The following is a 65706-nucleotide window of genomic DNA, read 5'->3' as shown; positions in this document are numbered from 1 at the left end:
AGTGCCAAGAGAGGTTTCCAGTGTGTCTGGCAGAGCTGTCACCCTAGAAGCATCATCTCTCCAACTCTTCATGTGGTAGATACAAGCTCCTATAAGAAAGTTTTAACTTGGTGTAGGCCAGATTCACCTGTGGTATAATTCACATCTACTTAAGCCAAGAAGCTATTTAGCCTGTTATAATTTTTCTCCATAACCATCTTTTCACAGAGGATGTGCCTCTGCCAACTCTGAGGCTGTGATTAGGGAAGAGTCTGGATGGAACTGTTGACAGTATGTTTGCAGAGTACTAAATACCACTGAATATGATCTGTAAATATTTACACTTGGAGGAAGAGATTTGCTCTTTGCATAGTTTGCATGCTGGCATCTGCTAGGCTGCATAAATAACTAATAAAAATCACATTGTGAAAAAAACATAGTCCACATTGATTCTTTGGAACTATTTTATTAAAGACATGGAACTATTTTATTAAAGACAATGGCATGATAAGGAAATAACATTCCTTGGAAATTATATTCTCTCCAAGATTTCAATGCTGGAATAGGCACTATTGTTCTGTGCAGCTGAGGCAGCACATGCTGCAGGAGGGCAGGTTTTCCTAGTGAGGAACCCTAGCAAGGCTGACACAAGGGACATTTTGGCTGAGGAAGTAGAGTCCTCCTCCTTCACTAGTCCTTCAGCAGGACTAGTGCCTGCAGCTAACCGTACAATGGGCAGACAGGCTTTGTCTCCCCTAATGGGGATGGAAAAGGAGAAGGGACATGTTTCCAGGGCATTAACTGATGAATTTTTCCTAACAGAAATTGAAACATACTTTGACTGGTCAAACACAAAGATTTTAAGCACACTTCTGGCATAGTTGTGGCCATATAGGAAGTAGAAGGGTCAGGACAAATATCAGAAGTGCCATACCAGGGATATAGCTAAATTCTCATTAGAGCTAGTATTGACCTCGTTTCTGCTCTGCTGCCTTTGGCTCATCCATAAGGATTTCTGACTCACACCAGAATGCTCTGCAGTGGCTGCTTCCCCTTTTGAAGCACAACCCAAGCTGTTGTAAAGGATCTGGAGATGAGAGAAAGTAAAGGTGGGAAAACAACATAAGCAAGAATTCAAATAGTGGAGAAAGTGGGTTCCTGAGTGGGATGGCAGAGAACGAGGAACTGCCATAATGAAAAAAAAAAGAGTAGTCACCAAATCCCATCTTTGCCTAGAGCTGTGTCAGAAGGATTTTTAAGTGAGAGATTATGAGTGCTTAAAAATAATCACCTGGAACTTAACCCTGTATCCTTTATGCTGAAAGCAGCGTTTGTCATGCTTGAAGAGATCAGCCACAATAAGGAATCAAGCTCAAACACTACTTTCCCAACCAAATAGGCAGCACTTTGCACCACACCTCATTTTGAGTGTAATGTATTCAAATCAAATACAGGGCTTCCTGCTTCAGTCCTCCTTCTCCCTTCCTCCTCACACCATAAACCAGGACCTTGATCCTATGCCAAGAACACCTGACGATTACATGCAACTGAAGCCGGAACTGACCGAATGCTCTGCAAATGTTGCTGTCAATTTGCTTTTTTCAGCCTGTGTGTGTGCAACAATGGATTTGCCAATGGATTTTGCATTGTTTTCTCTCTACTCGCTGCCTTAACAGTAGCATCCATTGAACCATCAGTCTTCTGGCTTTAGAGAGGCACAGAGGGAAGTGGCTGTAGCTATTTACGTAACTCAAAGAAACAAGGATCGTTACATCAGTGCCTGGCAGTGCTGCTGTCAGCCTCCTGCCTGGTGGCATTTCTGACAGACAGCATTCTGCTCACCACCTTTCCACTCCAGGATTTATAGCTTTGATATTAAAATATGAGGTGAACAGAAACCTGCACAAATAGACTCAGCATGGAGCAGACATGATTTTGGTTTGTTGCGATACAAAACCAAAGCTAGTTATTTTAAAAGAAAGCCTTCTGACTGCATTCAGACAAGTTCTGAGGCATCCATATGTAGAAGAGGCACTGTATCATTAAGAAGCCATCAGAGTCCATGCTTGCACATTTCTTTTAAAAAAGAAAAACCAATCCAAACAAATCACACAAGTCTTAACAGTGGAAGCACTGGTGGAAGAACATGGTAGCTGCTCTTACGGTACAGCATGTGCACAAATGCCTACATCTTTTCAAATAGGGGTCCATGCAGTGTCCACAGAAGCTGGAGGACAGCAATATGTGGTGCCATTCTGAAATCAGGTGCAGCCAGGGCAAGAGAGGTCAGTTAACCAGTAACATACTTTCTGGTGCTTAGTTTCCTAAATAACAATCTGTTTAACATTAACTGAGCTGATTATGGATTTTTTTTCCTTTCCATGTGGGGGGCATATCCCAGCCAAGGGATTCAGAAACTTCATCAGGGCTGGCAGGGGAAAGGGCAGCAGGAGGCAGCAGTCTCAGGGGGGAAACTCTTGGCGGCATATCAGAGTTTCTTCTTTAGCCTGTCCAGGACACTGTAAGTTTTCCATCCTGCACCCAGGACTGCCAAAACCCTTAAAGGAATGAGGTGGTGGAAGGTGATTGCCTGAACACCAGTGGGGAGTTGAACTGACTGGAAAGACAAGGAAGTGCATGCTTACACCCAAGGATGGCTTAGGATCTGACTCCCCTTTCCAGAGCCTGCAAAGAAGCAAAGACTGGTTAAAGCTTCTTTTCCTCACCACTTTTCCTGTTTGATTAACTTATTGCCATCCTGTCAGCCAAAATGAATGTCTTTGATATAAACACATCCTCATGCCACTTCAGCCACAGAGCAGCAGTCACTCTGTAAAGGCCCAAGATCAGCACTCAGCCAGATCCCTTCAGGCTTTGACATTCTTTTCTGGACTCAACCCCATCCCAGAAGCAGAGCAACCACTTTCTATCATGCACATGTCACCTCATACTCCACAAGCACACTCATCAGCTGGCTAAGGAGCATTTGCCTTTACACCAGCATCCATTGGCAGGAAATACACCCTCCGCCAGGCAGTAAAGCTGCAACACTCCGTGTGCTCCAGACTCGAGCTGAGCCTCCCCAACACACGCACACACAAATGCACATGAACACAGGCAGGAAGGTGTTACACTGGATGCAGGTAGAAATCAGGAGCAGAGAGGATGGAGCGGGACTCACCAACACCACCATCTCCTCCCACAGTGTCAAGTCTCCTGCACAGCTCGGCAAAGCAGCTGCTAATGAACACCAGGCTGTCAGAGGGAACAGTATAACGTGGGAGCATGCTGGCAGGGGAGCCTTACTCATTACTCCACAGACTGTTGCACATTTCTGTGTGCATAAGCTGGGATGTTTTGTACATGTCCAACACCGGCTCTGCAACAGTTGCAAAGCAATTCGAGATTCATACCTGCAACCTGGGCTGTTTGTGATGTTCCCCAGCCCACTCCTGTCATGGCAAATGGACCTTCTTTGATGTGTATGCCCCCAAAGACCACTTCACAAAGTGCAGACAACACACTGTCATAAGCTACTGCTTGTATCCATTACCTTTCCTTCACCTCTGGTATGTCCTTCTCCCCTGTGCTCCACGGTGATGCCTTACGAACTAGCGAAGTGCTTTTCAATTGACTTCAAAGTGCTCTTCAAATTACTTGGCCTTACAGCTTCACTATGATCTCTGATGATAGCAGTGTCTCTTATGCCTCTTTAAGGCTGGCAGGTGTGCATTGCCTCCATCCTTACAACTGGATCATATAACTCTGAAATCTGATGATAATCACTTTAAAATATCAGTTGTTTACAGGTAGCACCCAGCTGCTCAAACCTAAAAAGACACTACTCTTCCCTTCCCATGTAAATGCACACCTACATAGTAAGGGGAGAAATAGAAATGTCTCCAAAAATATATATATACAAAAATACACCCATGTCCCTAAACCATCAGTGGACAGATATTTGCTTTCTTTGGCTGCACATGCCTTATTTTCATTAAGATGATAGTCTGAATGTGAATGTGAACAAAAAAACCACCAAACAACAAAATCAAACCCCAACAGCCCCCTATTTTATCATACTGCATTGCTGTTACAATCCTTCATGGCAGGCTGTTGCTGCACTGGTTAACTGCTTTCTACACAATGCTGGCAGATTTCTTGCTACGTATTAGGTTTGCAGCCATGGCCTGTGAACAAGAGTTGTTATAATTATGCTGCCCAGGTAGTCAAAATGTATGTTTTTCCAAAAAGTATGCTTTCCAGTGTTCAGGTCACTGAGGATAAAAAGCCATATTCATCCAACTTACATTGAGGGAAAGGAGCCTTCTGCATTTATTGTTTCTAAAAGCAGCAGGACTTGCAGAACTACGTAATTTTCCATCAAACAGGCAAAACTACTCACAAGCATGTGAATGCAGTGCCCATACACACATAGATGCTGGTAAGTTACAGACTGGTAGCCAAGAACTAATGTACACTGTTCACAGAACAGGGAACCCTTCACCAGTAGCTAGCAGCTAAAGGCTGGCCTGGCTGAGCTTTTCTGAGGCATGCTGCTGAATATTTGAGGAGGATGACACTAATTTCTCTAGTAGTATTACTAAAAGTTAGAATGATCCTTTAACCTACTCTCTATCCACCTTGAAATTTGCCTACTTTTTATAAACCAATTATACATATCTGAAAAATGAGACATGAATTGAACAAACAGAAACCACACCATCCTGGCTGCTGCTTTTGTCTTCCTCCCTGAGTTTTTATCCATAAGTGCACCTGGGCTGTTTAGATTTTCCTCTAATGTGCACAGGTACTTAGGATAGAATCACGGAATGGTTTGGGTTGGAAAGGACCTTAGGATCATCCCGTTCCAACCCCCTGCCATGGGCAGGGACACCTTCCACTAGACCAGGTTGCTCCAAGCCCCGCCCAACCTGGCCTTGAACACTGCCAGGGATGGGGCAGCCACAGCTTCTCTGGGCACCCTGTGCCAGGGCCTCACCCCCCTCACAGGGAAGAACTTCTTCCTTACATTGAATCTAAACCTCCTTATTTAAGTTTGATCCCCTTATCCCTAGTCCTATCACTACAGTCCCTAATGAAGATGATTTTGTTTCATTCCTTTGACTTTATTCATCGTTTCTAACCTCGACTATTTTAAGTTAGGCCTCACCTATCACTTTGAGCAGAACTGTAACTATAACTTATCAACTCGTTTAACTCAAATTCCTTCCATTTACTTAGACGCATACGTTACCAGACGATCACTGCTGCAGCTGTTTAAGATCTGTTGAAAATCTAAAGTGAGACAAACACATAAGCAGCGTTTTAAAGTCAAAACACCACTCCGCACTTTCCTCACCCCTCCCCGGGAGCACAGCAAAGCCCTTCCTGCAGCTCCCCACAAGTGTGGCAGGCGGCAGCACCGTCCCGCTCCTCCTCCAATCATCAGGAATGAATCGCCGGTTGTGGCGACACCAACGCGGACCATCTCCGTAGTGCACCGGCCCAACTGTGCCCCACAGCGTCCGGCGGGGCCTGCGTCTTGCCACCGGCCGTCGCGCGGCGCGGCCGCAAGCCATGCCGGCACCCCGCTCGCTCCGCCGGGGTGGGGCCTGGCCCGCGGCCGCGCCTCCTTCCTGGTGCCAGCGCATTCCCTGCGGTGCTCGCCAGCAGAGGGACCCCCAAGGCCATCGTACGGCCCCTCCGAAGGCTCGGATCTCGCTCCTCCGCACAGGCCCTCGGGCTCACTTCAGTGCTTCCGGAGGGCCGTGGGTCTGCCGTCGCACGGCCCCTCCGCCGCGGCAGCGCGCCCGGGAGGCCAGCTTCCGATAGCTGCGCTGCCGGCTGCGCGCACCACGGCGGGTCGAGAGCGGGAGTCGGTTTGGGCAGAGCCGGGCTGCGTTTTCCTTCAGTGTTATCCCTTATCCCAGCCACAACGGCCACCAAAACACCTTTATAGCCTTCCCAAAACAAAGCTGGCTACAACACTAGTGAACAATCTGTGTCTGGGATTTACAGCCGGTAGTCGTTCATTCCTGCTAGTAATTAAAAGTGCAGTGCCATCCACTCGCACACCCCTCAGCGGCAGCCACATGCACAGCGGTGGAGCGCTGGCATGCTAGAGGTAAGGGCAAATATTCTCCAGGCATGGGCTGCGATGTTTTCACGTATTACTGTAGCGAAAGGCTCTGCCACTTTCACGTAGCCTGTTGCAATAGCTGGGAGAAGAAGTGCTTTTAAATACTGCCTGAGTCACTACAGCCTTTGCACAACCCAGATCATTGTCTGATGGGGAGCGCAGCACGGACAAAGTGGAACGGAGCACCAGCTGCCTCAAGATAGTGATTTAAAACCATTTGAAAACGAAACACTGATGATAACTTGCTTTAGTTTTCTCCATTAATCACATTGAAGAATTGGTGGAGGTACTTTACTTTAAGCCACCACTTACATACAAACTAAAATGAGAAGAATATAATAAGGATAAGCTAACATTATTGCAATCCAGTGGCCACTAACCTGTTCTGAGAGCCTCTCCAGGGCAGAGACAAATAAGCAGAACTGAAGGATAAAGAAGCAGAAAATGACTGCTTTTTGAGTTTGTCAGTAGCACGAAGGCAACATGGGTCTGAATTCCAGTAACACAAACTCTCAGCTGGGAGCATTGAGAGCAAGAGAATAGGTCTGTGTCCATCCCTGTGCTATGCTGAAACTAGAATGACCTCACCACAAAGCACAGGCTCGTTGCTGGGGAACCTGTGCACCCAGGGCCTCTGAAAATGCCCCTTTTAAAACTTTGAGAGATATGCACCTCAAATCGCAGACTCTGGAAGAGGAGACCAAGAATAATGGCCTGAAATTGAGAGTTGCTATTATAGAAAGAAGTGGTGAATGCTCCAACCCTGGCAGTGTTCAAGGCCAGGTTGGACAGAGCCTTGGATGATATGGTCTAGCATGAGGTGTCCCTGCCCATGGCAGGGGGGTTGGAACTGGATGATCTTAAGGTCCTTTCCAACCCTAACTGTTCTATGATTCTATACAGATGTGCTCAGAAGAGAGGTTCTCACTTCTCTCTTAACCCACAGCTGCTGATGCCCATGTACAGAGTTGGTGCCCTCTCATTGTAACTTTTGAAACAGCACCAAAAGTCCTGCCAGTAAGACAAAGGGTTAAGAGTTTGTGCCAGTGCCATGGGGTGTTCTTGTTAATGCTCATAAACTACTCTTTTGTTTTCATTGATAACTGTTGGTATCTAAAATTTTACCATCATGTTATACTCAAAAACAGCAAGAGAAAGCAAACGTGTAACTAAATACAAATATGATGTAATCACGTAACAACAATAATTTTGTGATAATTGGAAGTGTAAGAAAAGTGCTTAAAACAAACATGCTGTGCCAGAGATGAACGGTAAGTTAGGCTTTTAAAATGTCTTCATGTTTAATAATCTAAAATGCTGTTAAATTACAGAGGTAAAGCTATCATCAATATGTATTTTATTTCCACAGTGTCCCTTTGTTCTTGTCATTGTTGGTTGGTCACTTTGAAGAGGGAGGAGTGGGGAGAAATGCTTTTGAAGTTTGGAATATATTCTGGTTTTGATTTACAACAGAGGTTTGATGCCTCCTTGATGTGACCCCTACTACCATAAACAGACAAACATAACAGTAGATGAACAAACATCTGGGGTGTATGACATTGCCAGCTTGCCCCAAGTGTTCTTCCCAATACTTCAAGCACATATTCATGTCCCTAAGGAAGCTGAATATAGCTTTCTTGTCCAGGTTACCGTACAGTGAGTTAAGCATTTTTTACTTTGTGAAATACTGTGAGAAGGTTTTCCATGTGAAACATGCCCCTGGAGCCCCAGTTCTCTCCTAGATGTATACATGGTGCTTTATCTAGAGCTCAGGGTGAGGGCTGGCTGGCTTTTGTCACATCAGGAACTGGGTGTTTCTGATTGCAGTTTCCCTGGCCTAGACGAAAAACCTCTTTTCTCCAGGGAAGTACCTAAAAGGAGATGTTAAAATTCACTGCACTTAATGTGCTGCTGGCTATTGGCAGGCACCCTGGGAACTTCAGACAAATGAAGCCTGCACTGCTGGTTTAGGCAGCAATGACAATGACTTCAGGGAATAGAGAGTGCAACAGTACCTTGTGTAATGTGGTTTCCAGGCAGCAGAATGGAGAACAGGGTGGAAATCTTATTAAATATCCCTGGACAAGCCAGGGTAATTAAGCTTGGTGCTGGACTGGATACCAGGAGCTGCAGAATTGCTCACAATTCAGTATTGGCTGTGAATAACCAAGGTTAATAAAGAACATGACTTTAGTTCAGTACAGAACTTGCAGCAATTTGTTCAGAGGATGAAAATGAGAGGCATATTGTCAAGGTTTTGTTGCCCAAACATGCATCACTTCAGGAGGCAGTGAAGTAAGGCCATCCTGTGAGTTATATTTCCATCCATGCATCTCTCCACAGCCCTCTGCTTCAGTAAGAGTTGAACATGCAACAATCATTAAGCACTTTCTGTGCAGGCATGATGTACATCGTAGCAAGACCTTCAGCACTGAAAGCACACACTTCTGTATACCTGAGCTAAAGAAACAGCTGGTTGGACTTAGCATGCTATTGCGACCAATAAAAGGAAAAAACCACCCATTTTAAGGGCTTGCAGTTCTTTCTTGGTGGAGGATGGAAGCCCTGACTTGGTAGTAGCTGTTGGAAACAGCATTTCTAAGATGGCAACCCCCTTTCAACACTGTGCCTGTTCCTTTTTCATCCTCCTTTGTGTAGCCAAAATGAGTTGCAAGGGGGAGGAGGGGGCCTGGATTTCCTCTTTGATTCTCTCATCCATCTTGTGACTTGAACTCCTAGTGAGGTAACCGAGTGGAAGAGTTGGGGTACTTGTCCTTTCCTCCTCCTCTGCTTTCTCATCAGCTGTCAGAGTGAGCATAAATATATGCAAGGACCAGATTCTTGTCAAGAGCCAGCCTGGAGAGGCCAGTGAGGAAGCTGTGCCCATTTTCCATGCCACTGAAATAGTGCACACATGGAAAGCACCATGGTGCCCCATGCATTGGAAGGGTCATCCATGCTTTCCAGATGTGCCCTTAAGTTTCCTCCTCCCCCTCCAAAAAGGGAGGAGAAGGAAACAGTTGACATTCTTTGGGTTCACTGCTTTTATTTTACCTTCTTGGGCTGGCTCGAAAATAGACTGGGGAAGGGTGGCTCTGAGCCAAGTTTTAGGTCTGTGAGTGCAGGAAGGAAAGCTGAAGGAAGTACCTTCCCAACAGATACTCTTTCCCCCTCTGGCCCAAAGACAGCCAGCATATGTCAGCTTGAAGAGAGATTCCCCAGGGAATTTGAGGGGAAATTCTGCCTAGAATTAGGGGAAATGAGAGGGGTTTGTGCCAGAAAGCACCAACATGGTCAAAAGTCATCTCTGCAAATATTTAGTAGCTGCCTCTAAGCACTAGCCCCATCCTCTTTTTGAACCCAAAGAAAAGCCATGGTAACACATTCATTTTCTAGGTTCTTCGTTATTATTTCAAGAGCAGGACAGTCATTCGAGCTCTTAAATTTGAGTACTGAAAACTGGTGGTTGTAGAACAGCAGCACCTTTCATTTGTCCTTCACATGAGTTAGAAACCTGATAATTACAAAAGGGATGGGGCTGAGTGGAGCTTGTTGCTGGTCTGAGAGATGAGCAGGTTGAGTTCTGGCTCTGCTTCCTTCACTGGGTGTGAGCAGGAGATTTGTCATAGGGGAATGGCAAGCCCAGCCAAAATAGGGAGGAGGCTGCCGGGCTCACATGGGTGAAGAAAGAGATAAAAAGATAAAACCATTCCAGTGAAGGAACATCACAGTATGATGCCCCCTTGCCCATATGCATGCCTTTATGCCCAAGAGAGCCAGCAGTTCTCTGTGGATCAAGGAGCGTGATCAAGGAACCCTGGGAGGAGAATCCAGTTTAGTTGCCATGCTCCTCAGTTCAGCGCTGGGGTTCACAGTCATTTCGCTAAGCAACTGTAGTGGAAGCCCTTGGAAAAGGGACTGAAGCTTCACCTCCATAATAGAAAGGGTCTTCCCACTCCTGTGCTGTCCGTTGAAGAAGAGAAGAGAGAAACCAAGGTGTGAAAAAGGGTGTGAGAAAGAAATAGTACAAGAGAAAGGAGGGTGTTATTTGAGGGCATACGGGGCACAGTTTAGACCCGGGTATGTCTACAGGTTCTCGATGTGCCTGAGGCTGAGGGGGCTGTGGAGGTGGAGGGGGACTCCTCATCCGTTGTGTCCCCCTGCTCCTCCTTATGGAGGCCGAGGCTGATGTGGCTCTGCAGAGCTGCTGGGGTCAGCCACTCCTTGGGGAGGCAGCTCTGGAGGAAGGGGATGCACGAGCTGAAGTAGGCCAGGCGGTTCACCCAGCGAGGGATCTCTTTCCCACATAGTATCTGTGGAGCAAACCAAAAACGAGCATGGTTAATAGTACCACAACATGTACATAGTGGCAGTGCCATCCCCATCTGCACAAGTAGCTCAGCAGGGTGAATTCCCTGTTGCTCAGAAGAGAGCTATTTGAAACACAGGGAGCACCTTCTGCAGTCAGAAACAGCTGCACATCTTCAAGTGGCTACATAACTGCTTGAAAGCAGACAAAGAACCCTCATAGACATAACCCTTGTCAGCATCATAGCAGAGAACAGGGAAGACATTCATGGTCCTCAAAGGCTTTGGCCATTCTGTTTTCCAGGCAGTCCTTGGGTAAATGGACAGGCCTGCTGGTGCTTCTCAACCAAGACCTCCTTATATGGTATTTCCTAAATGTGGGAAAGAAAGCAGCAAACAAAAATATTAGGTTCTCACTAAGCCCGTATTTCATTGTAGATTCTTATGGCACGCTTGGATTAAGCTCTGCTAGCACAGATGCTGTTTTCCAAGGTCATATCATATACAGCACAATGAAGCAACCTTGCTGTGTACAGCAGACCCTTTCTTCTGTAGCATTTGACCACACATACATTCAGGTGCCAGATTTTAACGGGTGTATCTGGCTTAGGTTGCATAAGGAAAGTTTCCGGTTTACCATTTCCCTTACCAGACACAGAAAAGGCATGTGTACCTGATCAACTGGAGTGCTTCAAGAGCTTGTCTTTAGTAAATATAAGGTTGGTGTGGCCCCACAACAGCATACTAGAACCTGAAGACTGTGGCAGGTACAGTAGTCATAGTACCCAAATTCTCCTTCCCTCCCAGCGCTGTCTCCCATGGAGCAAGACAGGAAGAAACTCCTCCCCACAGACCTTGTCTCACAATTTATGTGAATTAGTGGTTCCAGGGTTGTCCATACTGAACCTTCTGCCAATACTAAATTCCTCTGCTCTTCCTCCTACCCTCTTCCCATCTAAAACTACACTTAATTTAATACTAATTACTGCAAAAACTAAGAGGGTGTTTGTCTGTAATCCAGTAAGGAGATTATTTGGCGAGATGTCTGTTGCTGACAAGGGAAATGCAGTACTTAAGAGTTTTGAGAGATTTTCAGGGAGCATGTCTGAAAAAGTTGCTAGAGGATGGGCTGTGCTGCATTATAGCTCTAATAGCTGATGACCAGCTGCTACTTCATATGTGTTTCCTGGGCAGAGCAATCTAAGCCTCATTCCAAAAGTCATCTTGAGGATAGTGGAATTAGCTTGCTCCAAGAGTGTGGAGTTTCCAATGAGGTATAGAGAAGGCAGCAGATCTGTGACTGTGCTAATTTCACTACGGAACTCACTTTATTTTGACATGCATTGTTTAAAAATCAATGTGTGAAATTGAAGATATTATCATTAGGTATCAGAGAATGAGCTGAGCCATTTAACTGCTAGAATTACTTGCAAGCATAGACTGTTCTTTACCTAATACACCCCAAGGACTTTCATTTCAGTTCTTACCAGTGCTGCATTCTATTTAACCTCAGATACAGCGTTATGAATCTGTATTTTCTAAATTTTTAATGTGGGGACAACTACTTTATTAGCAATTCTTTATCTCCATCCAGATCCCTGGTTTCCATTGCTAGAGCTATTGCCTGAGCTTATAAACAGATGACCTCTCCAGCTGCATTTAAGACTCATTCATAGAAAATTTGCTGATCCATTTGATTTTGTCACCAGACATATCTGACCATTTTCACAAGAATACTGCTGGATTTTTTAAATTGTATTCAGTATATTCTACTCAAACACTGAACCTGGACCAAAACCAAAATGTGCAGCACAATTGCCTCTAGATTTTGTAGCAGTTCTCTTTCTTCCTCTCCAGGAATTTAGGCAACATATTGACCCAGTTTGGGCTCCTTGTGGTGTATGTGTGCATGCAAGTTGAGTTCTCAAGCAGTCTTAAGTCTCAATAAAGACTTCCCCTTCAATATTAATAGAAAAACAAAACCAGGGTATGATTCTTCAGAAAATTAGCTGAAACAACATATAAGAACAAGGTAAGACTGTTTGAAATGGAAATACCATTTTTGAGAGTTGGCTTTATTTTCTAAGCAGATCCCCTAGCAACTGAAATAGCACTTCCCAATGTGCAAGCAGTGCTGAGATGTATGCCTTTTGTATATGGGAGCTTCTTCACCCAGAATGAATCAGCGAGGCAAGACAGAGCCAGAAAAAGAACAGAGATGAGTGGGCATCAGGTCATCAATCAGCAAAAAGCAGTTTGTGGAGCTTAAGGATAATGATGAAGTCAAAGTGGTTTCCCTATCCTCAGTCATGCTTGTCCTCGCCTCTTGTCAGTGAAGGCTTGTTACTATTCCACAGTAAAACACAATGCTCAACAGGAGCAAAAGGGCAAGGTTGGGGAATGCTGCTAATGCTACAGCCTGCTCCTGTGGTTTTCATTCCTTACCGTGAAGCATATTGTGCTGGAGCATCCAGCAGTACTTAGCTAATGAAGAAACATTAAATAAACCTGACTGCAATGGGACTAACCTAACTGAATTTAAATAAAACAGCACAAGCAAGATGAAGTGGATGTTTTCCAATTGTGTATGCAGCCACAGAAAAATCTACCTACTGCAGCTCATTAGGGCAATTCTCAACTCAAAACCACACGCTGGAATGATAAGATCCCAGAACCCTGTTACCACCCGTTGCTTCCACCAACAGAACTCTTTCTTAGATGTTTTTAGAGTTTAGGATTTTGCAGGATTTTTTTCTTCCTTGCCCAAGTGGGGTTTCTCTTTTGAAGGGAGTAAATTTCTCTGTGATGGGTCATGTACTTGTTCTGTCAAGGTTAATAAACTGTTATGGATCAGAAATGCTGGTCCTGACCATCATACCAAATTTTCCTGCTACCATCCCTTCAGGAAACTTGACATATCTGTAGTGGAGCCTGAGTTTGACATTGGACAAGAAAGTAGCTGAGGCTTTTGATATGTAACTGACCAGAGAGGAACTTTGAAGGAACGAACAGTCACAGAAGAGCTAAGCCTATACAGGGTACAAGCCTGAGATATAAGCTCAGTGGCTAGTTACGGTTTATCTGAGGCATAAGAGTGGGATGGGAAACCCTTTGGAGTACATACTGGCAGCAATGCCTGGAACACCTCAGCCCATGTAGGGCTTCCCTAACCTTTGCAAACCTCTTGTGAAAAGTGCCCAGCTATCATCGCTGAGCATAGCACTTCACCTTTTTCTCACTGTCAGGTCCCTGAAGGTATGAGTTATTCTCAACTCACAGAAGCTGCCAGTGCCTGTCACAGACTGAAATCCAGTACTTGGGATAGCAAGTGCAGCTTCTGATTGCCCACCAAGAAACCAGTCCTCCTTTCAGGCAGAAGCTTCATCAAAGGCTGCGTGTACTTGCAGCTTCCACTGAGCGGCACCTTGTGATAGAAAGCCAAGTCTCCCATAGCTGCAGCTGCTTCTGGGGACTCTGTAAGAACTGCAAATGACCCAGCTGGCATCTGCAGAGTCAAGTGGAAACAGCAGTATAGACATCCATGGCTGAAGCCAAACCTACAGGAGAAATGGGACCTGACAGTTCGGGTGCTATTTCTAGGCAACTGTCAAATCCACACCAGGTTTTAAGCTCATCGAGAAACAAGTAATCTGGGATACAGAAGGATCCTCTGAACATCTTAAGCTGTGTAATTTTGCACTAAACAGTCCCTGGTTAAAATGTACAAACAACTCTGGGAGAGAGGACTGCACCCCATTACTCTTCCCTCCTCTATGTGCCCTAAGAACTAGGTGTCGCTGCTCAGGAAAGCCTTAATGCTTCCCAGTAAAGCTTTACAGTGTGCAGGGGAACAGCCTAGCAGCTGGGAAACAGGTGTTTAAATGGCATCCAGCGATGGAAGCAGCAGTCTCCTGCCTTCTAGAGAACAATGCTATTAATGTGCTGCATTTTCTGAGGGCTTTGGGTCTTTAGGCATATACTAGACAACATCTGAGATAGTCTAACAGGCTGAGCACCTTTCAAAATAAAGTGAAGGGCTGGTTAGTTGTAGATCCTAAAAGAAAGCTCTCAAATGCAATAGGTTCTGTGCTGTGCTGAATGGTGTAATTGGAGCAATTCAGGCTATGCACAAAAGTATAACTCAAGGCACTTAGGTGTTTTTCCTGGGTGAGCCTTCCCAAAGGCACCATGCAGTGCTCCAGTCCATGAAAATGAAGATAAGCAGAGGCAACATTACATTCCTCAAACAATACATGCTAATTCAATTCTTATCTTCAAACTGTGGCTTGAAGAGTTCAGCACTGAACATCTGCTGAACCACCCACTGCCACTTCCACTTAGCCTTGCTAGAAATATGGTGGTATCCACATGGGGCATGCATCCATTTGAGCTGCTCTACAGTATTCCCCTTGGAGTGTCTTAGAGAATTCAAAGGGCTTTTTTTAGTGCCTGAGGAGTCTAACACATACCCCAGAGCCTTTAGATCTAAGGGGAATCTTTACAGTGTTCACAAAAGCTGGCTCCTATAAGGCCTAGACATTATAGGATAGATGGTGCTTATCAGAATCTCAGAATAAAGCTATTAGATACAAACCAGCGCATCTGCTCAGGCAAAGCTTGCAGGCTGTGCTAGGGCAGCCAAAGATCCTATGCAGAAAGAGAAACGTGGCAATGCAATGAAATACGTATTTAGACACATCTGGAATAAACCATTAACCCAGTGCACAGGGACATCTTTTTTTGCCACCTTGCATAAACTAAAGTGCTAGCATAACTAAAGGAGTTTGAGCACATCAACAAGGAACATACTTCTAGCTCTGCATTCCTGATAGGCTGCTGCACATGGTGCATATACTGAAAAGAGCATTGCTGAAAAAGAATGGATGTACAGCCTTCATAACACACCTAGCACAACACGTGGTGCTAGGATCGGTTGCTTGAAACAGGTTTATTGTAGAAATCATCATTTTTACACAGTAACTATAGGGAATATAACTAGCCTGTGGGAAACAAGAGAATAGATGAGGTGGCACTAGGCCATGAAGCTGCATGCAGTGCACATTTAGCAGAGCCAGAAACAGCCTGCATCTTGCAGAGGAAAGGGTACAGCTGAGAAACTGTAGATGAGGATGAATGAGCTCAGTGAGACTGGTTTTTAGCAGGTAGCAACCTGAGTCAAAGGCAAGAAGGGAAAAACCTTTTAAATGAATTTAAGCAACTGTCTAAAATGTCCCCATTCTCCTATGCAATTCCTTTTTGTCCCACAGCAGCCACTCCTGTAGGTCCTCTCCAGGGCTGCGTTTCTCTCATATAAAGCAAAAGCATCTGCAATGTCTGCCTGAGTCTAGCCAGGAGTTTCATCAGGAGATGAAAAAGGAGCACATTGAAAGGAGGGACTGATACCCAGAGTCTTACTTACCCCTTATGATGCTAGCTGGGACATGTCAGTCACCTCTGTGGTCCTGTGGTGGAAGGACAGAGTTGCCTCTATGCAGGACTTTGCATGCAGAGGGATGCTAAGAACAAATGCAGTGGGGTCTCTGGGAGTTTGACCCAGCTCTAAGTCAAATGAGACAGCTTGCCTCAGAACTCACAGCACTGTTCCAGCTTCACTGGCCAGGCCACAGTGGAGAGACATGGTGGCTGCAAATGTAACATCTTGATGAACAACTTTCAGAGCTGAATTCTGAGGGGCATTGCTGATTAGTTATGTACCAACACTGGAGCATGGCAATACCCCCTTTGAGAATGAAGGTCCTCATAACTAGCACTTATAAGTGCAGCCAGTAGCTGCAGGGTAACAAGGTAGGCAGCAAGTGGCCTTATAACAGATGACCATTTTGGGAATTCAAAGTATAATTAAGTCTGGGCTTGTTTGCATTTAAAATAATGAATCTCCCACCAAATGAATGAACTGCAATTAATTTGCGTTATCATGATCTCATGAAGAGGAACTACCTTCTATCAGGTGCTGTTTTGAGACCGTTGGCTGAGAGCAGCTGTTGCCTAATAGGGTCTTCTTTTCAAGTGTTATGAAATGCTGAACATGACCAGGCCAACCCACATCAAGAGCATCTTTTTTTTTTTCCTGTATAGCTAGCCAAGAAAATCCTGTGTTTCAGTCTCAAGCCTTGTTTACTACCATTAGGAAGCAGCAGGTTACCACAGATGGACATAAAATCAGAAGAGAGAATACAAGAACTCATAGGAACAGGGAAAGACCTTTTGTCTGTCAGTATTGGCAGGACTCCTAAACAAAAGCTTCCAGTCTCATGGGTCTATCAACACACTTAAACTCCTGACACTTTATCAACAGGCACTGGTGAAAAGGACAGGGATTTTCCTTGCTGTCTTCATCTGTGGAAAGGTTGCATCTGTTCTCAGCCATTTGCACATACAAAGGCTCAAAGGTCCCATGATAGTCTGTCTAGAGATGAATTCCCCAGATAATGTGAACCAACTTAGCTCCAAGGTATTATGCTTATTTATAACAGATAAGGAAACTGGGGTTTTGGTTTGGTAAGACAGATGCAGAAATCAGATAAAATAGATGGTTAATCTTTTTGGCTAGATAGATCACATTAATGGGAAAACCTAAAATAAGTGCAGAGGCACATGTGGCAAAATCAACCCTTTCTGGAAAATAATTGAAATTATATGCAAAGAACTTGCCATTTAGAAGCGGTTGATTTTGGTATAAATTACTTGCCATCTCCTACTATTCCCCTGCACAAGTGGGTAGATAAGGGAAAGAAAATGGACTGAGAGCTGGAAGGAGCTTTTAAGAGTTATCCCACTAATCATTTTTGTTGAGCTAGAGGACTCATTCAGAATAGCAAAGCTAGAAAGTTTAACAATGGAAAAAGTTTACACTTCTGTAGCAGCCTTCATTTTAAGTACTTACCAAATACTTCATAGATTTCAACTCACATACAAACTACATCTAGAAATATCATTTAACATTGGTTCTCTGCATTGACAGAGAAGCCACATCTGGAACGCAATGTAGCAGTTTATTAACTGCATGCAGTCAAAATTGTGCATACATGCAGAAACAAGACCAAAAAATTACATCCATCTGAAACCATGAGGATAAATTTATGGGTGCAGGATGTCTTTATTAATAAGCTTCTTCTAAACGTACATGGCAGTTAAAAAGCAGAAAACAAACACAGCCTGTTCCCCATAGAGCTAACAACATTCAAATGCTGCTGTAATGAAGCAAGTCATTCCATCAGCTTCAGTGAGAAGTGGCTTAGGTGCCAGGACATAAAGCTTTCCTAATGTTCTTTCATGTCCTGTGGTTGGTTGTTGGCTTGTTTCTTCGTTTCCTTCTCTCCCCTCGGTCTGCTGGGAGCGTTGTGCCCCCTGCCATTAGCGGAATCGCATGTAGGCTTTTATGCAACAAAACACCTATATCCTCCTCCACAACAGAAGAAACTGAAAAGCAATTGTTGGCTAAGGAAAACATGAGTATTACTTGTCTACTTAGGATCTGCTGAAGACTCATTTATTATAAAGCAAAAGCTTTTGCGCTTTTGACTGTGACTCAAATGCCACCTGACGCTCCTTTCTCTGGTGTTTAATCCTTTCTCTCTGATAGCTTTCAGGCTAAGGAGAGCTTCCTAGTTTTTAATAATATTTTTTATGAGAACTCGCATATGCCTGGGGATGGACCCAAAAAGCTTTAGGCTTGAATTATTCACTGTCAGAAAAAAATGCCCTCATTTTTTTTGGTCCTCGATTCAGCAAACCTGCCTTTTTCGGAGAATTTGCTGAAAGTCAAGCTCCTCTATGGAAAGTAGGATTCTGATGTAAGCTTGTTACATGCTGTCAGCTTTGCCTTGGCTTGTGAAAGGATGGGTAAATAGCCAGAGAAAAGAATATGTGCTGACTACTGTCTCCTGTCACTTCAACACAGCTCCACACCCTCTATCAGTAGAGTAAGATCCCTCTGTTTACCAGAGCTTCAGCCATGTTAACAAAGGACAACCAAGACAGCTACACTATCAGGGAAGTATACATCAGACATAGCTCTAAAGCCAATCACAGAGATATTTTATGCTGCTATTGAGTCGCGAGATGTATGTATTTCATTCTATCATACTGATATGCAATGACAAAGCCCCTCTCTGCTGCTATCAATAGGACAGATCTTTACCAATAATACAAAGAAAAAGGGAGAGAAGCCCTAGCATCCAGCCTAGAGGTGATCTGCATGCAAGCAAGATCATTGAGAGATCATCCGCTGCCTCCCAAGGAGATTCAGATTGTGCAACTTCACCAAGCATTTCCATCCCATCTGGCATGCAGGTTTAATATCACTGTGGTATCAGCATCAATAGTGGGTATGCTAGGTGCCTGCTTCAGCCCTCTGTAACCGTCAGGTTGCAGGATTCACTGTGCAGGCTCCATCTGTTAATCTTCAAGGTAATTCCTATCGGAGACCATCCTTCTAGGCTGATTTGAGAGAGTCCTGCTGACTTCCGGAGACTGAAAGCTATTTACCACCCAAGTTGAGCACTGAAATCCTGCAGCTCTGAGACTCTGGCTGCAAAGCATTCAATTGTGATAGGGCACATAATCGCTACCCTGTAGGAGCCAGCTTCATCTAGGATGCTAACAGATTTTCCAAGGCTGATCTAAGCCACCTCAGATGCTTAGGAGGCTCTTTCCTGTGTCAACAAAGAATGAGCCAAGCTCACCTCGTTAACCTCCAGCTGCATTTTCCAAGGCTCTTCAGCCCAAGAGTAAGACTCCCAGTTCCCCAAAATATTTTTCTGTCTCTGGAAACTTCTGCAAATTCTACAACTTCAAAACGAGCTTCTAAAACCACAAGCACACAAATTCTGATTTAGGCCTCTCTCTTCTCCTGCTGAAATGTGTTATTTCCCTGTTTATGTAAATAATTAAAGTAGGACAGTTCCCACAGGAGAGGCTGAGTGTCTCCCTGCCCCAGAACATCTTGTGGCTGATATTCAGGAGAACTTTTCATGGAATCACAGAATGGTTTGCATTGGAAGGGCCCTTAAAGCTCACTCAGTTCCAACCCCCTGCCATGGGCAGGGACACTTTTCACTAGACCAGGTTGTTCCAAGCCCCATCCAACCTGTCACTGAGCACTTCCAGGGATGGGGCAGCCACAGCTTCTCTGAGCAACCTGTGCCAGTGCCTCACCACCCTCTCAGGGAAGAATTTCTCACTTAGATCTAATCTAAATCTACTCTCTGTCAGCTTAAAACCATTCCCCCCTTGTCCTGTCACTACAGGCCCTTGTAAAAAATTTGCTGAAATATAGGATAAAAGGTAAATAAATCTTTAGTCCAGCTTGCTCTCCCACACCTCAGGAAGCTTCTCTCTATCCAGGAAGCTCTCAGTTAGTTACAAGTGGGTATGTCTCACTACCTAGAAGTTCTGTTTGAACCTACAAATTGTTCTAGCAAAAGTTTTAATAAAGCTATCACATCCCTCTAAAAGGCTCTGCTTTTGATTACTTGGTTTACTCCAAAAGTCCTAGTTCAACTCAAATAATTAGTTAAAATTTTAGCCGTTTGTCCAGATGGCATCTCTGAGCATTCTCCCCTGAATCTAATCCTTTGGATCAAGAAATCCTGAGCAATAAGGAAACAGATTCTCTAATATTTAAAGGAATAAAGGGATGGGAAGGATCAGTGGGTGCAAAAGGAGGCTGGATAATAAGTTACCAATCTGTTTTCCTGAATGGTTTTTAATTCCTCAAATCCAAATGACCTTAAAGAGCCTTCTGAAGAATGGTCACATGGATGTGAACTATACATACTAACTTCACAATTGGTTATAGTCTTCAATAAATTTCTCTATTTTGAGAATAGCAGGGAAACTGCTACAAAATATACAGGGTTTTGATATTTTCTGGTCCTTAAGATAAATTACATATATAAATCAGAAAGAAATCACTCCTTGTCGAGAAGAGGGAGAAAAGACATAAACGAATAAGATCTTCTGTCACTGCTGTTCTCAGGTGAAGTTCCAATATAAACAATTTTTAAGGTAAATCAAATCAATACCTCTCAGTTAATTTCCTAATTATGAAGATTAACTTCATATCTTATCAAAAAGGCCTGTAAGATCCACTGATTTTGTTACTGTTCCACGACCAGTATGGAACAGTATGGAACACTACTGGGGAATAAAAGAGACTATATTCCCTGGTGCTAAGAAGCCACACTTCTTCATTAATTATATGTCGTATGTCCTATAGCAAAATGCTGAAGAGTTTCCTTAAATAGGGATCATTCCAGTTGCATGACAGTAATCACACTGTTGAAAGGAGGAATGGTTTCCTTGAGTCATTCCACTTGTCTTCCAGTTCTGGTGCTGATTCAAAACTGTTTTCTCCCTTCCTGTTGTGGTTTGCCCTTTTCTGAGACATGCTGTAGCAACTGTCATCACTCTGGTAAGAACAGAACTCCATAGCTTATTTTAGGAACTTCAGAAGCACAGAAAATTGCTGGTGGGAAGTCAAATGAGTCATCTTCTGTTTGTGAATGGGCTAAGTAGCAAAAGCTTTTTCGACGTCTTTAAGCTGCAGTGATATGGTGTGATCCTTATATGCAACACTGAGACATATCGCCAGACTGGAGAAGAATCTTAAAGCAGAAAACCTTCATCCTCCCTCTGGCCATCTAGTTACTGCTGTCTTCTCTAAAGAAGCTGCCCTCAGGCACTGTACACTCACCATATGGCTACACATCAAGCAGGGCTCCTATTCTTACATGGCCACATTTGAACCCATGGCAGCCAATCTTCCACCTTTACGTGTGTTTGGGGAGCAAGGCAAGTATGCTTGTGCCTTGTCTAGTATCTGACTTCCCCAGTCCAAATCATATTGCAGACTTGCAGGGCAGCGATGAGCCATGCTCTCACACTGAAAAGAATCCTCTGACAGCAATTTCACAATTCCCTGTATCTGCATGCACCTACCCTTATCTATGACCAAAGAATAGTCTTGGTGACAAAGTGACTACATGTATGTCTTTGCACCTCATGGCATACTTCCTTGTGGCCCACTGCTGCAGTGACAAGTGCTCCTGCAAAGCAGTGACATGGTTAAGACCTCAAATCTGCAGGTCTTTGCAGGGGAACTCACAGCCCAGGAATTACTTTGAGTTTGGCTTTTTCCTGAAACCACAGATTGTGTTCTTCTTCCTTTATGTCTGCTTTACAGCAATTTGTAACTTCTGTCATTTTGCTATCTCACGTGTCCTTGTTGTGAAATATCAGGAAATTCAACAAATCACACTGTGGAGAGAACTATTTTAGCCTTTCTTTCTGTTTTGAAAGGTTTTTCTAATGTTCGTCTGCCAAAGTTTAGATATCCTCTTTCATCAGCCAGAACAACTCAAAGAACAAATGTTTTGCAATTCCTTGAAGGGCCATTTGAACGTATTGCTGTAACTATACATGGGGGATTGTCAGGAACATAATGACTTAACAACAGATGATCAAACAGATGGGCTTTTCCCAATATTGACGTGGTCCTAACTGAATTCCCCACACATGCTTAACCTCATCAGAATGATAGAATCTCCCTGCTGTGTGCCAGCAGTATTACCTGCCTGGAGTACCGACATGCAGAAAGGCATGTCATAACCTCAGAACAGGATGGGAAGTTTGGACTCTGGTGCTGATGGCCTGACTGGCTTTTTCTTGTGGAAATTGCAAGCATAAGTCTCTCCAAAATGATTACCCATCCTCCTGGACAGTATCTGTATTTATGTAAACACACACAGAGAGTGCGGTATTGATACTACTTGATTTTGGGCACTATCTACACAGGCAAACTGAAAGGAAAAAGTTTCTTGCAGCAAGTCTCTAATCCCAGCTTGATGAACCTTGGCATTTTAACCCACAAACAATTTAAGTGGTTTATAAATATAGGAACCATGGGACCATGTTGCAGGAGTCAGAGTGGTTAAGGCAATCCTAACCAGATTTTCTCTGCTCAGATCAAGCTCCCCTCACTTCCCCACACTGATGCAGATGGTGAAGGGAGACCACAAAGGGGTATTAAGTGGCGTGTGTACTAACCTTAAATTGAAGCTGGGCAAATGCCTGGGAGTGCCTCCAGTTTCTTTCTCACGACTATCAACTAGGAAATCCTGTTCTGCTTTACATCAGAACTTCCTTCAAAACTAACTAAAATAGCGTGCAGGATTTACTAGGCAGAGGCTTATGCTCTGTGGTAGTTCTTCACTTCTTAAATAACCCAAAGCTCCCTGATGAAGAATTTCTCAGGAAATCCACAAGAAGAGACTACAGATCATGCAGCATGTTCACTGAATCACTTACTGAGAAGGCTGCCATGAATTGGCATTGGAGAAGATGAAGTCTGAACTGCTGCTGCTGAAACCAGGGCATTCTCTGTTTTCTTCCCACAGGAGCTGCTTTGTGAGTAGACCCAGCTAAGCCTCTTTGATCCAGTAGCTGCTTGTTAGAAGTCCGTAGGGAACTGGCAAAGCAGGGAGAGATCTAAGTCTTGAGCAAGTATGAATATGCTTGGCAATCTGCGGGTAGGGAGTAACGAAAATTCAGAGCTAAGTGCCATTGAGGAAGTAACAAAACCCCTTGCAGCTTACAGGTGAAGATGGGCAGGAGGATCAGAGGACTCAGAAGAGATGCATGGCATTGTAGGGAGATGCTCAGTGCCACAGCATTATGCAATTAAGCTGCAATCGCACTGCAAAAAGGAGTTTTTCCAGAGGTATATAGCAGGTCAAAGGCATACCCATTGGTTAAGTGGAGCTTACCTGCCTGTGCTGGATAGATAGTCCAGGGATTTTTCAAGAGGCATGGCCAAATGCAGAGTCACGAATATAGGCCTGGACATGCCCCTAACCATCAGAAGTCAGCCTTTTAAAAGTAACAGTTATGAATCATTATAGAAAGACCTGAGGCATCACTGTATGAAACAGGAATTTGAGAGAAAAATCATTCATAAACAGATGTAGATGGACAATTTCTGAATGGATGTTCTGTTTGGTGAGAAAATTCTGGTAAAGACAGGAAAACAAAATTCGGAAAATAAAGCATGACTCCTGTGGCTTCAGCAACCCTTCTGTGGATGGGGACCCTCACTTACAGGTCCTGGCAGTTGGACATGCGGCCATTGTCTCACAGTGTGACCCCAAGAAAGCTGATCTGGGAGGGACAGCCAGCCTTATACCTCCTTCCCATTCCCCCTGCAGAATCATGACCTCAGCCAGCAGGACACAAGGCTGCATCTGCCCTCAGTCGCTACAACCAGATGGTATTCTCCCAACCCATGGCCCAGCCACTGGGGCAACATCTGTAGGGATACTAATTTGCAAGCCCACAGCCAGATGAAGGAATTATGGTGGCCAAACACAGCTACCACATGGCCATAGAGCCAAATTTCAGGGCCTGCCAGACAGATTTGTGTAAACACGTTAACTCATACATTGCCACATGTTTATAAAGCTCTAGCTCTGGTTTTGCATGCTGATACAGAGCAAGACAAGCCATAAGCCAGCTAACTAACCTTGGCAGATAAGAAACCTGTCACCAAAAGATTTCAGAGCCCTTTCTGAAGGAAGGAGATAACCCAGCATACAAGTGGGATACTTTGTCACAGAGCAGGGATGTGACTTGCCTGGCATTACACAGGAAACTCAGAACAACCATCTCCTGAACTCACCACAGTTGCTTATGCCCATGAGCACAAAAAGCCTAAAGGACTGTAGGAAGCAGAGCTGGTCATTCCCTTTCATGCTAAAAATTAGCCTCCACCCTGCCCCTCTCTGCGGTGAAAGGGCTTTGCGCTACCCATAGCATCATCTTTCAGTTGGGCTACAGCAACAGAAAGACTGCGAATTTACACTCATTTAAAATCCCTGGATGCTTTTTGTGTGGCTGAAGTTAGATCCTAGTTACAGTGAGCAATTTTATTCTGTTGAACAAAACTTCTACATCTTTTAATTCTTTGAATACATTTTTCAGTTTCCTGTCTCTCACTGCCACATAATGCAGCTATGCATAAATAGATGCTAATTATTATTATTATTGCTGCTTCACAGATGAAAAGCCTGAAGGAAAGGGCAATACAAACACTAAACAGACTCATCACAGAATTCTTTTTAGGGTACAAATATCAGTTTTGCTTTCTGCCTTCTATGGTAACACATATATACACAGTCTTGAGAGCCACTCATCATGTAGCCAGCACATTCTGCGTGCTATAGGGCTGCACCTCATAGCTGTATATGGTAGGGCTTGGAGCTTCCTTTTTGGTTTAGTTTTAATGGAAATTACAGCAAGAAAAAAATAAAAAAGACACTAAATCTGTAAAGCTAAGCAAGTATTCAAATGTTGAATAGAAACTTTCATTGCTTTCAGGTTCTGTCTCAACAGATTTCAGGCAGTCTCTCCTCAAAGAGGTCAGAAGTATCCCGAGATAAGCTGTGCTTCCTCTCACTCAGCTCCAAAATGCAGTGATTAACAAATCATTCTCTTTACCAGAAGTGATGGAGACATTTGTCTTAAGGCAGCCACATGCATTCCTCATGTTGCTGACTGAGGAACGTTGAATGGCTGGGACTTTTGTTTAGTGTCTTAAGACCAGCTATTTCTTTAAGAATGTCAGCTCCCATTTTCTGTATCTTGATGCTAGAGACCATCGAGGGCCTTCTGCCCCTGGGCCTGAAGAGCACCTGCTCTGGGTTTGCATTTGTAATACTTTCAAGAGGGGCAATAAACACAGGTATAAGTGAAGAGCAACAACCAAAAACATTCTGCTTGCCTATGAAGGGTTTATCTAAACTGATCAAAATTCTGAGTAAATTCTGCTCCTGGGAGAACTAGCCATTTAGGCTTTTGTTTTATTATCTGGACAGGTTAAAAGGCAGTGGATGAGCACACAGAATCCACCAAGAAAGCTCTTGCAGCAAACTTAAACCTAAACTTCACTGCTGTTGAGATGTTCACTGAAGGCATATTGAAAGCAAAATTTAAAATACCTTAGCAGTTTATTATCAAGATCTGTTATTTGACTTGTGTTTGGAAGGCTGGACAAGGAAGGGGCACTGAAGGGTTCACTGATACATAGCAGCAGAATCAAGGAAGGATGACTTTGAGCTTATGGCTTGGACATGAGAGAAAAATTTACATATCAAAGTCTGTAATAAGCAATGACCTTTTTTCACTGCTGCAGGAAAGCGGGGGGAAGGGAGGAGTTAGCTTTTGCTAATAATCGCACAGCTTTCTCCTGGATTTCCTTCATAATTTTTAAAGATCCCATTTTCTGTCATAGTAATTTGATTACCTAACACCAAAACAGTAGCGTGGCTAACATTGATTTGATCACTGTACCACTTCAAACTTCATCATACAATTCCTTCCTGCTTACTTCTATTTGCTAACATTACTTTTATTTGCTAACATTTACAAGAAAGAACTCATTTTCTTTTTCTCTAATTAGCAAGGATGAAACTAATCGAAAACAAGTTCTCCCAAGAGTCTAAGCAAGTCCCTTGTAAGTGAATTCCTGGTTCTTGGATTCACTAGGAATTGTCTTACAAAATCATACAATATCTTTTCTACAGAATCTCATCTCACTCAGGATCCATGATGGGCCTGTTTGGGGATGAACAGACACTTGCGGCAAAAGAGGTTTTTGGCATAGGGCCCTTGTCCCATAGTATGAAGAGAGGTGAGAGGCATATAATGAATGAGGATGAGGGCTCTAGAAAGAGAAATGGAAGTTTCACTATTAAAGCCGTTGAACTCAATTGTGAAGAATTATCTTCTCTCCTTGTGTTTGCCGTAAACACCTACTGGAAAGCACAGAAACAGTTTTTGTGGAAGGTCACTTCTATTTTGTGCTTTTCTTGTCCTTTTCTGGAACTAGGTCAAGATCCTCAATTCAGATTTACACAAGTGCTGAATATTCACACCTTAATTGAAACACACTTTGAACATCTCATGTGGGGGGTAAGGAGGAAGGCAGCTTCCCCCAGAAATAATCAGCTATTTGGGAATTGAAAATCAATTATCCTGAATTAGCAGATAGTTGGGATAAATTTATGTTTCTCTGTGCATCAGTTCTCTCTGAAAAGAAACTCCTGATTTACCACAGAGTGTAGATCAAACATGTGGTAAACCTGCAGCAGGCTGTGCTGACCCAGTTCCCTTTATATGAGCGCTACTACAGATCTAAAGCAGCAAAATACACAATGGCAACAAAATAACTGTGCCCACCTCGGCCAGAGCAGCAGAGAAGTGATTACAGTTCTTGTGCATCAGGTGGTATGCATTTCCCTTGTACTCCTTGCCCAGCTCTTCCATAATCTTATCCACATCCTCTTCTGTGAAGTCTGTGGTGCCCAAGGCAATGGATTCTCTAGTTAAAAACAAAACACGCAACAGGAAACATGGGAAGATACATGGGCAGTTCTTTGACCCACAGCCCCACAGCCTGAGCACCTTGAAGTAGGCATCAGTGCAGCATCCTATCAGACTCCTCTAGCAGCTGCTCTGTCCATTGTGACAGAGCAGCAATAAACACAGGAGATAACTTCTGGTACTCTGTACAGTATCCATAAATAGGTGATACTCATTTTATCCACCTCCAAAATCTCTGCAGGGCTGCCTTTACACCAGGAGCACGTGAAGGATGCAGTGACAGTGCTTGTGAGGAGAGAGAAAGGGAGACCCAGAGGACAGGACTTTCCCTGCTCCCCCTACACCAATGGCTACTGGGGGGCAGAGAGGAAGATGTAGAAAAGGGCCCTTACTTGAACTTAAAGGTCTCGCCAAGTTCTACCGCACTGCCAGGTGTGATCTCAAAAATCCCACTGAAAGGGTAGGGATGCCCTCCATAGGCAAACTCTGACAAGGAAAGAAACAGACTGTGAGTAATTGAATGAACGCAATGTCAGGAAAAAGTCTATGGCAGCTGTCTGCACAGCTCAGCATCAGCACCAGGGGCTGGGCTATTGCCAAAATCGGTTCCAGCCAGACTCTGAAAGGCATTTTCTCTGTCTAATTACCTATCAGCCTGAGGATGCCCTCACAGCCACCCTCCATGCTAACACTACTGCTTTTCCACAGTGCCAGGAGAGCTCTCAGACTCTGTGCCCATCCAGGTGGCTTCCTCTCCGTGGGAAGTTCTGGGGTGGAGGCATCTAGATAAACTATGAGAAGCTGTCAGGTGGTGGTATTGAGCTGGAAGAAGTCCTCTCTAGAGTAGGGAGAAAACAAATCTTCTTCCAGAGGGATTTACAAGCAGTGAGTGGGAATTCTTTGCAGAAAGCCAAGCTGATTGCACTCAGCATGCAGGTCAAGCCACAGGGTCCTTCCATGTCATACAGGCAATCTTGCATAGCCTGTGAAAGGTGCTGTGCTCAAAATGGAACATAGCACCCCAGGGATTTTGTCTACTGCATAGCACTGGCTAAAAATACCATGAGTAGCCTGGCTCAATCCCATTTAATGCTGAAGAAGGAAAGAGAAAGTCTGTGATGCTGATCTGTCCTTCACTGCTCTACAGATGTTTTCCCAGATCCCTTGACTGCACTTTTTGCAATGAGTGCTCTATCACCTTCAACCCCATCCAGACCATTTCAAAAGCCTTACAAGACAATTTCTTTTCCTTGTAACTCTGCTGTTTTCAAAGAACAGTTTCCAAAATTTCCAGGCCATGGGCATTCATAAAGAATTACTGCAAAACAAATATACCCTACCAGGAAATTAGCACAAGCACACATATCCATGTCTCAAGACCACCACTGGTCCACTTCTCTTCCTCCTCCCCTGTTTCTCCCATTCTCTCTTCCCCTCCTTCACTGCAGAACAGCTTTCTAACATTGCTTGACCCTTCCTATCTGCCATCCTGCTACATACCTGCACAAGCTATAGAGGCTGCAATTACATGGCAGAAATATGAAGGGCTACATGGCTCATGACAGAACTGCTCAAGTTCCTGCTGGATTCCACAATGGACTCTAAAAAGAGAACTGGTCAAGCTGTTCATTCCTCAAAACATTCCTTGCCCAAAGCTGTAAGTTTGGGGTGCTTTCCATAGCAGGCTAACTACAGTTGTCACCATGTTCTGCAGGTAGTGGAAATGAAATACTTCATACCTCTGCCGTAGATCTCGATGCCAGAGTGAAAGACACCAATCCCCAAGGTGGAGGTGTATTCATTTATCCAGTACTACAGCAAGAGAAAAGCCACATTTGGAAGCATTAGTACAGAAGAAACACATAGTGTTGGTCTAAGGTATATCCCCCATCTCCCGTCCTCAGAGCAACTTCTCTTAAGGAGAAGAGTGATTTTGAAATTAACTTGAGACAAACAAATTAAGACTCCTTATAGGCCAGCAGAAGTGGACACTGTGCTTATACAGCTGGCTGGGATTAGGTCTCCAAAAAATGCTCATCTAGTCCTTTCCATGTATTCCAGACATTAACCTGTATTAGGACATAACTGGACCTCAGCACCATTTAGTAATTATCTTGGTAACTACAAAAAAAAAAAAAAAAAAAGAACCTCAGAGCATGTTAACATTTTGCTCAGAGGCACCATATACTATCAAGAGACAAGAGCTTGCTGCTCCCAAATTAGGTCCAAGGTGACCACAACTCCACCCAAGTCAAATTTTCCAGAGGAGCTGTTAAATGACTTCATTGTTCTGGTCAGAGTCCAGCACCTCCCCATTACATTAAGAGAAGAATAATATAGCAGTCTGGTGCTTGCATGTGATGCTTCTCCACCAAGCATTGCTCAGGGCCTGTTTCCACCATACCATGAAGGACAGTGCAGACACCCAAATAAGTCCCAGCTAAGCTAATTGTGGAGCAGGAAGCCATACAGCTATGCCAGGGTAGTGCTGCATTGGAGATAATTAGCCCTGCTCAGCACCAGTATTTATTAGGTCAGCTGCAGAGCTGTGCTGCTACAGAAATGATGGTTTCAGGCACTGAGTGGAAAATGCCCGTGCCTGGTGTATTTACAGTTCACTTAGGGCTACTGTGCGGTCAAGATGCATCTCTAGTAACTCAGAGCTACTAAATTCTTACTTTAATCAAGCACTGCAAGGGATATGAGTGTTGTTCACTTGTCCCTGTACAAGGACATGACAGGTTCATTAGGCTAAAATTCTCTTTTGGGTCTGATAGCTGCTTCTGGGGAAGCCAGAAAAAGCTGCACCTCCCCTGGTGTCTGGTGTCACTGAGCTGCCGCGGTGTGAGTTAGAGCCCCTCTGCTGGCAGGTAACCAGAAGTCTGGCATCCTCTATATACTCTGCCCACACTGCTTCCTTATGAAATTTTGATGACTGCAGTAGCTCTGTATATCACCTGGAAATACTTCCTGTGAGACCACTGCTACTGTTAAAAAACACAATGGCTCTCATATGAAAAGTACAGTCCCAACCCTGATATAATGTGTAGATACCTTAGACATATATGTATAGATACCTACATATATAAGTTTTGATACCTTAAACCATGTCCCCAGAAATCCCTGCCTCTGACAGTACAGCAGTTCCCTTTCCCTTCAGAAAATGCTGCAATGCTTCTTTGCGTGTTTTGGTATCACAAATGTTGTATTACTGCAGAAAAGCAGCAAACAACCTGATCCCAGCTGGACGCCTGCCCACTGCTCTCTTCAGACCTTGTATAATCTGTATTTACCTCTTCATTTGTGTTATGCAAACTCCTGTTTTTAGGATACATCAGAACATTGAACAGGAGGTAGGTCAGGTAGCTCTCCCCTGCCAGCTGAAACAGTGCATTAACAATGAACCCTCTGTTGAACATCATGCCTGGTATTTAGGGACATGATGTGCCCTTGCGTTCTGCTGCCCTTCTCCACAGTTCTCTGCTGCAGGAATATCCCTGCACTGACTGGGGAAGAAGATACAGAGACGGAGGCTGCATACAGGAGCCCATATGACACCAGCCACATCTGCAGGGGAGACCAAAGCCTGTGTCCCACGGACATATAACCCTCAGTTCAGTTCTTTGATCTGCCAAATCTCATGGGTTAACTCCTCAGTTAGATAGTCTCAGATAGCCTCAGTAAGCTTCAGAGAAACACTGGTTTCTAGAGTCCCACAGTAACAACTCCCACAGGATATGGTAAGTAGGTTGTTTTCTTCCCTCAGGCTGAGCTATTGTCTCACAGCAACAATACAAACACAACATGCCCAGGTCATGCCAGCTGCTTTCCTTAGAGGAGTAACTAATAGGAAGAGAAGGGAAACTTTAAATTAGATTTTCTCTTGCCAGTTATCAAAGTCAGGGCTATCTGATTTGCAGAGGCTAATCTGCATCAGGCTTTGTACTTCAAACAAGAAAGTTAAACTGAAAGCCACTTTCAGCTATAGCTTTTTTTCTTCCACGTGAAAGTTTATATTGGATCCGAACAATAAGTAAGCAAACAAGCAGCAAAAAACAAACCCCAAATCCCTCTCCTTGACTGACATGTTAGAGTAATGCACTGAGACCTGGTCACCTCATACATGCAGAGCACTGTCAGATCACAAGCCCTCCCTGCCCCACAACCACTCTTGCTCTCAGCACCGAGCCACAGCCCTTGAAACCCACCCTGCTCAACTCCTGCAGGCAAGAGCCAAGCTAAAGGGCAGTTCTGAAAACACAGGTGTTGGGGAGGCTCCACCAGAGATAAAGGAGAGAGGAGCAGAAGTGTTTCTCTGGCTGATATCAGGTGTTGCAGGATTACAACTGTCACGTGGACATTTCTGTGCTTAAATGGTGTATTTTCCAGTATGAATTCCTTTAACGAACCATTATGGACTGAACTACAACAACCTCAGCAGTATCTGAACTTGAACTGAACAGAAGCTATACTGGTTTAGTACTTTCTTTGAAATAACCTCAATAACACAAGGGTGTTACTGAAGCGGGATCTGATCTGCATCTTGGTTCTACTGATACGATATTGATATGATCTATTAGCAAGACCAAAATGCAAAGCAACTCTGAATCATGGCTGCTACTGTCCTCATCTCACCCCTGTCTCCAGGGTGCTGCAGAATCTGCCTCCAGTGTGTGACTGAACATGCAGTGAACGCCTCATGGCACTTTGGCACAGCCCACGGCTTGTCTCGGGAGGAAGCTATGCTTAAAGTGAACATGTCAGTCACTATCTGAGCTGGAAGAGAGAACCCAAGCCAGATTTGAAACCAGGTTTGTACACACATGCATGAGCTGGCCTCATTTTCCAAGGGGCTTGCAATTCTGAGCATAAGAACAGCATCAGCAGTCAGCAAATACTCATCTCTGGAGTAAATTGGCTATTGCTTAGATTAAAAACAAAAATGTGCAGCCTGTTCTGTCAGATAAAAAAGCCTGGGTATTGAATACAGCAGTATTTTAAAGAGAGTTGTGATTCATGCCTGCATTGCATATTGCCTGCAAAATTATTCTGTAAACCCTACACAGAGGGACTTGGAGCATTCTGTCTCATTTCCATCTTCAACAGAGACAGAGAACAGCTTAGAGGCAAAGAGATGCAGGGAGGAAAGCTAACCAGACTGTAGCTGTTTCACAAAAGCAGCATATAGCTCAGGACGCAAATCCAAACAAGAGAGGAAGGAAGCTCTTCACATTTACAGTTTGCAGTGTATCAGTTAAGAGCTTTTAATGCAGGTCCCTGATGAAGTAGAATTTGAAATTTTCCAGTTTTTATTCAAGTCTTTCCTTATTTCCTGTTGGTCTGGTTTAGAGATCAGAATATCTGGTAAGGTAATTCAGATTCCAGGAGATAGTCTGAGTGAGTTGTTATGTTATTCACTTCATGTACCTATCATCTTTTACACAGAGGTAGACTTGAGAGCCCCACCAGGACAGCGAACCATGCCCTAACTTTCCAGAAAGGAAAGAAACTAAACAGCTTCATTATATTGATACACTTCTGGTAGGTCTAGGATGGAGAAGCAGATGCCATAATACTAGCAGATTGTGTCATCCCGGGACTTTACAGAGCAGGAGTTCCTGGGAACTTCTACCAGAAACAGGTTCCCAGATAGAAGAGGCCCATCCTTGTAACCATGACTTCTACCATCAATTAATAGCATACTGTAACATTGAAGTTGCTGTCACTAACTTTCTCTTTACCATCCTACTTCAGACCATTATTTCCTATGATGTGACACCAAAATCTGTCATGCTTCAATGTGTACAGTAGCTTAAATAAACAGCTCCCTAGGGGCTGGAGACAAGACCACCTCTGTGAGTATCTATTCCATTTATCACCCCAGTACAGACTGGATGTTCCACTCCACCAGGTCCATCCACTACTGAAGATACAATAACCGGTCCTTTTTTATGATTTGTATGAACATATAGAAAAGAAATCCACTGGAAGATGCTAAATAAATCTGGCTCCAGCAAATAAATGAAAGCTCTGAGTACTCAGTGTCATTGATCCTTGACATGCTCTTCTACTCTTCACTAGGTACCACACAATCATCATCTGAACCAGGATACAAGAGTAGATAAAGCTTTGTTCTGACTTTGGTTATGTGGACACCAGAGCAACCAAAGTCAGAGCAAAGCTTCATCTACCCTTGTATTCTGATCTGTGAACAAGACACCTTTACTAAGGATGGGTGCAGATGATGAACGAGTAACTAACTTAACCATATCTCCTCTCAAAGCACCATCTGTATATATAGGATTGCCTCCTTTTCCGTATGATTCCACTGGCAAAGCTTTGCTTCTAGGAGGAAGGAGAAAAAAAATATCAGTAAATATTAGATGAGATGATATTCTGACATTGCTAGAGAGCAAGGAGCATGTCAAGAGACTGAAGGAAATGGCCAAAACACGTCACACTCTGCTAGTCTTCATGGAGCCTTCCTGCCAACACAAGTCCAACAACAGACTGCCTGCCCTACCACCGGGTCTTGATGTTAATGCTTTCCTCTTTGAGGGCCAAGTCACACACTGTAACACCAAGCTCTCTTGTGCAGAGATGCCTCCTCTCTGTAGGATATGGGAGCTGGCTCAATGCGAAAGATACCCTTAGCTCAACAAATGCAGGGGAAGACACCCAGGGCTCCAGTTGCTAACTAGTGTGCTGCATGAAAGGGGTAAACTGGCAAGGAGCATTTCTTCACACCTCTGCCTTTACACACTGCATAAAGTCTTTCCCTAGAGGCTTTGTCCTGGGCTTAGCAGTGCTTGGCCCCTGTAGTCAGCTTACCTAGGCAGCCTCATGAAAACATGCAGAGGAGTGTGTGTGCTAATAAATACACTGATCAGTCATAGCTCAAATACCAGGAGAATCCTCTGTGATATTAAAGCTCAACACAAAAGCCAGTATTTTAAAGACAACATCAGATTGATGCAGGAGATAAGTCAGGGAACATCAAAGTAATATTTCAGCATTATTTTCTGAGATGCGTTGATCCAGATATGAAACATGAGAGCACAAAAGACAAAAATTAGAGAACATCACTTCAGGAAACCAGTGAGTAAAATACCGGCCCTGTATGGTCAGAAACTGCAGAAGAGTTTCAGTTGTGGGGTTTGGGTTGGTTTTGGGGTTTTTTTTTCAATTTTTTCATTTTTCTAAACCAAGACCCAGAACTTGGGCCCACAGAGGTGGAAGGAGAGAGCCCAAAACAGATCACAGGCTTTATTCTCTGAGTAATGCTTGCAAGGGTGAAGAAGCGTTGAAAATTGAACCGCAACTACAGACACACAGGACAGGAGGCTTCCTGCAGGTCTTTGCCAAGGCACTTCAGCCATATTGCAGTACTGCTCACTTATGTTCCACAGCCCTAAGCATGCATACAGTTCTGCCAAAGTGTCTCAGTCCTTCTGCTGTTCACCTCTTCTTGGCCTGGAGCTCTAGTAATTAAACCTCACTATCATATGGAATGACATCAAATTATGCAGCATGGCAGCTATTAGAAAGGTTTCTTTAGCAATTGGATGAGATCCAAGCTCATTTTAGTGTGACCTGTGTCTCTTATGCTCAGTTCTCCAGAGGTCCAAGGCTTGTTTATTTACCAAGCCTAAAATGCTATTTTCCTAACATACTATGAACACAGATTAAGCAGGAAAGGATTTAAATGCATGTGGCTAGAACAGCAACTGAAAAAGAAGCTTAACAGAGTACTGAGAACTGATGACACAGATTTGCCTTTGCTACTTCATACCTGGGAAAAGCTATCATCTGGTGGGTCCTTGCTCCACCACATGCTGAATGTGACTCTTCCTAGCTGGAGGATTACCTCCTATGTCAGGATCTCTTTGCTGCTGGCAAAAGCTATCAGTCTGCAAGTCATGGACCACAGTGTGACAGCCCACCAGGTCACTCAAAATCCAATTAGCCAAAAGCACCCTCTTTAATCAGGTAGGCGAGTTTTCACTTAAAATGCCAGATAGTGTTAAAGAAACAGAATACTGCAGTAAGCAGGTCTCTGTTTACAAGCAGGCTCAGCTTCTGCTGCAATAGGCTATAACTTGCAAGTCTCCAGAAAAACAGTTCCCACAGTGTGGCCTGTTTACAAAAACCCAACTGGCAGAACCGATCAAAGCTTGAGGAGCTACAGGTTTTATTCCAGGAGAGCATCCAAGTACTGATAAATCTACAGCTTCAATGCTGCCAGAGAGCTTGATGTAGCTCTGATAAAGTGGGGATACAGAGTTATACAAGGACCCCACTCAAGGACCCCTCTTCAGTCTTGGACTGGGACATGAGAACAGACATCTGAGGGGCAGAGTCACATTACAGAAAGAAGAAAAAGACAAGGCATCTCTTGGCAACTGACTGCTGTGCTTCATTTTGAATGGAGGGAGCTTCTGCCGAGAATAGTTCTCAATCCTTCAGGTTAACACACTGTAATAGAAAGTGATTTCCTGGGAAATGACATAACTTGCACTGCTGAACGTATTCCCTCGTGCAAACTCAAAAATGCTGAGAGACACAAGGCAAGATGCTCAGCTGCTCCCTTGAGAGGAACAACAGGCCAAGCCTCTGTAGGACTGCGACAGCCAACTCTGCCTCAGCAGCTCTTCTATCTCAGCCAGGTTCTGCTCTGCAAAGGATCTTTTCCTCTCAGGTTGGGCTAAAATACATTACTTAGCTGCCTCTTTAGGAAGAATTTCTTTGGAGGTTGCCATGGCTTTTCAGACATTATAATATGCTTCTGAATTGTCTGATGCATGAGCCAACACTAAGATCTTTGCAATCACGAAGCATAAAGAGCTTATTTCAGTGGCTTCTAAAATGCTGTATGTGGATTAAAAACTGATGCTGCTGCTGAGGGAGAGTTGGAAATCTACTTATGCTTCAATGCTGTAATGAAATGAGATTTTACTGGAGGAATAGCAAGACAAAAGGAAATACTAATCATGCTGCAGAAAGCAAACAATATGCATTTTAGCAGACAACTTTTGGGTGTATTCTAATTTTTAATTTAAAATCATAAACAAGATTTAGCTGAGAGAATGGGATACCTTCAGTGTTTCCACTTTAGCCTCATCCTACAAAAGGGCAGGCACAAGTCTGGCTCAATATACTGGTATTACTTGAAGTCTCTTATAACTTTCTGCTTTCCCCAGTTCTGTTCTACTTTCTACCCTCTTGCACTGACAGTAAGTGTTATCCTGAGCAGAGCTTCCTTCCTGCAGCCACATCTGGGAGGAAGTTTACCACTGTGTCTTTTGCCTCAAGCCATACACATTTGTAGTCTTCTATTTGGGAGGTAGCAGATCCAGTGTGCTCTGCATTAAATACACTTGACTCTTGCTGGGGACAGTGAACGCTCATCCAACCTATGTTTCAGAGCTCAGGTGGGAACCTGCATTACCCATGAAGAGACAGGGCAACTAGCTGGCTAAATTAAGCAACTATTTTCTGCCCCTGCAGAACAAACATCCCTCTCTCTTCTGTTTGCAAGTTCACACAGAAGCCAGGAGAAGTTAATCCACCTGCCCAAGGGTTTGCCACACCAATCATGACACTAATGGCCCAGCCTGGGTGTCTGCGCACACAACATGGTATTTGTAATAGGCTGTTTGTGCCGTATGAGAAGCAATATGCCATTTTCTCCAGCGTCCACCTGCTTCCCTTAACCTCAGTTCTGACTGTATCTGAAGGAGTCATCTGAAGGGGCTGAAGTGGGACTGGAGACATCAAACAGAAATCATGAGGGGCAATCGCTGCAGATGAGTGCAACCTGTGCCAGTGCCAAGAACCTGTCCCAGAGTGGTCTCACAAGCAGCCTTGCAGAAGAACAATCCATGCTATTACACACCACTTCACATGCTGTATCTCCTTATATCTCCTTAGTTTTGACTACTTTCATGTACAATCTTAACCCCAAGTATATCAAGTCAGAAGAAAAAAAAAGAAAAAAAAAAAAACCAAAAAAACAAAAAAGTATCCATTTGCAGGATTACGCTGAAGTGTATTTACTCAGGGAATGCGCCTGAGAAACTTGGATGTGTTACAAACTTAGCAAAGTGATAATGCCTTTGCCTTAGATGCATTCACAATGACAAATTGAGAAGTATTCAAAAAAGAGCAGCAGCAAAATGATCAGAGAAATGGCGAGACTGACTTATAAGAGAATTAATTCAGAAGAGTTAATAGCTTGGCAAAGCAACGACTACAGATGACAAATTTGCAAACATTTGAAAGGCTGACATGAATTGCGGGAGAAGACTTCTTAAGAACGATGCAAAAGGATTCAAGTAGGAGTAACATACTCAGCTTAAAAAGAAGAGAGACTTTGGCTAGGCATTTAGAAGTTTCCTGGCAGTAAGAAAGCACAAGAAAACATTTGGATGCCTGAAAGCCATGTATCAAAAAAGCCTCCATGTGCCTGCCCAGGACAGAGTATTGAACAGTCCAAAATGTTTTCATCTGCTAATGTCTGTGAGGTTGTTAACAGCCTTATTTGAGCATACCTCAGATCCTGCACACCTACGTGCACTGTGAGCCCTCATCCTAGTCTTCAGCATGTGTTAAGAAGCAGGCTTCCAATTAAAAAGGATTCAGGTGACTTGAAAACATAAAAACATAGGCAGAGAAATACCCTACACCCCAGTTCACCAGCAGATATATGAAGCACAGTGCAGGTGGTTTGGCTCTGGAACTAGCTTGGTCCTTAGATGCCTGGTAGGGTCAGCAATATGGCCTCAGGGCTCTCTGTCCTTCATCTTGCCAGAAAGATGTAACTTAGAACTGTAATAATAAATAGGACTGTTAAATGATTTCTCAGATGAGGAGTAATGCTGTGGCTAGGCCTGCTCAGAAAAGATACATTAACACCTTTTTCTTCTTGTTGGTAAGGATCCTTGCTCTCTTTGGTGAACCTTCTCCAGTCTTTCTTTCCAAAGAAGAGACTAGCCCTGTCCTGATGTCCAGCGTTACAGAGGGAAAACAGACATTTAATGCATCCTTTGAAAATGCATTCCAGTCTACATATCAATCTTGCCTAGGCCAAAGAACCTGCCTTTGTTCAGAGAATCGGGCTACAGTTAGCATGCACCCCAAGCCCTCCATAGAATGTCTGACAGCCTAACAGCTGTAGCATGTCCCTGAAGTGCCAAAAAGTACAGTTTATCTCTCTGCTTTGGCAGATTGGTAGCAGGGATTTGAACTTCAGCCTTTCATATCCAAGATGAACACCCTAATCACCAACTATAGCTTCTCTGTCAAAGTGATGCATGGGCATGTAAACAGCTCCAGCAGAAGAGATTGAGAGATCCATGGCATCAAGTAAACTGGCAGTTAAGACTTTTCTACCAAGGGCTCATCTAGATCCTTGCTCAGGTTCAGAGATTTCTCGCCCATAATAGCAAAATGCTAAAGTGACACTGATTCTTCCTCATTGGCTTGTTCTCTCTTGGAGAGTCCCTGCCTGGCCAAACACAAATACCTATTTTTTGGCCAGCTCAGGCATATCAGCAGTCCATGACTGACCACCTAAGGTAGATTTCTTGGGATCTCTTGTTGGGTTTCTAAGAACACCCAAAACACTAATGTCTTTCAAGCTTCAGCACAGTTTGAAACACAGTAATTGAAACACCCTCTACTATGCTGTCTCCATTCATAAGTAGCTCAGGAATGAAATATTGCTCAGCAGGATACAATTCATAGGTACAGCTATCAGACCCTTTGGGGGAGAAAATTAATACCTATGACCAAAAAGGTTTGTCTGCTTATCCTTTTGACAAGGCTCAGAGCTCCATAGCTTGGTGGACTGGAGCGTCTGCTCTTCTTCCTGTATGGTGTTTCTTTCAGTTATCCTCTGACAGTTACTCAGACCCACCAGGTGATCGAGACAAACACATTTAATTCATATTTCGTATCAGAAGGCTTGCTTACCTGTCAAGATCAGCCTGCCTTTTCTCAAAACCATATCTAGTTAGTGGTAGGGGAAGGGAGAATCATCTCCAAAGTGCCAGGCTGTGACCATCCTGAAGGGATGGGATGCAATAGAGTAACAATAAAGCCCCTGTTGTCAGATATATGACCTTGAAAATCTTGAGCGACTGCATGCAAGCCACTTTCATCTTTATTTTGGCAGGAACATTCCCCTAAACGATGCCATCTGAAGGAATTGTGCCAAGGTAGAACAAGAGTGGGGAGCAAAACCTCTCAGAGATGACTACCAAATGTCAGGTATTAGGAACCAAACTTGACTCAGAGCTAGAAATTTCTGTAAAGATGAAGAGACTAAAACCCAAGAAGAACAAAACCAAGAAAGGAGGTGGGGAGAGAGAGAGAGTATGTGTGCAGGTTCATCATCATCTGGCTCATTGCCTATCCCTGGAGAAATAAACTTCTCTGATGTAGTGCTAGAGGGGAAGGTCACTCAGGAATTGCTACTCTGGGAACCATGAGGCTGAAGACTCTTCCTGTGCATGGCAGAGGAGGCAACTATTGAGGTATACATTTTCGATATATTTAAAGTATACTCAAAGGTTTTAGGGTTTTTTTAATGGTCTCAGGTCAGATGGTTCAACAACACTCTGCTTCTCTACTTTGAAGTTCTTCCTAGGATTTCAAAATACTCTAAAAGCATTAAATTTTTAAGCCTCACAGCACTTATGTAAAGCCAGGAGACCTTCTTCAATTTAAAGGTAGGGAAAGAAAATACCAGCACATAGCCTGTGTTATGGCTATGAAGACATAGCAAATCAGGAGCAGAAATGAGCTCAATGTCCTGACTCAAAGCTTAACAATCCAGCTCTTTCATACTGTCTACCAAAAAGAACTGATCTACAGAACTGTCACTAGGTTTGTTGAAGTGGGAAGGAGTGAAGTTGATCTACCACAGCTCGTCTTCTGAAAAGGGATATCACAGTGTCTTCCTTTTCTAAAGACACTATAACGTACTGAAAAGCTAGCATCCTATTTGGCAAACAGAGAAGATGACTATGGAAGAGGCTTTTTAAAAGTTTTAGCTTGAACTGTCTCCTGAGGAGCTCTAGCCTTAAAAGTCAAACAATTAACTGATAACACTGCACTCATATTTGCATTGAAACCCAAATCATTGATGCTTTCACCAAGGATGACATCCCCCTAGATACACAAGGCAGGGACATCTACTGTTTTTATACCAAGAAAGTATAAGAAACTAGTTAAAACAACTTTTGACTTCTGTCAAGTTCCTACATAGATAACTACTTGGAGAAGACAGAGGAAATAAGAAAGTCACTGTAATTACAGCTGTCCCAAAGGGATAAGAAGTCCCTTTATGATATCACAGAAGGACCAAGAACACCACAGTCATGGAATAAGTACTTCATTTTGTTCCATCCTATTAATGCAGAGCACAATAACATATTGTTTTCAACCTGTTGTGCAGAGACCCAAGGGAGACAGCAAACTACTTCAAAGGCATCTGCAGGCTGGCAGGCTTACATTTCCTAGACAAAAGCTGACATCTCCAGAAAAAAAAAAAAAGAAATTAAAAATGAGAGGCACACAGACATTAAAGGAAATACAACTAATGCCCAAAAGAAAGCAGAGAAAAAATCTTGGGTTTAAACAGGAGGTGGAAGCATACTTGAACATCCATAGACAAACTGGTGAAGCATAGTCCCATAGGTAGGATGTAAACCAAGGACTTGAGAAGTTCCTATTCCCTGCTCTGCTATGGACAATTTATTTCAGACCAGGTGAAAACTAAAATCTCATTAGCATGATACTACATTCAAATCTGTCATGGTCCAAATTCTTCTCAAAATTCCCATTTACCCTGAAGTGTTTAACACCATCAGTATCAGCAATCTGAATGCAAGACCATTACAGCTAAACCAGGTGGGCTCTACACTCACATAATGGGAATCCCCAGTAGAGATGGGGATCCCAGCTCTTCTTTCCAGCGCTGACTTTTTGCTGTTCAAGTCCACAGAGCCTCACCCTGGGGTTTCTAATGGCAGCAGTAGCACCTCATGGCTAGGAGGTAAACCTGCCTACAGGCAAACCTGGATCCCTACAGAAAGTAAAAAGGAGAAAAACTCCCCGTATCTCCTCTTCATGCAAGTGCCATGTAAGGCCAAAATCCAGCCTGGCGCTCATGTCATATAGGCCTGTAAATTCTCACTCCCTGTCTCATTCCCACTTACTTGCCAAAAACAGTTGTGCCTGTCCTGTGAGCCAACAGCAGTAGAATCAGAAAAGAGCAGGGTAGGGACTGTTTGCACCTAAGGAATTTATACTCCATGCTGGCTTTGGTACCTCAAAATACTTCATGGTGCCTATGACAGAAACTGGCTGTGTGCCATTAACATTAATTTGCTATTGTAAAAAAAAATAAAAATTAAAAATCAGTATTTCTGTCTAAGCTGCTGAGAAGGGAATATCTTCTCCAGCATGGATGGGGGAAACCCTCTTACAATGTGAGCTGAGATTTTTTTTCTGGAGGGGTTCCAGGGGCCATGCTGGCTGGCAGTGTGCCTAACCAGCTTAGCTTAGAAAAATACAGGGAAATAGATCCCTGCAGCTAGTGACTTGTCCTTTTTCCCTAAAGTGCTTTGTCCTGTCTTGGATAAAACTCTCCAAATACAATGCCAGTTTCATACAGTGTCTCATCCCTCTGCATTATCTTTTCCTACAAATAAAAAGGATATGGGTGCATTTTTGCCATAACCATACTCTCTCTCTGCTATTCCAGCACAATTACTGAAGAATCGCATTGCAGTGCTATCTCTACATTAGAATTTAAGGGATAAAAGCCAGGAACCCAAATATAGCAATGATAAAATGCTGTTGCACCATGGAGATTCAAATTCACCTTCCCCCCAGAACTGTTTCTGCTGGTCTGAAGAAGAAAAAACCAAAGAAGATTAGGCCAAAAAGTATTTCCTTGAGAAAGGAGCTGTCTCAAGACAAGAAGGGTAGCTGTAAGACCTAGCCCAATGCCAAACTGGGTTGTTGCAATAATATCTTCTACAAAGCACAAAACTGATATAAAAACAGTGACTGGGGAAGTTCAGATAGAAACTTGTTTATAACCCATGACCCAAGGGCTTCTATGCTGAATGGTTTTAGCACTGTTTATAATGACCAAAGATACTAGCCACTAATAGTTTTGGAAATGAGTAATCATTTCTGATTGTTGGCATTTAGCTACTGCATTCCGACAAACTGCTTTAAGCATACTTTTACCCCCCTCTCCCCATATGAAGATGCAAAAGAATGATTAATATGTGCAGCATACCATGATGGCTGGGAAAAAATTAAAAAGCTGTGGGAGTATCTTAATGACTCTGATGTGATGTGATGTAATGTGCTCTGCTCTGGCTTGTCTGGGGGCTACAGGGGAATTTTTGTTCTTTTCTTTCCCTCCCTCCCACCCCAAGGTTTCCCACTGTCTTTAGTGAACACCATTGGACATGCAGCTCTGTAATACTATTTAATAGCTATCCCTTGCTCAAAGATGGAGATGACAGCAGCAGTGCCTGAAAACAAATCATCAGTGTTCAGTACTATGAAAATAGTTTTTAGGGTGAAAACCATTTCAGACTAAGAAGTGGGTGCTTGTCCTTTCAAAGGGATAGCCTCTGTGCCTGCTTCTCCCAAAAGTCACACATCCCCTGCACTGGCGATGCACAAACATGCTAGTGCAGCTTCTATGGAAAACACTAAGTTATCCTTTCTTTCTTTCTTCTCCTTGCCCCCACCTCCTAAATAACACAACATGTGTTGGACTAGCATTCAGGCTGCCCTAAATATTTCCCTTCTGCTTGGGCACAGTATAATTTTACACTTGTGCTAAAGCAGATTTTCTGTGCTAGTCACTGTGTGTTGCATACATCCAGAAACAGACCTGAAATGACCTTAGTGATTCAGGCAACTGGTCTCCTCATGAACATGCATCTTACAACAACTCCATATCTGAAATGCACTCAATGAGATCAAGGGGTTGAAAGGGAAGAAGGAATATAAGGAAATACTTCAGTAAGATCAAAGAGGAGAATTTGCCTTATGTAGCAGCTACCCTTCTTGTCTTAAGACAGATCCTTTCTCAAGGAAACATTCTTTGGTCTACTCTTTTTTTTCTTTCCTCTTTTTCAGTAGGAAAGTTCTTTTCCCTTCCTCCCTCCACCTATTTCTACAAAAATCCATTAGAAACTGCAAGTACATCTTGGCTCCTATCTATTTTAGTGGAAAGAGAAATGGTTGTATATTTGCACTGCTCACACAAATGTTATTGTCTGCCAGATCCCTCAGAGACCTGACAGAAAATTCTCCTCCATGCAGAATAGACATCTAATCAGAACAGTGGCCAAGCTAATGTAGGAGAAAGAGGTAAGCACTGTAAATGTCTCATCTGGCTCACAACATCCTCTAATATCAAAGACATCCACTCTCAGATTAAACTATCTCCCCTAGCTTGGCCCTTTTAAGAAGCTTGTAGATGCCCAGATACATATTGTGGGGAAACAAAGCCTTACTCAGCCCTAGCGGACAATGGCCCAACACCCTTCTCAGAAGCAAATTGCAACTGATTTCTTTCTGTCACTTCTTTCCAGGAGTGAAAAAGCACACTCCAAGCACATCCCCATTTTTATTAGTACCAAAAATAAGAGCCCATGTTCTTAAAGGAACACTACACATGAGTCGTATTCCATATTCACCCAAAAATGCTTCCCAGAGAACCAGAAACATAAAAAAAATAATCACCACACTCTTTCCAGAGTGATCTGTGGGGCAGGAAAACAAGAGCAAAACTCCATATAATCAGGCTAAGCTTAGATATGGACACAATTCCCACAAGAGATGAAGGGTATTCTCCAACAGATGTGGATCTCGGTTTTCCTGAGTTGCTTTTCTTTAAATTCGTTCATGCAAGCTAGGGAATACAAATGGTCATAAACCTATAAATTGAGCTAATTATCATTCAAACCAAGAGAAAAGGAATATTTCTAGTCCTATATAACAGGGAAGTATCTGGACACTCCAGCACTGAAAGCCATGCAAGTGATGCATCATGCAAGTAATAAATGCTTAGGTTTGAGACCATTCAGTTCCCACTCCATATACCTGTCTTCTCTCAAGTTAGATGGATGCATGCATGAGGTAAACAGATTCATCAAAGAAAGATCAACAGCCCAGCCTGGTATGTTTCATCTGTTCTATGAAGTACGTGTTTGGTAGCATTTCTGTAATTCGTTTTACTGTGCTTCCCTTTAACACCTGAAAAATCTTCTCAGCCTCTCTAACTGGAAAAGACCAAAAAGAGATAAAAAATAAGTTAGTCAGTATAAAACTTCACAGAGGGAACAAAGTTGTACTTGACAGGGCATTATGACCAAAGGAATGTTTGCACCAGTGGGAGATCTCACCTTGGAAGTGGTTAGGGGTGCCAGACAGAGCTAATGAACCTGTTGCTGTTTGTATGCATCCTATCAGATCTAGATAAAAAGTAGCTCGTAATCTCTTTGGAGCCAGAACTCTCTCTCTTGTTCCCATTCATACAGTATCTTCCTGAAATATGATGGAATCCTAGTTCATGGCTGAGGCTCATATTTGGTATCATAAATACTTTATTGCCAGCAGGACAAGGCAAACACCAGCATGCTGTAAGCAGAGGAGCGTTACCTCATTCCACAGGACAACACAGATAAAACTTGCACAAGCAAATAGGATATCTTTGTTCATGCATCATGCGTGCAAACATAAATACAGACTGTACATATACAGCAAAGTCTCAGAGAGCAGCAGTGTTTTAACTCTGGTTTAGATGAGGTGTCCAGCTAGCAATAAGCGAACATGTCCAAGAGTGTGTGCAAAGCCAACCATGGGTAGTCTGATAATTAGCCTCCTTATATGTATGCCATTTTAGTATTCAAGCCTAGAAACAAGACTAGTATTGCACCAAAGGTGCAGCACTATAGGTTTGTCCTTGGCAAGTCTCCTTACAGGAACTATTTTCTTCTAACCACCTTCTTCCAGAACAGTCACTTGCACAGAAGTACTGCTGGATCCCTAGAAATGGCTATGATTTCTGTGGCAATAGTTAGCCTGCTCAGAGAACAGCAGCCTTCAGTAAGTAAATTACAGAAGATGTAAGCTTTTTAACTTTCTCCTATCTTACTTTATTCTCCAAGGTGCATTTGTACATTCTGAATAATGAGAATAAATACACGGTTTGATTTGCTACCTTGCAGCAGCAGCAACTTCTAGGTAACCAATACCGAATATATACATACAAGCCCAAGCCACCAGTGCATCTTTTTCCTCACTCTTGGTAAAAAAAAAAAAAACAAACAAACCACACTCTGTGACATGAGCTTCATTTCTATTTCGTGTAATCATGTAGTCATGGTTTCTACCTCACTTGAATGCTAATACCATAGTAGTTTCTGCACCCATGCTTGCAAATACCTTCCTTACTTTCCCTTCCAACTCAGTCCTAGCAAGGCACAGGCTCTTTTTCATCTGTTTGATGAGATGGCAACACACAACGGATGTGAGCAAGACCAGCCTGATGCTGAATTGCTGTGTTGGTGCCAGTTCTAAAGAAAAACACTCCCTCTGTGAGCAAGAATACCAACCAGGTTCAGCGGAGAGATGGGATGGAAAATAACATGCTTCACATCACAAGTGAGCCTTTGGAAGATGGATGAAGTAAACATGAATCAATTTTAAGTTTTAAAGCCTTAAGAAAGCCGAAGCTTTTGGAAGCACCCAGATGCTCCATTTCTTTGGAGTGTGGAACTGCCTGGCATTGCAGCACCCAAACCTTAGTTCAAGTGCAGTCACATAAAAGATTTAGACAACATGAGCCCACAAATTGGGGTGGGAAAGCCCCAAGGTGTCCAGCAGAGAGCACTTAAGACATAGAGCTCTCTTTCTGATCACTCCTCATCCAAACAATCTCAGGGCCCTGTGCTTTGAAAGCAGATGAAAACATTGTCACTTTTAGCTTCTAGACAGACCTAAAAAAGACAAGGATAGTGCCTCTCCGGTAACATTTAGCTATCTTCACTCCTTCCTCCAACACATCAGAAAACACAAGTCTGTAGGGCCAAGTGATAGCAAAGCTGTAAAAGGAGAACTCAGACTTGACACGGCTGTTACAGAGAAAATAAATGAAATCTTTGCATCAGAGCTTTCTTGTTTCCACCAGAAGAAAATTGGTGAAATTCCCATGCCTGAACCTCTCACTTATGTTTTTGTAGAAGGAGTAGGAAGAGTGAGGAAATCGGAAAAGGCTCTGTTTAAAGCTGACATGGATGATACAGACAGACAGAATTGGCCCTGGAGGATCCCAGGGGCAGAAGAACACTTATCCAAGAGAAACAGAGGAACCACAGGGACAGAATAGCTGAATTGCTAATGATCGTGGGCAGCCTCTCATGTAAAATGTCTCTGGGACCTAAGCACCAGAAGGTAGCAGCTGTAATGCTAATCTTCAGAGGTCCACATGAGAGTCAAGGAATTACAAATGTGAAAGCCTGGCATCTAGACTAGATTAATTAGTAGAAATGATAACAAAAAAATAGCATTAACATCAAAAAATATGATCTTTTGGGTCAACATGATCAACATGAGTCAACAAGGATCAACATGACTTCTACCGGGGGAGATGCTGTGACACCCACCTCTTGGTGTTCTGTGGAGAAGGCAGTGATATTGATATGGTTAATTTAAGAATGATTTTTATTACACTCTTCAGAAAATGTCTTTTAGGATGTAACTAGTCGTGAGACAAAGAGATATGGTGGGGTTCTGCAGGTGGCATCAAAAAAGTAGATAGGAATTGACTATTCTGTCATGTGTAAAACCTACCAAAAGGAAGTAATTTTAAAAAGGTAAAAGAGACCTGGCTTTTCTCCACTAGGTAGTAGACCTGCAAACTCCCTGGCAAGGGATGTTGATACAAAAGGTCACATTGCTTCAGGAGATCTGAATGGAAGAAAGAGTCATTGAGGATTAGTAGAGAAACAGAGTCAAGCTCAGAGAAGCCCCAAAGCTGAAAATGTTTGGAAACTGTGAAAGTGTTAGAAGGAAATGTCGTGTATGCTCATGCTGCTCTGTCTCCCATAGTGGCCACAAGCAGGCACTGAGGGGGAAAGAGTAATAATATTGGACTAGATGGACCCTTGCTCTGAACCAGTTTCGTCATTCTTATGTTTGTGTGTTCTGTGTAAAAAAGAACAAAAACTTTGAAAGGAAGCCTTGGAAATGAGTTCTTCCATCATAGCACAGTGATTTAAATATGTATATATATAAAAATAACAGAGGTTTTATTTCTCAGAAGAGAGGGAAATATAAAATGGAGAGCTATTTCAAACACCCATCTGAAAGACTCTGGAACCACTGTAAGAGAATCTGCCTCCGCTTTGATAATCAAGATACAGTTTAAGCACAGGTTTTGATATTACACTGTAATTGCACAATTAGCTCTTGCATGCAAAAGGGATTCTCTTGCATTTATCCATATCCAACAGGGCAGAAATCCAAAGGTTTCTGTCCACTGTGGATTTGCTCTTCCAATTCATTAGGATTAATTTCTTCACCACCCACACAATTCTCTGAATCTCTTCCTCCCCTCCTGCCCCATTGCCACCTGTCAATGTTATAAAGATGATTGCTGCTTCTTAAAAGCAGCAAAGAGAATCTTTATCCATCTATTTACTGACAGATGCTTTTTCTCCCCTCCTTTGCTAGACTATTTTTTCCCAAAAGCCTGCAGTCTGTCAAGCTGTCCCCAGAGCACATATGTGCAGGCAGTGTTTAACCACATCACCTCTTGTAACCCTAGTGTGTAAGATACCTGTGTTGCTATCCCTCCAGAATCCCAGGTAGCACTGCATTTTGACAAGTCCCAAGGAAAACACAAAAATATATTCAAATCTGTTTGCCATCAAATTAAATTATAACCTGTACAAACTGACCAGCACAAAGACTTCAGGCTGGTCCACAGCAATAGCTTTTATTTCTAAAGTGAAGGATAAATTTTGGTAGATAAACGTGAATGCAATCCTGTTGTTGAGTCACTGGGCAGAACTAGGAATGACTGTTTCTCCTTACCTCTTCCTATCTCAGTCCACGACTTGTATAGGGTCATGGTAAACAAGTGTGGCATTAATCTTTCATGTTCTGGCTCATTTACCCCTGTTGACTAAGTGACATCTTTCCAGAAAGCCTCTTGAATTACATTTCCAGAGCTGCTCTGTAAATGAACTGGTTTGGGAAAAAACATCTCTGATCCTGTTGGTGTCAGAGTACGACATGAAATCCTAGGAGTTTTCTTTCGAATTGGAAATCATGGTAGTAACAGAAAGCCTGCACTTTCATTTTAAAAAGACTAAGTGCTGGAAGAGTGCTTCTGACCCACAGTTCCCTCCAGGGCTGGAAGCTATCTGAACTCCATCAAACGGCATCACAGGTAAACTGGGAACCTCAATAAAAGCTTTTGCTTTGAAATATCTATCAAAGTCCTTGAAAAGGTATCAGAGCATTTTCAGCACCCGGAGCTGGAGAACAGGAAGAACAGTCTCACAAACTTAACTGCACATCAAAACCCAAGAAACAGGGCAGCAACAAGGTACCTAATCATAGAATATCTCACCTTGGAAGGAACCCATAAGGATCATCAAGTTCCACTTCCTGCTCCTGAGAGGACTACCTAAAACTAAACCATAATGACCTGAATTCTGACAGACTTAATGCCATTACCACTTCCCTAGGGAGCCTGATCCTGTGACCAACCACCCTCTCAGTGAAGACATTTTTCTTAATGTCCAATATGAACTTGCCCTGGTGCAGCTTCATTCCTTTTCCTCAAGTCCTAGAATCAGACAAGTCAGCCTCTCTGCATGCCAGCACCTTAGCTGCAGAGTGGGAATAATAGCCTTTTCCTTCTCCAGAGAAATACTGAGAAGTATCCTAAAGAAGGCTGAGAAAGTATGATGTGCTGGAGAGGAGAAGGCTAAGCAGATCTCTTGAGTACCCTCTTGTTCCAGCACCCGCAATGGCGGCACAACATGGAGATACTCACATTGACTTTAAACTGGCAAATACCATCAGCAGGCTTCAAAGCAGAGAACTGCTCAGTGGTAGCTGATATATCCTGGCAAGAAGCACAGCACACAGCCCTTGTGCTGCATTGTTTTCTTACCCTATTTCTCCATCCTCAGTCCCTTGAACAATATCCACCATGCTGCAACACGTGTGTCTGGAATTTGCATTCTATCATCTCCAGTTGCTTGGGCTCTTCTGACAGAATTAAGTGAATTGCGAATTGAGTGCTGCCTTTCCCTCCCCCTTACTTCAGTCTCCCCTGGTTGTCATGCATGCTGAAGTAAGAAGCTTCCTCTGAATCAGATTTCAGCTGTCACAAAGCCAGCAGTTTTCTCCTAGGAAGTCTGGGTGCCAATGACAGAAATAGCAGCTGCCTCTGAATACTTCTGCTGTACGCGGTCAAAGGGCAGTAAAAGCCAAGATCAGGAGCAGGTGTGGGAGCTGACTGCTTGCAGAACCTCTCCAGGCAGGCTATGGTGGGGAAGGGAGGAGGATCACCACCTCTTGATGGACAGAAAGGCCAGGGGCAGCCATCAAGGCAGCAGGAGTGAGGTTGCAAGAGGGCACATATTCACCTGGGCACAGTCAGGCAGGTGCTGCCCCTCAGCCCACCACACAGAAACCCTGCTGCTGCCTCCCATTCCTAGGGGAGTCACACCAATCCAGGCAGTTACATCTCAGATGTCAAAAGGCAGGCAGCGTTTTAACCTCCCAAGTATCCCACAAACATCTCCCCCCACTCCAACAAGAGCACTCTTTCCCTCCTCATAAGTGAGACATCCCCAGGCAAAGAGATTGAAATGACTTGCTAGAAGTATGACTGAGGCGGCAACAAGGACTAAAGCTTTGGTGTTTCTCTTTCTCAACATCCAGTGCTTTACTCAAAATGAAGGTTTGGTTGTTCTCGGCTAGGGTCCAAGGACATGCTTTGTTGGCAGCATTACACAGGCTGTTTGGAGCTTTTTGATTCCCACATGTTCAAAGCACTTGTACTTTTCACAAAACATTGTGGTATCATTGAACACGATGTTATGTTTGAACTGAAAGGAGGAAAAAACATCTCCTTCTATTATTACATGTAAACAAGAGTTGGTCTCCTACAATCATGCTATCTTGGTAGAGAATGAAATAAAAGTGAGCTTGACCCTAGCTGTGCTAATTAGTGATGTTCTATCATCAACTGACTGAGACAAAAAAGCATCCTATCAGATCATTTCTGGAAGGGTGGAGGAGAACACAAAAGTACCTGAGGACCTAATCATGTCACAGGGACCCAGAAGAGCAGTTTAAGTCACATGTCCTGTTTTAACGGGTTCACTTACCTGCATCACCTAAGACTTCCCACAGTAGGATTTTAAATGATGGCAAGAAAGTAAAATTGCCTCCAGCTGTCAGCTTCAGCAACTTATTAGAAACGTGCTCATACTGGAGAGAGCCTTTGGGAACTCCAGGGAACTTTTACAAAGGGCACAGAGGCTGTCAGTGTTTAGAGAGCCACCACTGTGACAAGTGGCAGCTGCAGGCTTCATGAGATACTTTAGTGAAGGTATCTTGTGCCACACTGCTGGGAGAGACTCAGTACGTATGTTTTTATCTGGGTGATCCTGAGAGCATGACATTATCTACAATGCTGCTTCTGCAGATAGGCAGAAGGACACAGATTTATTCTTCTCAAAAACTGCCCTACAGATGAGTGGAAAGTAGCCAGGATTTTGGTTTGTTTTCAGATATGCTTCAATGTATGTTATCAAAACTAAACCAGAACTAAAGTGCCAGTGCCATTCAATTTCCACTAGAATAGTCCCAGCTATAGAAGGTGCCAGGGGTCAGGTCTGCATATGAGTACTCGCAATAGTAAGAAGTGCCTTAATATAAGCTGAGTGGTTTTCTTCTTTTTTCATGCCTATTCTCTGATCTCAGTCTCTCTCTCATATAAGTTAAACAGAGAGAACAGGCAAGTCCTAGTGCCCCACACAAGCTCACATCTGTCTGTTTCCAGAGCAGCAGCATCCCAAAGACAGGCACAACAGCCAGCCAGCCAGCCTACAGCCACAGGAAATTGGTTGTGCCCCCCAGGATTTAAGAACCCCCCCAGGTATCTTTCAAGGGAACAAAATGCTTACGTGTTTTTCCTAGTAGGTGCTCATAATGGGCAAGGGGACACCAGAACTGCACACAGTATTCCAAGTGGAGTCTATGCAAGCTCTGGGAGCTGAGGCGGCATTTTGCAGGATGGAGGGAAGAGAGCAGGTAGGGCAAGAAGGTGACAAGGTTGGAATGCCCCTGGAAGTCAGCAGCCTTTTCCAGACACTTTGCCTTTTGTCTTCCAACACAGAAGGAGGAGGTATTATCGTGCACTTCTCCAGGTGGCTTTCGCTATCCTAGCCACCAGGGGACCAGAGCAGCAATGATCCCTGCCAATTCCTAGTGACAGCTCACCTAAATGAGATGCATCATTAGTCTACGTTCCAGTATTTAATAGGCTTTAACATCAGCTTTAATGAGACACCTCAGAGACCTCAGGAGAGGTAATAGACGGCTGGAAGCATGCTTCAAAGTCCTGTGGGTACGAGAAGTAGAATTCAAGTTCAGAGGTACCAAATACAGGATTTTTAGCACCTGGTGTGTTAGAGAGTATTAAATTGTTCTTTACTCTAACTTTAAAATCTCCATCTGCATAAATTTGTTTAATCCAGCCACAGGTTTAACTGTATCAAGATTATCCAAAACAGCAGCTGCAGTAGGCACTGAACTGCCTATCTCAGAGTAATTACACATTACAAAAGGAATCCTTGAAGCATTTCAATAACATGCCATGGTATGAACAGCATTTAAAAAAACCACAGACGAATGTGTGAGCTTCCTAGCATAACATTACTGCTGCGATGGGTTTGGAAGATAGGATGTCACTTTTGCTCCAGCTAGCTCTTCCTGTTTCCTTGCCTTTCTCTCAGAAGTAGCGGGTGTTTTAAAGAGTGTTGGAAAAGTTTATATTGTGGTTGACCCTGTTGGGTTGAAGACTGTGAAAGAGAGAAGTATAAGGAGTCTCTCTCTCCTTATCTCCCTTTTCTCTTATGTCCCAATTAAGCTCGCAGATAAAGTGTTCCGTTATTCTGCCTGAATACAAGTGACAGAAGAGTATTTCCAGCAGTCAGGGGGACATATGACCAACCCAGTTAACAGGGGTTTTGGATGAATCTCTTTCTATCTCCTCTTTCATGCCCAGTGATGTCCTGCCTGTTTGTGTGGCTCTGGCTACCATGATGCAGAGCATCTCCTGCCAGCAGGATGTTTCCTCCCGAAGGGGGAGACAGAATTTGACCCAGACAATAAAAACAACTGAAATTTTTATGGATTTGTGTGGTTTGCATTCATTTATCCTTCCAAAGGCCTTTGCTCAGCAGAAGCCACAGCTCTTTTACTTAGAATATGAGACACATGGCAGGGGGAAAAAAGGATTTGTAGTACTTCCTTTCTTCTGGTTCCAAGAACACCTGAGTTTGAAATGGGCCCATTTACTTTGCCCTTGTTTATTTTTGGCTTACACTGGAATTAATCTGTTCTGTTTCAGTTCCGTACAACCCATTCCTCAAAGCACTGGCCCTCAGTAGTCTCACAGTAGTGAGCACAGAGCAAGGCGTAGTGCTCCAGCAGCAGAAAATAGGTCTATTCCACATCCCAAAGAACTGCCAAAGAGAAGATAGCCAGCTGTCTTGGATAACAAACAGCCATAAAAAATTAGAGTGAACAAGGGCACAGCAAATGGCAGTGCAATCAAGAACAATGAATGTTAGAACTGGAGACAGATGGTGGGTGGATTTCAGCTCAGGACATGCATTTTTAGCTCTGGCCTCCGCGTATTTGGAAGCCTCCAAGCACTGCCTTCCCACCTTTCCACAATGTCTCCATCACAGGGATACTCTAAAGTTGTACTAGACTGTGTATCCTTAGTGCTGGGACAGACTCAGAAGAAAAGGCTGCACATGTGCTCTCTGAGTTAGGTAGCCAGTTAAGGAGGAAAGGGCAGAAAAGTTACAAATCCACTCAGGGCAACAAAGCCTGACATCAGGCTAAAAATACCCTGAATGGAAACAAAGCAATAAGAGGGACGAGCAAGGTTGGCCTCTACTTACCAAGAGTAGCAAGAGCTTTCTGCTTGTATCTCATAACTAGGAGTCCAGATACTTGTGCAGGAGGGTACAGGCTAACTTTCTAACCACCTCACCCTGCCAAAGGGGACTTGGTTCTCTACCTGCCTCAAAGGGAGGCAGGTCCCTCTCGCAGGTCCCTTTCACAGGTCACCCTCTCACATTATAGCTGGAGTCAGGCCTTCTCCATCCTTCATGGTGAAGCAGTTTTCGTTCATACAAAATAAAGAATAGATTCCTTTCATATAAAATATGTATTCAGTGGGCTAGAAAACAAGTATGAGTAACACTATAGCCTGGCTCCCACCTGGACACCCTTCTGGAACAGTTAGGATCCACTGGAAACAGCCACTCTCCTGATAAATGAGTATTTCAGATGAAACCTAAATGATTTGACACAAGAGACCCAGAACAACCAAATCCAGAATTTTCTGCTGTCTACTTCTATGGCAGACTTGCATGAAGGGGCAGTTGTGTTTGAGTCCCTCAGGGATTTTAACCAGGTCTCTGTCACTCCACATGGATCAGCATACTAGATGGTAGAAGTCAAATGCAGAACCACTACTGATCCTCCTCCAGCACATAAGTAGTGCTCATGTCAGAACCTCTGGGCATGTTATGCCATCTGAAATACCCTAAAAAATTCAAGATGTCTCTACAAAGTGGATAGCTATGAAACAGGATTCATGAAGGAAGAGATCTGAACCTTTCCTGAGAGGAAGCCAGAGGTCAGATGGATATCCTAAAATGGCCCTTTATGTCTGTGAACAGTGGCAGTTGAATGGAGCCTTTCATTTTCTAGATAAGTGATTTGCTAAGAAAGCGCTTGGAAATACTGACAACCTTGGCGTCTTACACAACTAGAAGCAGACTGCTGTGGCTCTTGCCCCAACTTCTGCCCAAGAATGCAGGTTAATGACAGAGATAACTTATTTGTAACCTCTTGGCCTTCTTTTTCTGTCACTTCTCACATTCACCAAGCTAATCCAGAGCTGGGAGAAACAACAAATACAGGCCAACTATACAGTTAACTGCTCCAAGTAATCCCAAACAGAACAAGAGAAACAGATGAGCCAAGAACATCATGTACCATGGGAAAGCTAACTTATGGCAAAGCCTGTATTTCACTCCAGAAGGCAATATTGGGCTCCTCATGCACTCTAAACCCTGAGGCAGCAATCAGCACCTAGGAAGCGTTTTTTCTTGCATCAGTGTCTAGTATAAATCAATCACCAGCAGAAGAGAACAGTAAAGAGGCTGACAGTTCCTTGTGGGTTTAAATAAGACTGCATGGAAAGCACAGTAATAGATTCATGGCTGAAGGTTCAGCAAACCATGTTACCAGCAGAGCTTACACTGTGCCAGTTCCTCCATCTCCCAGAGATGGGGATCTATCACTACTCACATGGCATTCGACTCATGTTGACCCACATGATGAAGGCACTTACTAAACAGGCTGAAATGCTTTCAGCATTTCTAGCATTTGACACTTGCTTTTGTAGATAAGCATTCCTACCTCTCAGATATCATTTATAATCCACAGCATTTCTTCTACCCTTGTCATTGCTTTTCCAGGCACCTTAAGATTCATTGCTGAAAAACTAAGTTACCAATTAAAACAATTTTTCACTTTTAGGATATAGCTCATATTTTGCTCTGAGAGGAGAAGTCTGACAGATACACATGCTGATTAGGTAAAGCTTTGAAGTAAGGAGGTATCTACTCTAGATCTTGCACACTCAAGAATATCCAGTGTTTACCTAGAACACTATCAAACACGGTTTTCTTTCCTAACAGTATGAGTCCATTTGCTAGACAAAGAATCATCAGACTTGTGAATTTTGCTTCTTTTCTTCCCTAACACAAATATAGATTTCATGTATTGATTGATCTCTGCCTTCCTCCCCAGCTTCAGCTATGTTGCCTTTCCATAATCTCAGGAACAAGACAGACTGAAACAAACAGAGAATTAGAATAAGGGCAACCCAGGTCACTAACATAGCTTTTGGCCCTAGGACACCCATTTAAATTCAGTTCATTGCAGTAATGCACAACTATATATACCTGCCATTCACCACACTTAGAAATGGGCCTGACAGCTGTTCCAGCTTAGTAGCTCTACACTAATGCTCAGCCCTCCCCAGCAGAAGCTCCCACCACTAATGTAACTGGTCCCTGAGGGCTGCCTCAGTAGGCAGCTGGATGACCAGCTGAGCCATGACACCAGAGCAGTTCAAACTATAACCCAGAGATAAGGTACAAAAGGCAGAAGGGTCTGCTTTACTACTGCCAATGTAAATTTATTTGGTAGGAGAGTGACAACCTCCAGTACATCAGCTTTCATCAGTTCTAAGAGGGTTTTGTTTGGTTTCGGGGTTGGTTTATTTGTCTCAAAGAACAGCCAAGTGACATTAGGAATCTTGACAGCCTAATGAGCCAGAGGCTTAATCTTACTGACAGAAATGCCCTGTTCTAAAAGGAGTCTGCCTTGCTGTTTGGGAAAACCCCAAAAAGCACCAGAGAATATTTGCTTCCATATGGTTTTAAGAAGAATCAGAGCTCCCAGAGCTGCTCAGAGACAGGACAGCGGACTCTGACTTTGCCTGCAGATGGGGATAAAGGACAACTTCCAGTAGCAGTAAAAGTTTTCTGTATCTCTAGGTTAGAGCTGACCTTACCTTAAGCAGCTGGTCTTACACTCAACATCCTGCCCATAATACTCCTGACTCCACAAGAGCTCAAGCTGCTTTGAAATGTGTAAAGACAGTAAATCAGATTCTTACCTGCAGGAACCAACCTAAGAGCACTGATATGCAAACTAGGCTAACGACAGGACCTGTGAGGCTTTGCTTCAGAAGCAGAGTTCCCACAGTTTTTACACTGTGTTAGCTTTCCTAGGTTCTCCTCACTCATAACGGTTTCTAATACTTGCTGATGTAAACGAGAGCATGTTGTGGAGCAGTTTTCCTAGCTCATGCATGACTAGCATAAGTGAGAACTCCCATGTTGCCCTGAATGAATCAGTTCAAGTCAGTCCACTGGGCAACAGAGCACTGGTTCAATAAGCTTGCTGGTGGGATGACTGCCATAGCTGGAGATAGCAATGCTCTCTGTACAATCAAGCTCTTAAAACATCTCATGCATAAGCATAGAGTAGTCAGCTAAAGAACTGCTGTGCTGGAGAAGATCAGCAATAACATGGACAGGTAGCCAGCTTGTCACCCTGACAACGTCAAAACACTGTTCCCCTGATGGATAACACATCTCCAGGCTGTTGCTAAGACAACAAAAATCCATTTATTATGCATAAATGGGCACACCTCATCACTGGACTTATTAACCAAGGCCATGCCACTTACTGTTTAGCTCCTTAAGTGGTTTAGACTAGATGTCACATTTTGATTCCTTCTTCTTGAAGGAACAGATTCAGCTGCAAGTCAGTGTATTCATTTTTTAATCTTTTCTTCCTTCAATTGATTTCCTCTCTCCAAAGATATAAGAAAGAAGGGATGTCTAGTTGCTTTCCATCATTTTCTCACAAGCTTGAACCAGGCATTGACTACATCACAGTGCTTTGCATCATCAAACTGTTTTCCTTTCCCCCCTGCTTCTGAGCTCAAGCAGGGCAAGGCAGCAGCCCCACTCCATGACTGGTCAGCCTGTTGTCACTCAAACTAAATTGATGCAGCCTAGGAGGAAAACAGAAGCAGAAATAAAGCTTAGTTTTCCTCACCTGCACACACTGCCAGGCTGTTCAGCCTGATTTATTTGAAAACTTTAATGTACTGCCATCAGATTTCCCATAAAATAATATTATTTATTTTAAAGGTGTTACTTTTTAAAGCCAAGAGCATTTGCACTGGATAATGTTGCATCCAATGAAAAGCAGAGCAGTCTGGATAGCCCTCTCACATGTTGCACTCAGGACTTTGCTGACATCCAGTAAAAGCAGCTTTCTCTGCCTCCTGTCTTATTCACAGCAATGGGCTATCTGGTCTCTCTGGCCTCTAGGCAAGAGTCTTCCAAGAGAGTTTTTGGACCCATAATAACAAGTATCATAGTATGACACTACAGTTACAGACGTTGCAGTAGGACCATCACTTTAGCTCAGTGATTATGAACCCCAGACCTACTATGCAGCATAAGTATAATTCAATACTCTAAACTCATTCCTACCAAAAAAGCCCAAGATCAAACACCTGAACAAAAAACACACACGTGCACACACACAAAACAAACACAAACACAAACAAACAAACAAAAACCAACAAAACAATTAAAAATGGCAAAGAAGGCCAACTAAAAGCTCTAGGAAGGCACAGAAAACAAGCATCTGAGGTCTGCCTGATCCCTCACACTACTGCCTGTGACTAGCACTATGTTCAGCTACTCTCAGAAACAAAGACAGTTCTGCACTTATGTAGGACATGTTATAGTACTGTGGGGAACCCATCACCAGACACCAGGCATCTGCTATCTCACCATTCTGTTTCGTTATCCATTACGCTGTACTTCATATGGTTTGAAGACAGCAGAATGAATAAGGCACTGGAAAAATAAAGAGCCAGTGATAAATAAGGCAAATATCTTTTTCTGTCAGGAATTTAAGGATTTACCTTTGATCTTACCCGCAACAACAAGCCAGTGAAGAAGATAAAACACCCCAGATCTTCCTTAGCCACAGCTTATTCATGGAAGAGAGAATTCTTATGAGCTTTGAGAGTAGCCACAGAGTAAGTAAGAACGTGATACACCTACTGAGCCCTTCCAAGAACATGGCAAACTTTTGAGTGAACATTGTGTTGTGGAGAACTGAAGTGATTCAGACTTGGCAAACAGTTTTGGCCAGAGATAATTGGCAAATATTTTAAGAAACAGTCAAAACATCTCATTTAATGTGTTTTAAAAAGTGATGATTTTGTTTCAGAACAACCTTATATATATAAAGTTGTTATATATATAGATAAAGTTGTTCTGAAATATAATATATATAATGATATAATATATATTAGGAGTTGCCAGAGTTTCGTCAAAAAATCCCTAATGCACATTTTGTTCTTCTTTTGTTAAATAAATTCTGTTTGGCCAACATATGAAGGATGAAAAGGAAAGAAAAGATCCTAGTGACTATCACTTAATTTTTCGTGATAGTTTCACCACAAGTTGCTCTATTGACTTAGAGCATCTCTTCAGCTTATTGCAGCAAGAAACTCCACAGCTATCAACCTACTTGATTAAAAAGTCTCCTTGTTTTCCATGTGGCTTCCCCCAAGTAGAGTCAGGTGATGATGCATATCTCCACACATAGCAACTCACAAACAAGTAATGAGTAGTGCAGAGATGAGATGACACCTCCAATAGCATTTCTCACTCTTCTAAGTCAGCTGAGAGCTGAGACCTCTACTAACAGTAACCACGAACATGTTGACATTTTTCTGAGTAACTAGACTTATTCTTTCCTCCAGAGAGAGAATAAAATGTTCCATGATTTAGTCAGGGCTTAAAACAAACATGCCACAGAATGAACTGCTTTGGTTGCAGTCCCATTGCTTTTTCTAAAACAGACTCAAAGGCTCCTTTTTTGCTAAAGTAGAGGTACAAAGCATCTCTATTCCTTCAGTCCCAAAGCATTTAATTATAGTGGCCATGTCTCTCTCTCTTTTCCACTTGCCTAGGAAGCCAAGAAGGGATGATAGGATAGTAAATCTGCTGTTTTTCAGTGGTACAAAGAGTTCATCACCTCCAAATCATATGTGAGCAATGAATTTCAGTAAAATACTGAAAATAACAGAGCTGAAAAGTGCAAAAGGAAAAGCAGCTCCCACCTCTGCAATATGATTTTGTATCACAGAATTTGGCTTAAGGCACGAAAGTTTCATGCATTTATTCTATGGCCATACAGACCCTTTCTGCCTTTCCTCACAGGTAGCTGACGTGTCCTCTTCATGCAGGGACTCTCACAAGCCTTTTCTCAGAGCATATAAACAAAACCCAATTTTAACCCCATCGCTGCAGAATCACACATACAGGTTCCCACACTACAATTTTTCATCTAGCTCATCTTGACTCAGTAACCTCCCTCCAGCCTTCACTCCCTGAACCCAGCTCTATGTAGAAGCAACTGTAAGATGACAGACATTCGTAAAGCCAGGTGGAAACAACCTCACCAGAACTCCTCTCCCTACCTAAGCCACTCTCAGGCTGTGGTCATCTCTGATCAGTTTATGCTGGGAAACAACAGGCTGATTGGCCACACAGAGCATGGTCACTGTTTCTTGGTGGTACAACTGAAACCACAGGGAAAAGCCATTACACAAACTATTATGGTTTGTAACACCACCTTCCTCCTTCTCTCCCTCCCCAGAAATGCTGCCTTCTGTGCACATGCAGCCTCCCAGGATGCTCTGTTCCACTGCAGCAATAAAAACCAGGAGTGAGATTCATGTCCTGGAACTCTTAGAAACTACATGCATGTCTATAAACTTTTACATCCTCAGCCCAATGTACCACCCCTACTTCAACACAGGCTGCTTGCCCTAAGCTCACAAAATGGGCCTTTATCACTGCCGTGGAGACAAGAATGCTACTGTGTTTGTTTCTCTGTCAAGGCCACTTGGATGATCCACTTACTGGTGTGATGGAGAAATCAAATTGATGACACCATGACCCACTCACTGATTAGTGAAACAAGAGAGATCCCAGTCAGACACCTGCAGGGATATTCTTTGCCATCAACCATTGGCCTTCAGCCATTTAGCTGGCAAATTATATAAAGAACTGAAAGAATATGGAAGGACCATTATGAATAATTACATTTTGGCTACCGCTCTGAAGTTAGAAGTCACAGGGAAAAACCTCAGAGTTAGTGCATCTACGGTGACCTGAACCTTGTTTCGCTCTCATTAACTTCAGAGAGGACAAGAAGAAATGTCAGTGGAATCAATGAAATGACAGTGGGACAAGGATGAGAAAGAGACTCACCCCTCTCATCCAAACAGACCCTGTAACACTGCTCCCTGGCTCCCTGCTGACCAGGGCTCTCATTCTTCTCTGCAGCACATCTCAGGGGCTCATTTTCCTCAGGATAAAGAGTAAGCAAAAAACCAGTAGATCAAAATGACAGTTTTGAATGCTATCAGTTGCAAAGACAGTGGAAATTAAGGACAACCATATCTGTAACAGAAGAAGGACAGCAGTGATATGAATATCTTTGCTTTTAATTTGATAGCATAAATGTGCTATGCAATAAGCTGAAAATATTTTGAAAGCCCCCAACTTGAATCTCCGCCAAGCGAACTATTTTTAGTGGAACGTGTTTAGCTTGCTTGTTAAAGATTTAAACCTAGGCAATAATTGCAGTTACTCTTCTGCCTGATTTAAGTAGGCAACGTTTATTAATGTACAGTGATTAAGTCAACTATTCCAAAGTAAGCCACAAGGACTTAAAGCGATGAGGAAATAGGATGATATCCTGGCTGAAAGAAGTCAGCCCTGTGACTTAAAGTATGATCTGATCCATGATAAATAGCCTATTAAGGCAGACTGGAGGGAATAGAGCTGCAAATTATGAAGGAGAATTTGATTTATCCCTCTAAAGGCAAAGTGATAACTGACTGATCAGAGCAAACTCTGTCACAGATTTTATACACCCAGTTATTTCATGCAGGTCTCTGAACAGCTCTTGTCTTAGAATAAGTCTATGTGAGAGCTGGATTCAGATTAGGAAAGAGGTTCATCTATGATCAAATCCTGATCCATATTATTATTCTGTGTTCACACACCTTAAACCTGAGTGCAGTATCCTGCATACTCACTCTTTAAAATGTCCTGATTGAACAGCAAGGTTCTCCTGCCCTGTCTCTTTTGCAAGTGTTCATGTGTGTACAAGCTCTTTAGTAACAGATAAAACAAGATATAATTACCCTCCAACCTGGGGGTGAGGGAAATTGCTTTTGATGGTGATATTCTGTATGTCCAGTGATTTTTGCTGAATTGTTTTATGCTGAAGAAAGTAAGTCTACAAATTGATCTATCTGCTTCAGCTATTTCTGAAAAACACCTCATTAACAGAAGCACTTTTTTCCTAAAGAAGCCTGGTACATATCCAGTGGGTAAAAGGATAAATGGCTATAATCTTTGAATGCACAAGACTACACAGAGTAGGTATTTCATAGCTGCACAAAGCCCATAATTGAACTTCTGCCCTAGGGGTAAGTTTTCCTGCAGCTTAAGTGCTTCCATATGCCATAAAGGGGTCATGTTCCTTGTCAGGAAAGCAGAGCTTTACATCCAGTTCATTGTTATCCCGAGCTGTCTTACCCCCCCACTGAGGCTAGTTTTCCAACAGTCATTCAAGCAAATGTGCTCATTTCCCAGTTCCCCCACAATTCCCCACCACAGTATAACAAAGTGCAGATTTTGCATGGCTACATTCCAAACTCTGTGGTGTTAAAAATCATAGCAGCAATGGAAAAGCATATAGCCTCAATAAACATAATGTAAGACTTGAACTAAAGGTGACTCAGTGGTAGTCAAACAGATGCTATATGAAAATAAAATGGTTTCTATGTACTGAGTGGTTAACCCATAGAGTTAATACCCACACACTAGGTTTTCATGGCTTGCAAAGCAGCAAAATTACTCAGTCTGAATTAAACTGGTGACCTCATCTCAGTTCACTGATTCTAGGTGTCCATCTCTGAAGACAGTAACCATAAACAGCAAGTCCCTTCTCCTACAATTCCTTTGGACTTCATCTTTGGTGTCAATCACATGAAAAAAGGCAACAACCATGTCCATCCAGTATCTGGACCTCTTCAGCTCAGTAGCAGAACATTCACTGATTCAGGACAGCTCAATAATGGCTGAGAAAGCAAAGTTCAGAACACAACCTGCTGCAGAAAAAACCTAGAAAAATAGCAAGGAAAACAGTGGACATAACAAAAGGACAACACAATCCCTTTATCTTCTTCAAAGTATTAAGGAGAAACTCCTGTGTGTGCATTTGCAATGGCTGTCCCTTGTTGCCAAGCACTAGCTATCACTTGCTTGGGTTACCAGACCTGTTGGTTGAAGAACAGCTTGGGAGACTTCACAGTTCAGACTGACAAGCAGCTGACCATTAAACACTCAGGCCCAAAGTCTAGGGAACAATTTTATACCAACTTACTCAATTTTACCAATAACAGCTCTGGGAGAGACAGCTTCAAGCCACTGTAGTTGCAGTTTTCAAACTGTCTTTCAATGTAGATACAGTCCTACCTAAACAACCCTCTTCCCTCAGAAAAAAAAAAAAAAAAAAAAACAACATTTTTTAGTCAAAAAAAAGATCAGTTGATCTTTGTAATAAGAAGGTGTTGGACATTTACAGCAACCCACTCCTAATCTCTTTGGTGTCTATTCTGTGAATTCCCCCAGCAGGGAAACCCACACTATTCTGTGGGCTTCCTGTTGAATGTTGTCACTGCCTGATGACAAAAAAGCAAATGTATGTATAATCTTAAAGGTCTGGAGCTAGATATGTAGAGCTCAGTCAGCACCTGGGCCTCGTAAGGTTGTATTTTCCCCAGAAAAGTTCACTAAATATTTGGAAGATCTGAAAACTACTCTTTCAATTGTTAGTTCGTAAACAAAAAAGAGAGGGGAAGTGCACCATCATCAAAACATTCCTCATTTGAACATGCCTCTCCTAAGCTTCTGTTGCACTAGAAAGCACACATGTTGTGCCAAGCCTTCTTCTCTCTGGGGGCTTATGCCAAGGCTAGGATTTCGATCTGAAGCGTTAGCACAGATAATTCCCACTCACATCCTCCCCTCCTTGCAAGAGGAGGGCAAAGAAAGCCACTTGCTACACTGTGAACTTTCCAGGAAACATTGCCAAGCAGCAGTCCCTGTGCCCCTCCCTGTGTTGAAACTTCACCAGTTCAGACAATTTCTTACTCCTGTTGTTGCAATTAACCTTCAGAGAAAATTCTTAACTACAGTCTCATACCTATGAGGAACTGATGCAGATGATTAGCCTAGAAACGGTGTCCTTATTGCAATTTGACAGTTATTTCTCCTCCCTGGATGATATCCTGACCCCTTCCCCACAGCCTGGGAGTCCTTGCTCACTTAAAATTAAAGGACAATTATCTCCAACAGAGAGGTGATCAAATCTTCTTCCTTAACTGGGACACTGGAAATTAAAAAGTCCTCCCCTCACCCACTGCTGCTCCTGAGAGATCCTGCAGAAAATCAGGCACAGTTTTACCTGTAATCTGTCCCAATATGCTAAACATTTCAAAGAAAAAAGCCTGGGTCAGCATTATCTCTGACAGCCAGAACATGATATGCTTGGGTGAGGAGTTTGGGGGGAAGGAGAGGGAGGGATCAGCTTCTCTGGGATCTGTGCTTGGCTCCTCTTCGTACAACACCTGCCTCCAAGCACAGACTCTCACCCGACCCCACTGTTCTGCACAGCACAGCACTCACCCCACTCACCCCACCCCCAAATCAGTACTGTTTCATACTCACCATGTCATAAACATTCAGAATCACTGGTTCATTTGCCATTGTTGATTGCAGTAGAGGCTGGATTAAAACCTTTCAGTCCCTGCCAGATGTGTGTTGCTGCCCCCAGGGTATGCTTTTACCCTGAGCCAGATAGAAGGAAATGCCTCATCCTACCGTCTCTGAAAGAAGGAGCATGGAGGGAGGATGAAACGAGGGAATTCTTTCGGTTGAGGGGGTAGAGTTGGTTGCAGGGAGGCTGGAAGGCTTGGGCTGGGTTTGCTGGTTGTATAGGGTTTTTCTGACCCCCCCACAGCACGACAGATCCGAGGTTTCTTTCTAACTCTGTAGTGCACCTCAGGATCTGTAGACTTACATACCACTGTAACCAGGCACCTTCCACACTTGTAAATCCCGATCCACAGAAGACAGACAGACTCTGAGCCCAAAGATAAGCCCTCTTCTGGCACCGTGAGAGAGGTGGGTGGTCGCAATGAACCTGTGCACTAAGGCACGAAGCAGCTCCGCAGCAGGGCACTGACAGACAGACCGATCGCCGGCAGCGCGCCCTGGCCCGCCGGGAGCTGTCCGTGGTGCTGGGGCTCGTCGCTCCGGTGGCCGGGAGCTGTCCGCGGTGCTGGGGCTCGGTCCACGCTCAGGCGCTCCTGGGAGGGCTCTCCGCCCCTGGCAGGACATGGCGAAGAGGCTGTGCCAGAGGGGCTCCAGCGCCGGGCTCGGCGGTGGGAGGAGGAAGAGGAGGGGGCTGGCTGCCCCCGGGGCAGAGGGGGGATGCTGCAACCCCCATCCTGCCGCAGCCGTGCAGGCAGACCCGACGTCGACGCCGAAGTTAGTGGGCAGTTCTCCGCAGGAGATAACGCGGGATTACCCGGCGCCGTGCCTGGAGGGAGGAAGATGCGGAGCGGGTGCTGCTTCCAGGCACGGTGCGGGGCCGGGGCAGGGCACCCCCAGCTGTGCGCGCTCTGCTGTCAGCCAGGGTCAGTCCTTATTTCGGGATCAGCTCGTCCCGAGCCGGGCAACCCCTACTGACTGACAGCCGGGGAAACCTACCCCGTCCTCTACTGGCTGGATGCATCTCTGCATGGCACACGGTGGGAGGGCGGGGAAGGGACGAAGCGACTGGGCAGAGCGAGTAGTTTCACTTCAGGCAGCGGCAGGGTCTGGAGTTTCTTCTGTCCCGGAGCTACTTTACACTCGTTTTAGGTCCGAGCAGCTCTGCAACGTCTTGCCAGCAAACACTTCCCTCTGACCTGGATGAGAGAGTCATTTACAAAATCCACTGCGGTAAATTCATCTTCCCTGTGCTCCTCCTCTCTCTTTAAAGGGAAAGCGTAGTCTGTGGTGGTGCCGAGAAAGGGTGCAGCTGAGAGAGGAAAGAAGGGGGTTCCTTTACCTAGAAATTTGCAGTGGTGGGGGAATTCACATGTTGACCTTAAGAGTTCTGACACCACAGACTTTCTGAAGCAGCTCCCTCTGCTCCCCCAGAAAGGGGCAGGGATGACCTCATCTGAGTTGGAGGCGTATCTAAGGCTTTTTGCCAGCTCACAGCCAACCAGATCTCAATGAAAATTGCAGGGAGTCCGTTACATCATCAAAGCCCAGCATGCCCCAGCCCTTTCCGATACTGTCTTTAGCCACATGGGAACCATCCTGTCCGGGAGAAGAGCTCACCTCCCTTTGTCAGGAGCGGAAGGACAAGACCATAGAGCTGCAGCCTTGTAAATACTTGTTACACAGTGTGTAGGAGGATTTGTGGTGAAGGCAGGCAGCACGAAAGGAGAGCGAGTCCATATCCTGCATAGCTAAATGTCAGCCCAGCAGAGTCAGATATAAAACTTTTCCTCTAGCCAGTGCCCGAGGAGACCCAGAGCTGCTTTGCCCTAACAGTATACATTTGCATTTTGAAAGAGCAAAGCCATAGCTCGAGCCTGGGCATGATGGCATGCAATGTGCAGACTCCAGCACAGTAATTTCTAATGGGCTAGTAAGTCCAAGGGTGGGCTAGGCAATTCCACACATGGCACAGGGGGTGGGGCCAGCACCTCTACCACTCTGTAACCCATCAACTCCAACTTCTCTGTTAGGTGCCGTAAA

General features: G+C 43.6%; 1 protein-coding gene across 1 annotated transcript; it reads right to left on the bottom strand.

Annotated features, from left to right (window-relative positions):
• Window positions 1-10188: 10188 nt before the first annotated feature.
• Window positions 10189-63657, bottom strand: LOC308222235 (deubiquitinase DESI2-like; the record flags this gene model as incomplete). The annotated part of the gene is made up of 5 exons (XM_080620003.1): window positions 10189-10431; window positions 26681-26822; window positions 27217-27310; window positions 28564-28636; window positions 63619-63657. The coding sequence occupies 5 exons, from the start codon at window positions 63655-63657 to the stop codon at window positions 10189-10191; spliced, it is 591 nt and encodes a 196-aa protein (XP_080476129.1).
• Between the last annotated feature and the right edge of the window lie 2049 nt (window positions 63658-65706).

Source organism: Psittacula echo (genome assembly GCF_963264785.1).
Source record: "Psittacula echo genome assembly, chromosome: 5".
Lineage (NCBI taxonomy): Eukaryota > Metazoa > Chordata > Aves > Psittaciformes > Psittacidae > Psittacula > Psittacula echo.
Note: the sequence above shows the minus strand (reverse complement) of the source record. Positions and strands in the feature narration are given on the sequence as shown.